The sequence below is a fragment of the Falco rusticolus genome, chromosome 1 (assembly GCF_015220075.1).
Source record: "Falco rusticolus isolate bFalRus1 chromosome 1, bFalRus1.pri, whole genome shotgun sequence".
Lineage (NCBI taxonomy): Eukaryota > Metazoa > Chordata > Aves > Falconiformes > Falconidae > Falco > Falco rusticolus.
In genome coordinates this window covers 26,713,974-26,777,093 of record NC_051187.1, presented here as the reverse complement: position 1 = coordinate 26,777,093, position 63,120 = coordinate 26,713,974, and the positions used below count along the sequence as shown (strand labels likewise).

Here is a 63,120-nt window from a genome sequence, read left to right as displayed (position 1 = left end):
AGATTTAAAACAAACAATCATAAAAAAAAACCAACCAAACAACCCAGCCCTGGTTGCACCAGGCAGGCAGCAGCAGAGTTAGCAGCAGCAGCCAGGCATCCCCCTGCCCAGCTGACACCCTGAGGCACACGGGACCTTCCTGACTGGGGCCACCTGCCTGCAACTGGCAGGGGAGCCGCATGGGGCATGGTGGGGCGCTACCGCCACACCACAGAGACCCTGGGGCAGGAGAGCCACGCAGTGGAGTCCCCAGGCTGGGCTTCACCCCATGCAGACAGCCCCACATGCTGGAAAAGAAGTGAGGCTGCACAGGGCTCTCCAATATGGGAACATATAATGAGTAATATAAGGAAGAAATGAATGAGAAGGGGCGGAGGGCAGGGGAGGTGAGGTGCCAGTGGGAGTGCCATGAGGTCGCAGGCCTGGGGTGGGACAGCCCAGGGAAAGAGGGGAGAGATTTCCTTTCCTGCCTTGAGAAACCCTTATTTCCTTCCCCTGGATTTCCTGCCAAAGGCTCGCAGGGAGCTCTGGCACGGATGGCTGCAGCCAGAGCTGGCACTGGTGAGAAAACTGAAATAGGACATTGGAGAATTTGCATTGGAGTGTTCACTGCACGGAAATATCTCTGCCTTGGGAAGGCTGGGTTTGAGTGGGTTTGAGGTTTGTTTTGATTTTAAAGATGTGATTGACATCACGTGGAAGTGCAACAAAGGGTAGGCACAGGCTGGGACTGTCACTGGAGCTTCAGCACTAGGTTTTGTCCTCTGGGGAGAAAGGGAACCAGGCTAAATCACTAAATCATCCAGTTTGGGGCCAAAAAAGGAGGCTGTGTTGGCTGTTCTGGGAAGGGACATGCAGGCAGGGCCACCATTGTGGGGATCTATCTTGGTGTGCTGGGAGCTGCAAGGTTAGGATGTGGGAGGAGACAGGTTCATACATTCCAGCCTTTGGGGCAAGAGCCGCTTCCACCCAAAGAAACACAAACATTTCCCATTTCCATGTTGCTGTTAAGAGGGTTGATGTTTGTGATGGTGATTTTTGGTCCAGTAAATAGACTGCATTGACATCAGTAGCCACCGGTGTGTTTCAGCATCTATGTAAAATGAGGAAGGGAGCAAGGTGGGACTGAGGCAGCAAGCGTAAAGGAGGGAAGGACCCCAGAGGTCTTGCCCCAGCTCTGACCCAAAGCAAGGGGAGAAGGTATAGCAGGCAGTGGGTGTGGCTGGCAGCTCCCCACAAGGTAACTTCCCTCCATAGTGGAGGTGTTCCAGCCCTTGGACCATTTTGGTTGCTTCCTCTGCACCCATTTTACCAGGGCTGTATGCCTGTCTCGTGCTGGGGACCCCAGAGCTGGATGCAGTATCCCCCCGTCCTTCTCCGCAGGGCTGCTCTCTATCAGTCCACCCACCCACCCCACCCTGTCTGGTGCTGGGGATTGCCCTGACCCAGGTGCATGACCTTGCACTTGGCCTGGTTGAACTTCATGAGGTTCTTATGGACCCACTGTGCCGGCCTGTACAGGTCCCCCTGGATGCTATCCCTTCCCTCCAGCATATCAACAGCATCACTCAGCTTGCTGGAAGACCAAACCTGGTGCGTCTTTGGTGAGGCAGAGACCACAGAAATGCAGAGTCTGGCCTTAGCTCTCTGCCAAGGACCTCTGGGGAACCCCTTGGAAATGCTTTGGCCATGTTAGCAGAGAAAAATAATATAACCATACACTCAACAGACTTTTGCCATCCATGCAGGGGTCAGTGATGGCAATGGCATGGCTCTCACTCGGGAGCTCCCTGGCTCTGACGTGAGTGTCTGTCTGGGAGAAATCCTCATGGGAAGTATTTTGTGCTCTGTGATTTAGGTCATCTAAAGAGCACAAGCAAGGAGAGCAACTGCCAAAACATCCACACTGACCTGAGCAGCTCAATCTTACCTTGGGAAGGAGGCAGCTGGTGCTTGTCCCAGCCTGGCCATGCCACAGGCAACCAAAAGCAGCCAAGGGAGCAGCCAAAAGCAGACCCTCTTTCTGGGCTCCATTCCCTGCGAGACCGTGGGCAAGATCCCATCCACAGGGGACACAGGGCCTGCCCGAGCTCTCACTGCCCTTGCAGGCAGCTCTGTCACACAGGGAGTGGAGGAAGGGGCAGAGAGGTCTGAATGGACCCAGAGGGGCTTGGAGCAGACCAGAGCAGGGGGCACAGAAACCCAGGAAGGGTCTTAGAGGCAGCAAGCAGAGAGGTCTGGAGGGGATGCAGGCATATATGGGGAGGGGGAAGGGGGTTGGAGAGTGTAGGGGTTGTCACACAGGGGTGTGAGTGAGCACAGAAAGGACCAGAGCCAAGCTGAAGGTGCTCGAGCACAGGAAGCAGGATGGGACCAGAGAGGACCCATCCCTGCAGAGGGGATCAGAGCTGATTGGGGTACGGGGGCAAAAAGGAACGGGGTGACATGGGCAGGCCAGGCAGGGATGTGAGGTTGTGGGGCAGGAGTGAGTGCCAGCACAGGGCATCACAGGAACTGATGGTATTTAGCACCAGAGGGACTGGAGGGAGGATGTGCAGGGGAAGAGAGATGGGGAGAGCCTACAGTGCACAGAGAGGGGGCACAGGGCAATGGGAATGCCCTCAGGGTGAGGGGAAGGCTGGTTTTCCAGTCATGTTCCCCTCCCTGCATCCACAGGCTTCCCATGAGGTCAACAGCAGGGATTGCAGGGTGCTTTGCACAGCAAACGAGCTGGGGACTGTGGGTCACCCCAGCACCCACCATCCCAGGGCAGCAAGCAGAGTCATGGTGGTAGCATCAGACCCCACTGCATGTCCAGCATCCATTGGATGGAAGTAAAACACCTGGGGAAGCCAGGAAATGCCATAAGCGAGTGAGGACAGGGCTAAGCCAAGCACATAGGCTGCTGAGCTTAAATAGGGTGTCAAGGGTGTGGGTGGGAGCCAGGTGAGGATGTTCAGGGTGATTAAGGCATCAGGGGCAGGGATGCCCATGGAGGGGTGGGGAGTTTAGGGGTGCCTGGGGATGTGCTTCCCACAGCCCAGCCCTGAAGGGTGCAGGGGGACAGGTACAGCCCTGTGCCATGTGCATGATGGCTGCTGCAGAGTGTCACAGTGTGGGGTGCAGGATCACCCCAACACCCTGCCTTGGGAGGGATAACAGGGTGTAGGTGGATGATGCCCACTGGAAGGCAGATAGAGACATAGCTCATCCATCCTGGGGCCACTCTGCTCACTCCATAAGCTCCTGGTGAAGCCAAGCTGTGGTAACCAGGCATTGGTACTCACAAGAGAGGCCCAGCCATACAAGTGCCCGTGGTGACTCCCAGCTGGAGTCACCCCACTGTGGGGGGCATGAAGATGCCTGGGGGCAGCATATGGAGGGTAATTTCATCCCCTGGAATTTTACCCACAGTTCCCATCATGGCCCCAACACCAGCATCTCCCAGGGCCATGGGACCCCAAGCCAGCAGCAGGCAGGTGGGACCTCATCCCCAGAGCTGGGTCCCATGGGGGTCTCCCACCCCATGCCAAGGTGGGTACCCCTGTGGGTGCAGCATAACCACCCCCCCTGCAAAAGATCCATTTTGAGCCTTTGTCAGCAAAACAGGAGCCAGGAGTAAGAGGCCACAGGGATGGCCACCATCAGCCCTGTCCTTGCTTGCCCAGGGACTTGGGGTGCCCACTGCCTGTGCAGAAGTGACTCAGGGTTGCAGACAAGCCAGGTCAGTGGTATTTATTGAGAACAGTTGTGGAGGGATAAAAATATTTCCACTAGCTTTATAAGAATTTATAAACCTATACTCTGCTTATTCTTTCATAAATGCCTCTATGACCATCATGCAAAGGTAGGTACTTCTGTAAGAAAATAGCAAGATTAAAAAACAGGAAAGCGCTAATACACTCTGCATGGCCTTGCCCGTGGGGTCCCTGCCTGCAGGGGCCAAGGGACCCTCCAGCTGGCACAGGGACACAGGTGGCACATGCCAGATGCTGCCCCAGCACCCCCTCCCAGCCTCAGCTGAACACAGGCCCCATCAGCCAAGCCACCTGGATGCAAACCCCTTGCTCAGGTGTGAACCTACCCGGGGGACCCCAGCTCAGGTAGTCCTGCCAAGGAGGGGATGCATCCCCATGCCAGCAAGCTCCCAGTGATCCCACCTGCTCCCAGTTCTGCCTCCACTGTGCAGCCTCACTGTCCCCTTTTGTCTTTCCCCATAGCCAGGGCAGAGCAGGGAGGTGTGTGGGGGATTGCATCCATCTCCCCTGGAATGCCCTGTGGCTGCTGGCCAGAAGGTGCAGGCCACAGCTTGCCCCAGGGACACGCAGCAGTGCTTTGCTGGGAAGCAAAGAAGATGGGGACATCCTGGGGAGACACAATACAGTGCTCTGCAGGGCAGCAACACAGATAGGGACATCACAGGGGACACAGAGCAGTGTTTTGCCAGGAAGCAACATGAACAGGGACATCCTTGAGGGACACACAGTGATTCTCTGCCAGGAAGCAGCAGGGACAGGGACATCCTGGGGACACAGAGGGATACCACAGACAAGCAAGTGGCACCAGGGGCCAAAATGCCAGCGAGGGATACTCCTGCTGCCATAGGTCAGGAAGCACCACAGGCATGGGATAGTCGTTATTGCTTTACAGGGCCAACATCAAGGGGGTACCGGGCTGGGCACCCAGCCTCTGATGTTCAAGGAACTTTCTCCAGGGACTGTGATTCCCCAGTGGTCTCCCTGCCACAGCCCTCACCACCACCTGGGGACCGAGGGTACTCCCAAGGAGTACCTTGAGGATAGGGTCCCTGCTGAGGACACAGGGCTGGACACAGCCATGCTTCAGTCACTCCTTGCATGGGTGCTGGCACAGAGGTGGCTAAGGGTCTAAGTGCCAGCTGCCACCCGGGCCAGGATGGGCGCTGCCCCTCTGTCCCCTTGGTCCCCAGGGTCTGCTGTCTATCTGTGTCAGCAGAGGCCAGTGGGGAGCAGCCCTGTTCCCCACTGCAGGGCAGCTGCAGTGTTGGGGAGGTTGGGTACCGTTTCCTCTGGTCCCCTTTCCTCTTCCCTTAAGCCAGGGCCAAGCTGAGCATAAAGGCTGTAAGCAGGCAGCCTGAGGTGACATGGGGACAAAGGACACGACGTGGGGAGCAGGCTGGATGGTGGCCCTCCCCAGAGCTGCAAGGGAAACAAGAAAAGCCAAAGCTCAGGGGACAAAGCTGTCCCCAGCCTCGAGGAGAGGGAGAGGGGCAGCAATCTGGCCAGGACAGGTGTTCCCAAGGCTGGATGCCCTGTCCCCTCGCTGTCCCCATGAGATGGGCACTGGTCAGTTGGATAAGGCGATACCGCAGCAGCTTAAGGTGGTGGGTGCAGTGTTGGTATTGAGTCTCGCAGCAGGGCTGGGGCAGGATGGAGCATGATGTAAACATTTCTGATCTGGGGGGGTGAGGAGGAGGAGAAAAAAGGGGCTAGTGCGAGTCCTTCATCTGCTTCTGGATCTTCTGGAGCATCTCCTGCATCCGTCGCAGCTGGAAGGGAGCAGAGTGGGGGATCATAGTGGGGTGCTGACACCCACAGGCACGCCAGCTCCCTTGCAAACATATTCGGATCAAGCATCCCAAGCAGATTGGGATCACCCAGATCTGTGTGCTGTGGGACTTGTGGGGGAAGCCCTCTGATCCCCCTCCAACACCTCCTCACCCTGGCCTGAGGAGCAACAGCTGCTGGGATGCTGCAGGAAGGGTGGTCCCTTGCAGCCGTGCCATCACTGGGGCTGGGGACATGGAGGGGGGGGGGGACTGGGGGGACTCAGCCCTCCCCTGCACTCACCTCCTCATCCTTCTCCCGGATGAGCTTCTCTGTCTCCGCATCAGGTACCGGGGGGATAACAGGGATGGGAAAATCTGTCCCACTTTCCCGTGTCAGCTTGCTGTGGGCAGAGAGAGGAGGTGAGGATGCTGCCACAGCCCTGCTGGCCCCCCATGGGGGACATTCCCCAAGGATGCTGCAGCCCAAAGACCCCAAACCTTGCCGCGTACCCAACACCCACCTGCACAGACCCTAAGCATCCCGGCCAGCATTGCACTGGGCCTTTTTCCAGGGAGGGAGGGTATAAGTGGCAGCTCCTGGCATTCCCCAAAACCTCAGCACCCTTGACCTGCCACACAGCAGTCTGGGGAGATCCAGGGAAGCACCACCACAGTAAGGGGTGCCAGGGACCCTCCCAGGACAGAGAGCCCTACCTGGCTTTCTCCATGCTCTCCCATTTTGGGAAGCATCCCACCAGGTTCTTCAAGCTGGGGTTGGGCTCTCCTTGCCCAGTATTTTCTCTGCTGCTTTAAAACATCTTAAACTTGGCATCTCCCTTCTCTCTCACAGCCACAGACCCACTGCAGAGTGGGCTCCCAGGCACCCCACTTCCCAGCGAGCCCCAGGACGGATGCTCTGCAACCCTTCTCCTGAGCACGAGTTCCCATTCAAGCCCATCCCTGCTGGAGGGAGCAGCAAGTATCCCCCTGGGGCCATCCCACCACACAGTCACGGCCAGCCAAGTCGATGGTTTCTCCCATGGCCAGCAGCAACAGGGAGGGACTAGCTTTCCTGGCCGGGTCCCTGTGGATGCCACGTGCTACCCCAGTGGGTAACGGACATGGCTGGGACACAGCCACAGTGGCTGGCAGGGGTCACGCATGCCACCACGTGCCACCACCATGTGCCACCACCAGTGCACTCCCTCTGCATGCAAAGGGGTGATGGGCACAGCGGATGTTACATGGGCAGGCTGGGCCACCTCTGCCCTGCAGGGTCCTGCTGTGCTGTGGGGCTGTGCCAGTGTGTGGAATAGGTTTTGGCCGCATTTTGAACCGCTTTGGAAGTTGCTGCCTGTTGTCACGGCTCCTCACTGTAGGGGACCTGAGGCTGAGAGGGGACATTGAGCTCCTTCCATCCCTGGCAGCAAGACAAGGCCTGAGCCAGCAAGGCAAGCAGCTAAACCAGCCCAGAGAAGACTGTCTGCCACTGCCTCCTGTACCCCAAAATTGCATCCCCCTGGCAGGGAAGTACAATGGGGGATGCCCACCCTGCAACCCTTCCCTTGGGCAGCCTTTGGCTGGGGAAAGCTAGGTGCCACCAAACAGACCCATCCCCCCAGCCCCTCCTTGCCTGGGTGAGCCAGGGCGACGCCACCGGCACACAGTGTCCTCCCAGCACCACCAGTGGTGCTGGCACCACAAGGGCCATTTGTGCAACAGGTGGACGGCCACAGGGCCAGATCTCCTTGAGAGTGGCTGCCTGGCCCTTGTGTGGGCACAGAACGACCAAGACAGCATTGGGTACCAGCAAGTACTTTATATACGGGCCAGGGGGATGGGCATGGGGTGGAGGGTGGCAGGGGCCCAACGTAGCCCCGGCCAGATCCTGGCTCAGTCAGCGGAGCAGTCGACACAGCACAGCCTCAGCACAGAGGGATGCCGCCTTCTCCGGCAGCGTGTATGGAGAGACCAGCTTAGAGGCACCTACAGTCACCACCACCCCTCCACTGGTGCTGTTGTTTTGGTCCCCCATGACCCGCAGAGCCTCCACAGCCCCCTGGCTAGAGGGTCCCACCAGGGAACCTGCTTTGGGGGGCTCCTCCCAGCAACTTGGATTGGCTAAAGGGGATGTGAGTGCCATGAATCTGGCTGGTACTAGCAGCAGAGCCCCAGCACCAGCTGCTTGCTTGGCACCTGCTCCAGCCCTGGTGACTGCAGGGTACCCCTCGCTGCTGCAGCATCCCCCCGCACACACACACACCCAGAAAACCAGCCCCAGCTCTGAGGGATGCAGAGCACCCCCACCACTTCTGGGGCATCCCCCAACAGCCAGTTCTAGGGGAAAAGAGTCTCTCCTTCACTGCTGGAGTATCCCCTTTAAGACAGACCCAGCCTTGGGGATACACAGGGTCCCCCTCACTACTTCCCCCAGCTAGCCCCAGCCCAATGGCATGGGAAGGGCCCCCCACTTCATTGGGTCTCCCCACCATGCCCCTGAAGCTTCCTTCCCCAGCCCACCATGCTGCCCAGCATGGACCCGCACACAACCCGAAGCCCCCCAAGATCACCACTTGCAATGGGCTGGGGTCACCCCAAAGAGAAAAGAAGCCCCCCCCCCCCCCCCCCCCCCCAGCCTGGCATTCCACTCCCAGCCCCATACTTGCGGTTCCTCTCCTTCACAACCATGCGGGTCATGCTCTGGATGCACTGCGTGCGGTAGTTCTCGTAGTGGGTTTCCCGTGTCACGTCCTTGAGGTCCTGCATGTGGGTCCTCACCAGCATTGTCCGCAGCTTCACAAAGTCACAGTGGGAAGGATTCTCCACTGCAGGGGAGCCCAAGGTCAGGGGGCCACAGCCAGCCCCCTGCATCCCCCTAACCCCACAAAGCCAAGCAGCACAGAGATGGGGTATGTGGTCTCCCTGTCCCCAAAAGGCGAGTGGGATACCAGGGACACAGCCCAGTGTTACCTTCCACAATGCCCCAGGGGTAGAGGCGCCCACGGATGCGCCGGCCTTTGGCCTCCACAACTGTGTTGCTGCCAATGACAGCAAAGGGGATGCTCTCCTGCAAGAAGATAGTGGGAGTCAGCAGGGCTTGGTCCTGTCCGCTGTGGCCCACATCACTCCACATGCATCTCCTCAGCCATGTCCAGCACCCATTTGCCATGATATTCCAGAGCCCCAGCTTCGGAGAGCCCCAGATGGGACAGCAGCAGTCATGGTATGGGTTTCTCCACCCCAGCCCCATCCCACCAAGCTGTAGGTGGCACCCATGGGGTCTTGGTGACGCATCTGGGTAGTGTGATATGTACCAACCCCATCACGCTGGGGCTTCTGGAGAGTTCGTGTGGCCCCAAAGAGTCCTAAGAGTACCCCAGGATGACATGTCTTCCCAGCATGGGGCTCTGCCCCTCCGAGGATGGAGCTGGAGGAGCCAGACCCACCTTCAGTGCCTGGTCCTGCAGCTTGAACTCTTCATCTTCATCTGAGTCACACTCAGGGAACTGGTAGATGCGGATGCCGTAGTGGTCGATCTCCTCCCGAATCTGGAGGCAGACAGACCCACTGAGGGCAGGGCTCTGGCCCTTGGAAAGAAGGTGGGAAGCACCACACAGCATTGGTGTCCCCAAAGGACCCACAAAAGCCTTTTCCTCCCCAGACTAGATGTCATGGACAACACCCCCAGACCCTTCCACCTTCCAGCTGAGCACCAGGGAGACGTGTCCTTGGTGGCCATGTGGGCAACATGGTCTTCTACAGTGCTGCAAGCATAGAGGACGCTCCATGGCAAAGTCCAGGCAGGGAATGAAGAGAGCCCCCAGCCAAGCAGGGACCCCAGCCCCCAGGACACCCCCAGCCCCAGGGACAGTTCCAGGCTGGGCCAACCTCTCCTTACCTTGTTCTTCATACGCTCCACCTCAGTGGGGGTCAGGGTGTCAGCCTTGGCCAGCACAGGCACGATGTTTACCCGCTGGTGCAGGGCTTTCATGAACTCCACATCCAAGGGCCGGAGTCTGTGAGGGGAGCCTGGTGAGCACCACCCCACCAAGCCCTTTCCCCAACCCCCAACATCCCAGCAGCATAGGCAGGGGCTGCCCATACCCGTGGCCAAAGGGTGAGATGAAGTAGATGCAGCAGTGGACACGGTTGTCCTGGATGTTCTTCCGGTTGAGGCCACTTTCATCACGGAAATACTGCTCAAACTGCTGGTCAATGTAGTCAGCCACTGGCTTCCAGCTGCAGGGACAGGAAGGTGACTCTCTCCCCTGTGGGACCCCCAGGCTTTCCCTGAGCCCTCAACTCAACACCTCCCATGGCGCAGCATCACAGCCCAACGAGCCATGGGCATCCCATGCTCAGAGCCACTCACAGTGGTGCTGCCCAGCCCCAGTGAGACCCCCCCACCATGGGACACACCACTCTGTGTTGTTGACAGCATCACCAAAGCCTGGCGTGTCCACAATGGTCAGGCGCAGCTTGACACCCTTCTCCTCGATGTCCACCATGTGCTTGGTGATCTCCACTGTCTGTGTGATGCGCTCTGTGGTGGCAGGAGACATGTTGACAGGGGAGGCACCCCAGATAAGAGATTATGGAGGTGACACAGGGAGATATTACAGCCCCCAGGTATCACACCCCACCCTGGGGGCTGGGGTGGCTTTGTAGGATCAGCCCCGACACATGCCAGGGTCCAGTGCCAAGAGATAATGCTTGATGCCATGGCTCCCTGCATCCACATGGATGCACACCCATCCCTCAGTGGCTGTGCTGCCACCAGCCTCTGACAGCCTTGTTCCAGCAGCACGGGGATCTGCTGGGGCCAGGCATCACTGTGGGAGCATTTTTAGCTCCCCACATGTGACCCCACAGATCCAGGACTGCACATGCCCCTTTACCCTCAGGACCCCCTCATGTCCCTGCATCCCCAAGGACTCCCATTGCATGGGAGGGCATGCGGCCACACACGTTTTAACTTTTGTTTCAAGCAATAGAAAGAAATCAAACAACTGTCTCAAGCCCCTGGGGATTTGGGCAACTTTGGGCGATTTTAATTCAAAAACTGGCTGCAGCTGAAGCGGCACGTGCCCTGGACCCCGACTGTCCCCAGCCTCCCAGATTTGCTGCGGCTCCAGCCAATCCCCAACAAGCTGGGTCTTGTTTTCCCAGCAGGGACAATGGTCCCGCAGGGGTCCCCATGCCGGAAGGGGGTGGGGGGGGGGTGGGGGGGTGGGGGGAGGGAGGGGGGCTGGGGGTGGTGTCTTGCTGCCTTGGGGCAGTCCTCAGTGCCAGCAACATGCCACGTGCAGCTTCAGAGACCCAGAGGAGCCCGATTGGGCAGGGAGAGGGGTTGCAGCCCTCTGGGAGTGTCACAGGGCTCTGCCACCCCCCGGGACACCCCATCTCTGGGACCATTACCCTCACCTTCAGCATTCAGCAGCTTGCGGTCTCTGTACATGTCCGTCAGGAAGAGGCTGTTGACCAGGGTGGACTTGCCTAGCCCAGATTCCCCTGGGACAGGAGGACAAGGGTGAGGGGTGGAAGCTGGTACCACCCCCCCACCACATGGCTTCTGGGATCCAGAGTCGGGTCAGCATCCCCTGTGCCAGGCCTGGCCCCCCTGTACCTGCCACCATGAGGGTGAAGTCAAACCCCTTCTTCACTGACTTCCGATGGACCTGGTTGGGCAGTGTGGCAAAGCCCACATACTCCTTGTCATCCTGTGGGCAAAGGGAACATGGGACAGGGGACACCACCATCCCACCCCCACCCTGACAGGCCACCCCCTTCTCCACCAAGGGGTCCCCCAGGGTTGGAGCACCATGTGATGAGGCCATGCCTGCCCAAACCCTTTGGGTTCAGAGGGTGAGACTGCTGCAGCCCCTCACCCCATGCCCCCCCCTCCCCACAGATACATCCTGCACCTCAGAGGAGTCGTAGGGGTCCAGCTGCCCCCAGGGGCTCCTGGGACGGTTGGGGCTGGGGGGTGGGGGGGCGGCAATGTGCTGGTGAAAATCCAAGGGCCGAGACCGGGAGAAGATCTTGGGGTCCCTCTCGTCAGCAGGTTCATCAGGGGGGACCCTGCCCACACCGCAGAGGGGGTGGCCAGGCTCCCGACGGCTCTCTGTGGGCTCCACCTTCCTGGGGCTGTCAGCCGGTGGGCAATCTCTCAGAAGCTGGGTCAGCTCAGCCTCCTCTGAGTCCTCCTCCAGGAAACGCTTTATCTGTGGATGAAGGGAGGAGGTGACATCGACGGTGGCAGTGCCAGTACAAGGTGACATCACCCAACCCAGCATCGCAAGACCCCAGGCCATAGCAGCCAGATACATGCACTTTAAGGATGGCAGGGATGGGAGGAGAGGGGTGACATGGCCACCCCAGGGGACCAGCCACCAACCTGGGGACAGCCATGGGAACAGCAGTGGAGACAGCCATGGTCCCATGCACCCCGGGTGCTTACAGCTTGCCATGCAGGGACGGCAGCCAGCTCCTGGCACTCCAGGGGACAGGGATGAGGACCTTCCCCCTGGGCACCCTGCTGCTCCTCGGGGTCTTCTGGGGTAGCCAGGAAACCTGCACACCCCATGTCCTGCCAGGAGGACAGGGAGGGGGTGCCAGGAAGGAGAGACACCAAGGAGAGATGAACAGCAGTGGCGGCAGTGCTGGCAGTGGGGCTGGACCCAATGGGGAGGCAGATGGCAGGCAGGGGTCTGCCCACTCGCAGGGTCTCAGCACAGGCAATATCACAAGGGGCTTCCATCCCTGCAGTCCCAGTGGACAGCCAGGACAGAGGACCTGACCCATAGCCATCACCAACCCCATGCGCAATGGGCTCAGGGCAACAAAACCTGTCATGCAAAGGGGTTACAAACCCCACAGCCATGCTCAGGCTGTGTCCTCGCAAGCACCAGGACACCCACACCCCCTTGCCCTGGCTCTGCCTGTCCTGGAGCTGGTGCAGGCAGCAACCCCAGGCAGGGGCCGGGGCGGGGGCCAGTCACAGCAGCCCCCAAGCTGGTGGCCCCGTAGGGTGGCAGGACTGGGATCCTGTTTACAAGCTCTGGTGGGAGGAGGTGCATTCCCAAGGGCATGTCTGACAGTGGCTCCTGCAGGACTGAGCCCTCCTGCCAGCAGGCACCAGGGTCCCCAATGCCCTTCCACAGCAACTGCCAGAAGACCCCAGCCCCACATGCAGTGGGACCCCCAAATGTGGGGCACACAGGGTATGGGGAAGCTCCTGACCCTTCAGGCTCACATCTGGGAGCGAGTGCCCCATCAGTTCAGAGCCTCAAGGCAAGAGCCCTCCACGGGAACATTGTCCCCGCTCCATCGGAGGGACAGGCAGTCACGCCGCCGGCAAGGCGAGATGCACTGAATTAGTGGGCTGGAAACAAGGTCACAGCGCTGCCAGGCTGTGTGCTTGCATGCCTGCTCCCTGGTGGCCCCACGGCCACTGGCATAGGGGGGCCACAGTGCCAGTCTTGGGGGGTTAGCAGGTGCCCCCATGGCAGGAGCTACAGGGCCCCCCCATGCTCCCCTCTCCCCCAGCAGGTTATAGTGCTCAGCAGGTGTGACCACAGCACCCTCTTCCTCACCGACCTTGACCTTGGGGGGCTCAGCAGAATTTCCCACCTCACCACAGCCTGGCCAGGGGCCACACAGGCATGGGAGACAATGCCACCAGCACCCCAGCCCTGCTGCCACTCTATCCCTCATGGCTCCATCCCTTCATGGCTCCCCCTTGCCCCCCACCCCTAGAGAAGCCAAAGCCTCAGCAATGCTGTGGCACAGGCCAGGTCTGCACTGCATCCCTGGGGGTCCTGCAGCAGGTGCATATCCCAGCAAGGCTGTCCTGGGGATGGAGCATTGACTGTGGCACCTTCCCTCAGCACCAGGGTGCTCCAGGTCCCCCATCCCCACCTGCCCCCTCTCTTACCCTGACAGGAAGGATTCTGTCCCCATACCTCTTTCCCAGGCTGCAGCTCAGGGCAGGTGGCCATGGCAGAACCAGCAGCACCCGTGGCCAGGAGAGGATGTCAAATGGCCCCGGCTGTGCTGAGGGATGGGGAGCAGCATTAGCATAACTCCTCCCTGGGCAGGCACGGCAGCCTGGGCGCCCACAGCACCCAGCAGCCAGACTCTGCCCTGAGACTGGAGGGCAGAGGGAGCCCCAGGGCAGTCAAGCCCAGCTCCTGCCCAGTTGTTGAGATGTCAAGGACCAGCAAAGCACCCTTGGCCAAGAAGGTGGTCAACCAGGTCCTGGGGGGCTGCATGGCCACCACTGTCATCACCACTACCACCACCAGCAGCCCCCCTGGGCTGAGCACACAGCTTGGCTACAGTCCAGGATGACATTCAGCTCTTGGAAACACCTCTATCCCAGGACAAAAACCTCTTCCACTCCGGTGCACACCAGGTCCTCTCCTGCTTCCCACCCTGGAGCTCCCTGCAGCTGCCCCAGCAGGGCCCCACAGCCTCTTTGAGGGGAGAAAACCAGTTTTCCATGGAAGACTCTTTGAAAACTCAGCACTTTTGTTCCAGGAAATTAAAGTTTCTCTGCACAGCTCAAAGTTGCTGCTGTAGCTGGGCCTGATGGGTCTGGCTGGGAAGGACTTAACCCTGGGCTGGGAGAAGCAGGGATGATGCCCACCACAGGGATTCCTGGCAGAAGCTCCAGTGGTCCTACTTCCACTTCCCTGGCTCATTCTTGGGGAGGCAAAGAGTTAACAGTGTGCCAGGAGGAGCCCTGGATGGCAGCCAGGGTGCCCGAGCTGTCACTGTCAGGGGTCACCAGGGACAGTGATTCACCTTGATAAGTGTCAAAATGCATCAAAGCAGCTCAGGTGCGGAGCCGGGGTCACTTGGCCACAGAAGGGCTGCGTTCGCCAGGAAAGCACTAAAAAGCCCTGAAGCGTCGGCTGGTGCCGGTATGGGTGCGATGAACCGTGAGCCTGTCAGACACAGAGAGGGGCCTGGATGCTTCTGTGCCAGTCCCCAGCATCCCTGGGTCCCAGCCATACTCCTAACCCCAGCATTGGATCTCCCTGCTGCAGCTTCAAGGCCACCCAGTGCCAGCGGCAGAGACCCTGCCATGCCCACCTGGCTTCAGCCATCCCTGCTTGGCCTGGTCCTAGGGGAGTAATGCCACCATCCCCAGCTGACACCACACCTCTCTAAGGGAGCTCCCTGATGGCTTTGCAGCCCCTTTGCCCCCCGCCCCCCCCTTACAGGCTGCAGCACCCCACCATCATCCCACCAGCCTAGCCAGGCTCTGCACCCCATCAGCAGTGACTCTCGACCCCCAAAATCCACCCTGCCCAGTGTAGCACAGCTCTCCGACAGCACCCATTGCTTTCCAAGTGTCCCACCACACACTCCCAGCAGGAGCAGGGATTTAATGCAGCGAGAGCCTGGGGCTGTGCCGGTGCCCCCATAAGCGGATTACACAGCCGGCTGCGCACAAGCGGGCACTCAGAGGCACGGCTGTCACCAGCCCAGCAGCTCCAGTGAGGTGGCACTCGAGCTGCCTTGTCCCCGCCTGTCACACTGCATCACACCTTCCCCGCGTGGTGACAGCCCTAGGGCTGTGGCAGGGGGGAGGAGGCAGGGGGGAGGGGGGGCACAGAAGCATTCTGAGCCAGGAAAGCCACCAACTGCATATTTCCCCCTGGCACTACATTCCCATGGGATGTGTTTTCCCAGTAGGGAAAGGAAAGGAATACCCCAGCAAGGTGCTGTCCCCGAAGCCAGGCTGGCTGAGGCATCCCCAGCCCACTTAAAGTGACATCCATATGTGCTACCCATGGCACAGTATGTGCCACTCCACTGCAGCACAACAGCTGAGCACCCCAGGAACAAACACCCTGTCCCAAAGGTACAAACCCTACATGGGACAAGGGCATGGTGGCCCCTGCCAAAGCCCAGCTCTGCCAGGACCAGCCTGGGTCCTTCCAGGGGTAGCCAGCACCTGCACTGTGCCTGCTCCAACTGCCTCCAGATGCAGGGGAGGCTCCCGTTGGCATGCTTGCTGCAGTCGGAGCTTCTCACTTCCAGCTCTCCCCTCCCACCACAGCAGCATCCCAGTTGGGAAACAGAGTCTACCAACAGCTTTAACAGGAGCAGGGTGCTGGGCACCCTATGGATGCAGGGGCAGGCAGCAGCATGGGTCCCCAGTCTGGGCAGGGGGTCAGCACTAGGCAGGTGAGCACGTGGACTCAAAGCCTCGCCAACACATCCCTTGGTCCAGCAGTCCCAGCCCCTTTCCTTCAGGGAATCCTCCAGCTTGAAGGACCTACGAGCATCTGAGCAGGGACCCTGGGATGGCACCATGCATGGTGGCTCCCCACAAGCTGGGAAGTGACAGCAGAGCCAGTCTGGGCTGGAAACAAGGCAGCGTCTCAGCACATGGGGACAGGCAAGAAGATCCAGTCCACTAAGAGTAGGGAGCAGCAGCTGAGGAGGACAGCTGCTCATCCCTTCTCTAGGTGAGCTTTGGAGACAGAGGGATGTGGCACTAGTGTCGGGGGGCACCAGGTCCAGCTCTGCAGGTCTTCCTGGATGCACCCACACCCACCTCCAGCCCCAGCTCACCCCATGTGTACAGACAAGGGAGCCCAGCTCCCCTCCAGTACCCTGCTGTGCTGTCGTCCTCCCCCCTAGATGCTTCCAAGCCTGGATCTGGCCAGCCCCAAAGCCGTGGTTTGGAGCCTTTCAGGAAAGTGCTTGAAGGAGCCAGTTGTGACCCTCCACCAGTCACCAGTCACCCTCCTATCTGATTTCACTGTGTCCTGCTCTGGAGGAATGTGCCGGTCCCGTTCCCACGGCGGCTGCTGGGGAAGGACAGCCACAACAGTCCCCACCAAGGGCAGTTGTCCCAGCAGTTGCAACCCCCAGCATCATGCGAGCCACGGCCACAACCCTCCATCTTCACCCTGGGCATGGCAAATGCCTCCAGGTCTCTGCGGGGACGTGGCCCTGATGGTGGCTCCTGGGGACCTACCACCACTGAAAAGGGGTGAGGCAGGACGAGTGGCGCAGGGCAGGCTCCTGCCGAGCCGCGGAGGCCTTTGGCGGCCCCGGACCTTGCCGGTAACCGCGGGAACGTCTCCGAAGCGCAGCCGGGCTGCGGGCATACACGGCCGTCCCCGCGGGAGGGCCCAGCCAGCCTGGCAGCGCCGCCGGGACCGCAGCCCGGGGACCTGCCAAAGGCACGGTTGGGTCACCCACGGGACCGCTCGGGGCCACTCGGGAGCGGCCCCCGCTGCCCACGCAAGGACACGCCGCGGGGACGCGCAGGTGCCGCTTGGAGCCAGCGTCGCCTTTCCGGGAGCCGCCCGCCCCGATGACACGGTGAAGGGCGGCGTGCAGGCAGTCCCGTGGTGTGTCCCCCCTACTCCATCTCCCCATCGCCGGGACCCGGCAGGTGTCGCCTCGCTGCCCATGCCCCCTTCCCCTGCTGCGGCACCAGCGGCCCCGGCCCGCTCCGCCCCCGCCGCACCGTCACCTTCACGGAGGGCACCGGGATGCGGGAGCGGGCCCAGCCCCCGGTGCGGTGCGGTGCGGCGCGGTGTGGTGTGGTGCAGCCCCCCCCCCGCCGCCGGCCTTACCATGGCTGCGGCGCCGGGCGCCGTCCGTGAGCGGGGCTGCCGAGCGGCACGGCCGGGCCCTGCCGCCGGGATTAGCAGAAATAGCAGCCGGCGGGGGCGGGGGACACCCGGGGCGGGGCGGGCGGCGGGCGGGGCGGGGGCGGCCTCTCGGCACCCATGGCACCGGCATCAGCACCCGGCACCAGCATCAGCACCGGGCACCGGCATCGGGCACCGGTATCAGCGCCCGGCACCGGGCACCAGCATCAGCACCGGGCACTGGTACCAGGCACTGCACACCGCACACCGGCATCAGCACCCAGCACTAGCATCAGCACTGGTCACCAACACCTGTCACCAGCACTGAGCACTGCACACTAGGCACCAGCACCGGGGCACTGGGCACTGCACACCAGGCAGCGGTACAAGGCAGCAGCACCAGGCATGGGGCTCCAGCATTGGCACCGGGGCACCAGTGCCAGTGACTTAGTACAGGGCACTGGGTACTGGGAGCCAGACACCTGCACCGGGTACAGCGCACTGGGACTGGGTACCAGGTACTGGGCACTAGCACAGCGCACCATGCACCAGGTCCAGGGTCCCAGCGCAGGGAGCAGGCAGCGGGTACAAGGCCCAAGGCCCCAGCACTGGGTGCTGGTACAGGTGAGAAGGAACAGTCCCAGCACCAGGCAGTGACCTTCTGATGATGGGCACCAGCACCATGCATTGCTCGGCAGGTACCACATATCGGGCAGGAGGCACTGGGCACTAGCTGCTGCACACCAGCCACTGGGTATTGGGGGCAATAGATACCAGTTAGTGGGTATTGGGTACTGGGAGCCACACACCAGGTACTGAGCACCAGACAATTGTGCTGGCACCACACATCATGCACCACATGCCGAGTACCAGGGATTTGGGACTGCAGTGGGCGTGGAGCACTGGATCCCTGTCTTTCCCAAGTGCTCCTTCTGCAAAATCCCAGCCTGCCTCCCCCTCCCTAACGCCTGGTGATGCTGCCTTCCGCCCTGCCTTGGCTCGGCTGTGACTGGCTGGGGGGCTGGAAATCTGGCAAGAGGAACCAGCAACCCTGCAGGCTGTGTCCCTGTCCCCATCCTCATCCAATGCCAGGGGTTGTGGCCCCTTCCCAGGATGCCCCTGGCCTCAGGCCCATGCTCCCAAAGGCAGCGGGTGGGTGCCAGTGGCACGTGGCTGTATCCGCCCCATCCTCGCCGAGGGCAGGGGAGGACACTGGCACAGCCAGCCAGGGCGACATGGGGTGCTTGTGTTCCTGGTCTTTCATAAGGGCTGGGGCAGGCTTGGCTGGTGGCGACCATTCCCTGCAGTGAGCAGCTCCAGAGGCTCAACCATCCCCAAATTTCAGCCTCCCAGTCCAGCTACCCCCCCAAAGCCTGTCCTTGTCCCCCACAAATGCATCCCATGTAAGGGGTGAAGGGGATGGCAAGGCCACATGCTTCCCCAGCACATCCCTCTCATGGGCAGCTTCTCCCTGCCTCAGTTTCCCTACCCACAATAAAAATCCAGTGGTCTCAGCAGGAAAAGCTGGATCCAGCCCTGCACACAGACTCCTGCTGAGGTTGGGTAGCTCCACAGGGACCACCTCAGCTTTGTCCCCAACCTTGTCACTGCCCAGAGCCTTGTTCCCCACCCCACCCCCCCGCCACAGTGTGTTACAGGGCCAGGCTTCGACCAGATGGCTTCGCATTCCCTTTATTCCCATAAATAACCAATGAAGGCTCAACATGGCCTTGGGGAGCCCCAGCGACTGCCTGGAGCCCATCCATCTGGGGCGGCTGGGCAGTGAGCCCGCTCTCCTGGCAGCCCTTCCTCACCCGCGGTCGGCCAGGGGGCTGCAGGCAGCACCACAGGGCAGGGGCAGGTAGGTGAGGGTGGCTGTTTGCATCTCTAATCCCTGAAGCGAGTGCTTTCCTCCGAGATTACTGGGGATTACAGGCTCGAGTGCTCCAGGAGCTCAGTCGCATCTCTCCCTGCCCTTCAAGGAGCAGCGTTGAGCCCTGCAGGGGGTGGAAAGGCTGGCTGAGCACTGCTGTGATGAGCTGGGCATTCTCAGCCATGGCGACTCGCACTGCCTGGGACAGCCGCTGGCTTGCCGTGGCTCGCTCCAGAAGCCTGGTGCTCAGAGAGGCTGGCGAGCTACAGCCCAGGCTTTAACTAGAGCATTAAAAGCTGAAGGGATCAGCTGCAGAGTGGGAAGGGGGGGGGGGGGATATGCAAGGGGTTGCATTTTTCTTGAGGGGGGGGGGGGGGAGGGGGGCGGGTGATGCAAAAGGAGCGATGGTGACGCGGAGGGAGGCTGGCGCAGCTTGAGAGGTCCCTGAGGCGCCCTGGTCTCCCTCTGGCAGAAGCTTTATCAGGTCCCGGCTCGGCAGGGCTGGGAAGCCATCGCGAGCCACTACTAGGGACCAGAGCTCTATAATTACCATGGGAGGCTGCGTTATTTTGGGAAGCGGCTACGCTGCTGCCAAAGCTTTTATTCCTCCAAACCAAAACAAGATGGAAAGAGCCCAGCCCAGGATGCTGCATCCGGCAGGCTTGGGGAGGTTAACCCCTTGCCTCCTCACTGCCTGCACCCACAGGGGCTGCCTGCTCCCCCCAGCCTGCACCCGGCGTTGCCCCAGCATCAAGCCCCCCTGTTTTGACCCTTTGGGGTCATACAGGCCACAGGGTGTCTGCTGGGCACGGGACAGAGCTGGGGGGCTCATCCCTGTCCTCAGCTTCTGGCAGGTTCAGAGGCCACATGTTCGAATGCTTTTCTGCCTCTGCCGTGAGAACTGCTATTTTTAGCTCTTTCTGTTGCAACAGGTCCAGTTCTGGGGCCTTCCCAGCGCAGTGGCTGGGCCAAAGAATGCCAGGCGGAGAGGAGCACCTCACTGCTGCCCCAAATAAAGTGTTCTAGGGGACAAAGCCCCGAAGGGTCCATCCCAAAAGACACCCTGAAAGACCGGCAGAGGCAACAGCTGGGCAGGGAGGCTGTGCTTTGCAGCCTCTGAAGCAGCCAAACAGCCTCCAAGCTGGGGATGAACTCATTTTTTGCAGCATGGAAGAGGATGAACTGCATTGTGCACCCCACAGTGCCCCCCGCCCCAAGACCTCCTCCAGCCATCCCAAGCACAGGGTCGAGGTGGGCTGAGGGTCTGTACTCAGGGTAGACCCCAAAAACCTGGGGTTTGACTCCTGCCTTTTGTCTTCTTTCCCTTGATCTGAGCCTGTAAGGGCTGCCCGTGCCTGGGTCACTCCCCATGCTTGATCCCTGCAGGGCAGCAAATAGCCCCCAAACCCATGTGCTGGGGTTCCCCAAATCCTAAACCCACTCACCAGGGTCTCCCAACCCCCTAAACCGATGCACCAGGGTCTCCCAGGCCCCCAGATCCATGCACCAGAGGCTCTCCACCCTTGCACTGTCTCTGCAGGCAGCGCTGGTCCCCTGTCAGGGTAGGGGGGCTGGGAGGGGGGCCAGGAAGGGGGCCATGCTTCCCTATGTCTGGCTGGTGCCTGCCCCTCAGAGGGCTCAGGTATGGGGTGAGCTCCGTGGGACAGTGGCACAGCAGCAGGGGCAGAAAGTCATAGCCATTCAAAGCCACAAGCCAGGTTGTCCCACCCCAAGCCCCAGCCACACAGGCCTCCTGCCTGTCATCGTCCCCCCCAGCTGAGTCTTCCCACAACTCATCACATGTTACCAGCCCCCACAACCCCCTTTCAAAAGAAATCAGCAACCAGTGCTGCCGATCTCCAGTGCCAGGACTGGGGACATGGTGGCGCTGAGGAATTAGGAGTGCTCCGGTGTCACCCTGAGCTCCCACCCTGCAGCCCCAGCCCACCACTTACCTCCTCCCCTGGAGCCACACCAGGAAGGGGTTTGTACCAGGGCCAGTGGAGAGCAGCAGGATGGAAGAGAAACAAGTTTTCTCATTAGAAGCAGCTGAGGTTTCACAGGGCCCCTTGCTAAGCCCTGGCTGTTCCAATCACCTCCCACCTCCAGGTCCCTCTGTCTCCCACAGAACCACTAGCCAGGTCAGGGATGGAACCCACATGTCCCCAGTCAGCAGAGAGGGGCAGAGACAGGCAGGTGATCAGGGAAAGCAGTGATGCTGCAGGGAAGCGCAAGAGCATCGTATCCCCTATGCTGCATTTTAAAATGCCACGCTTATGTAGACCCTACAAAAACCACCAGCAAGCGAGGTGGCAACACGTGGCCCATGGGATTTTCCTGCCTGGCTGTGCCCAGGGTGAGCCTCATCGTTCAGGGACCGGAAGATGGCATGCCACTCATCAGCCTTGTCTAGGGGGGGGACAGGGAACTGGAGCAACTGGCCCCTTCTTCCCATCCTCACATCCTGCACCCCCAGCCCATGCACCGGCAAGAGGGGAAACTGAGGCAGGCAGGTAGTGAACCAGCATTGGCTTTGGTGCCCCACAGGACTTTCTGGGGTCTGAATTTGCCCCATGGAGTCACCAGGTTCCAGTGACCCAGGTGTTATCTATGACCCAAGGAGGTGCCCCAGCCCAGGCTGCTGCAGGGGACATGGGACTGTGACAGTGACTGTTCTCTGCCCACATCATGGAGGGAGGGCTCAGGCTACTTCTGGACTGTGCAAAGTCCTCAGTCCTGAGTTGGAAGGGTGGATGCTGTGCCCAGGGGACAAAGAGTGGCTCTGTGGGCAGTGCCAACCGTGACCAAGCCCCTGCAGAAACAGGCACCAGGCATAGGATGGTGGATCACAGGAGTGTAGGACAGGACAGAGCTCAGGACACCGCTAGTCCAGCCTCCAGCTCAAAGCAGAAATGGGCAGGTCCACAGAAACACTGGTGGAAAGGGCTCCCGTGGTCCCCACTGCCACCACCTGTTCGCTGCCAGAAAATCCTCCAGTGTGGGTGAGCCTTCCTGCTGTTGAAGATGGGGAACTGTCCCCACATTCCTATGGATCTGTGCACCCTGGCTGGATGCCAATGACCCCTTCAGCTCCCCATGTCTCTATGGAGCTGAGCACCCTGGTGGGGTCCCAGCAGCCCTTCTCCAGCTCTGGACATCCCTGTGGAGCTGGGTGGCCTGATCAGACTCCAGCACCTCTTCTCTTGGCATATCTCCTCAAGCCTCATGAGGACCCTGCTGCCCATCACCCACCACAAACAGCTGCTGTCCCCTGGGGAGGGTCCTCACAGCACTGGTGCCCACCCTGCTGAGATGCTGGGAGAAATCACACTCCTCCTCCCAGCTGGTCCACCAGACTTACCCATAAAGGTGATAAACACCGTGGCCGATAGATCCTCCCCATCACTGGGGCCAGAGACAGAGGTCTCGGTCTGGGCCTCATGCAGGTCAGTGGGGGAGGCTGTACCAAGCAGCACCGACTTGGCCATGTCCTTGCCAGAGCCACCAGAGCTTTTGGCCACCACCTCAGTGACACTCGGCTGCTGACCTGTCAGCAGGGATGTGGGATGTGGGGATGCCCAGCTCCCTGCATGCAGCAAGAGCCACCATCCTGAGCTGTGGTCGAGCTTAGGCACAGCCCTGCTAGGGATTTCCCGGGGGACCACCTTGGGTGGGGACAGAGCAGGACCCTGCAGGGGACAGGGGGCACAGAGGCAGCTCTCGGTGGTCTGCAGCTTGGTCTGGGTGCCCTTGTCCCTCCTGGGAGGTGATGGCTGGGGGGGGAACAGCCAGCTGCGAGGAGCAGAGGGGCTGAGCCCCTCACACCAGCCTCGGGCCAGGTTGGGGGGGGCTGCAGGGGCAAGGAGCCCTGCCAGGCTGCCACCAACTGGGCAGGGGGCTGGGGGGGAACCGGGTGCCGCACACACCGGTGGCTGGATTTGGGCATGGTGTGTGGCACATCTCTGGGGGGTGGCTTTGGGTAGATGACAGCTGTGGCACGGGGCCACCAGGGCTGTGTCAGGGTCATCTCCCTGCCTGCCAAGGGGCAGCTCCTGGCTGGTGACTCAGTCTGGGATGAGTTGCTGGTCATGGGGGCAACCGAGCAGCCACCGCTTTGGCCTTGCCATGACTGGCTGCTGGCTCTCGCTTCACTCTCCCTCTGCCTGGTGCTGAGGATCCTCTGCAGGGTCACCAGCAAGGAGTCCAATGGCACCAACCACACCAGGCACAGCTCACTCTGCAGCTCCATCCAGCTGGGCAAGAGGCTGGGGGTGGCCTGGGGGTCCCATGGGGATGGGGAGCTCTCATTGCAGGGCTGGGGGTCCCCCAGGGTCCTGGTCTCCTGTGGTGGCAGGGAATTGGGGACCATGGTGTCTCCCAGGTGTGACAGCTGCAGTGGGTCCCCCATAGTCCTGATATTCCTGGGGAGCAATGGTGTCCTGCTCCCGGAGCAAAGAAACCGTGCGGCACGATGTCACCAAGGGCACTGTGATGTCACCATGATGCTGGCAGTGCTTGCCCATCCCTTCACCCAAGATAACATGGGACAGGCAGTTAGACAAGGAATCACCCCAGGGGGGACAGAGCCACTGTCACCTCCCCAACACCCCTCCCTGGGCCCTCCCATGTTGAGGCTGAGCATTGCCTGAGCAATAAACCATGAGGTTTTCCTGATGGGAAGGGGGATCCAGCCTGGATCCTGGGACCTTGGGGCTGTGCTGCCGCCTCCCCTCCTTGCCCAGCTGTAGCATCCTTGGGCACATCCCCCAGTCCCTTCCCTGTCACTCCCCCATGAGCTCCTTTGGGTCTCGGTTTTCTCTAGCCAAAGCTCAACCACCCCACCCAAGGATGGAGATCCTCCACCTTGGGGACCTTAATTCTGTTTAGGAAGGTGACAAGGACACAGGGACAGCATGGGATGGCCATGGGCACAGGCTACCTCACTGTCCCTTGGGGCTTGTTTTACATCAAAGGCAAAGCTGCTCCATGGCGCCCACAGTCACACAGCTCCGTAACCTGCCTGTCACCACCATGGGCTCTTGCCATCGCATGGGGTGACAGTGGGCACGTCTGCCTGGGGAGGGGACCCAGGGCTTTGAGGTCCTGGCCAGGTGGCACAGGCAGGAACAGCATCAGCCTCAGGGCCAGGGAGGACACCCATGATGGGTTGGGGGGAACACAAGAGTGCTGCCACCATAGGGTGCCTGGGAGATGCCACCAAGCCCAGTACCACCACACCACCCTGAGCACAGGGACCTCATGCCTCAGTTTCCCCAAGAGCTTCCAGCCCCCCGGGGGAGGCGAGCAATTCCCAAGCAGGCCGGGCAGCGAGCGGGGAAGGATTTATTGACTCACGGCTCAGGGTACATCACAGTTTGAGCTCCCTTCCCGCCTCCAGAGAGGACATCTCCTTGGACTTCCCGGGCAAAAGTGCACGGAGAGGCTTCACAGTTTCATCCCTTCGGGAAAGCAGAACCGAGGCAGTGACAAATGGCAAACGCTACGTTGTATGAAAAAATAATACAAACTCTTCTCTTTAAATATCTTACAGAAAAATGAACCTGAATAAAGAGCATGAAAAGCACCGTGCGGCGCAACCCCCCACAACCACCCCAGGCCAAGGGGACCAAGACGAGCTGCATCCCCGCACCCCTCTGTACCACTTGGTGCTGCTCTCAGGGATGCGTGGTCACGGATTAGCATGGGCAGCAGGGACATGGGGGCAGTGGGGGGGGACCACTACATGCCTGTCCCCACACAAGAGTGTGTGTCCCCACCATGAACCCCTCACTCGGCCAGGGGTGCTGGCAGCCCCCTGAGCCCAGGGTGCCAGTAGAAGTAGCATGAGAGGGTCTGGCCGAGGACGAGGGCATTGCTGTGAGGCTGCCCCATGACCCATGCTCCCTCAAGGGGCCAGGGGCTGTGTACCCCACCCCACCCCCGACCAAAGGAACCGGGCAGTCCCTCCTGTGTCGCAGTGCAAGTTCATGGAAAGCCAAGGCACCGCCGCGAGGCTGCGGCTCTGTACGGGGGAGCCCACAGGCTTTTGCGGGTGCAGTGGCCACACAGCCCCCAGGCGTGCAAAAGCAAAGCAAGCCAGGGGAGGGGACACACACACGGGGAAGGTCCCCACCGTGTGGCCAGCCGGGCTTGTCCTGGGGGCAACCGCTACTCCGTGGGGGGGATGCATAGGGGCCGTGCAGCCCCGGGGAGAGCCAGCTCCCTGGGACGGTGCGGGCAGCAGCATGAGCAGCCCGTGCAGAGGAGACTGAGTGGGGGGCTCATCTGGAGAGCCCCAGGGATCCAGCCCCTGGGGTGGTGGCAGCCGGAGGAGATGCTTGCGGTGGGTGCAGCTCCTTCTCCTGTGGCTTCAGAGGGTGTGCAGGTGTGGGGGCGCAGGCAACCCGCCCTCGCCCTGCCGGTGCATCTCCCTGAAAGCTCGGTCCAGCTGCTCCAGCTGGGAGCTCAGCGGCAGGTGGATCTCCAGGTGCATGCGGAGGGTTTCCAGCCACTGCTCCAGCTTGCTGAAGGATGGCCTGAGCAAGAAGAGGGGGGACACGTGGCAGCTCCACTGCACTGGCCCCGTCCTCCCTGTGCCACCAGCCCCAGTGATCCCCCAGAGTGGGGGGTCCCAACCACTCACCGCTTCTCAGGGTCCAGGTCACAGCAGCAGACAGCGATGGGGAAGAAGCTGGGGGGGCAGGCAGGGGGGCAGTAGCGGTCCAGGAAGCCCCTGACGTTGAGGCCGAAGTCAGTGGTACGGGGCAGGTAGTCGGGGTCAGCACTCACCCGGCCAATGATCTGGAGGAGAGTGGGAGGGAGGAGTGGGCTCAGCCCCCCGGGCAGACCCCAACCTCAGTGAGGACCCCAACCCCACAGGGAGACCCCAATCCCGGTGGTACTTGCCTCGCACAGGACGATACCGAAGGAGAAGATGTCCACCTTCTCATCATAGCTCCTCCCTGCCAGGAGAGATGGGTCAAGCCATGCTGCACAGCCTGTCCCTGCCCCACCAAGCATCCTCTGCCTGGGGACAAAGCCCTAGCTGGCCACATCCCCACTCACAGCATCACGGCCAGGCTCACCATTGATCATCTCAGGGGCCATCCAGTACGGGTTCCCCACCACCGTGTACCGCTTCTTGCGGTCCGGTTTCTTCAGGTTCTTGAGATGTTCAGGCTGGTTCTTCTCATCCACCATCAGCCGTGCCAGCCCAAAATCAGCCACCACCACGCTCTTGTTCTGGGTGGGTAGAGAGGAATGGTGGGCAGAGCCATGTAGGGGGCTGAGACCCCCAGCCGGGCTGGGGGAGGACACCATCAAGGTGAGAGAACTCACCTCCCGCACGAGGCAGTTGTGAGAGTTGAGGTCACGGTGGATGATGTTCATGGAGTGGAGGTAGGCCTGGGGGAAGGATAGGCTGAGAAAAGGGGGGAACCCCTAGCTGGTTGTCCCCAACCCACCAGCACTCATCCTGCCCAGCCAGCCCTGGGTGGCACCCACCATGCCAGCAGCAATGTCCTTGGCAAAGCTGACCCGCTGGCTCCAGGGGTAGTGGCTGTCCTGGGGGCAGGAGGAGGGATTTGTCAGAGCAGAGGAGAGGGGTCCCCCAGCCCCACCAGGCCTGTGGGGTTGGGGGGTCCTGACCTGCCCCCCAGAGCTCACCATGCTCTTGATGAGGCCCCTCAAGGTGCCCCCTTTGATGTACTCCGTGATGAAGTTGAGCCTCTTCTCCTTGTACAGCACCCCGATGAACTTCAGCACATTGGGGTGCTCCAGGCAGCGCATCACCTTCACCTGCAGGACCCCCCCGTGCCTGTGACACCCCCACACACTCAGCACCCACCCGGACGACCCACTGCTCATGTCTTCTCCATTAAACAGGCAGGGGCTGCCTGCATCCTGTGGTGGCTGGCCATCCCCAGTCCAGGTGTCATGCCCAGCATCCCATATCATGGTGGGGGACAGGATCGGACAGCCCCATCCCTCATGTCCCCCTCCAAGCCAGGGGTATTAAAGACAAGGATATTCACCTCTTTGAGGAAGGTCCTCTGTGTCTCCTCATCAAAGCGAATCAGCTCCTTCATGACCATCACCTCACCTGTCTCCCGGTGTGTCACCTGGCAGGGAGGGCAGGGGCTGAATCACCAGCTCCCAGATACCATCCCCACCCTTCGGGACAGCCCAGGAGAGATGATACCCCACCCCTGGGAGTTGAGACCCTCATGCCCGTGACACTTGGTGGTCACCCAGCCCCACCTTGATGGCCTGGCCAAAGCAGCCCTTGCCCAGCACCTCGCCGTGGATGAGGTCAGAAGGGCGAAAGATGCGATGGGCACGGGAGACAATGCGCAACGACTCAGAGCGACCGATGTCCTTGCGCTGGGACGCGGGTGAGCCCACTGAGCCAGAGCCCGGAGACTTGTCCGTGCTGCAGCTCCTCCTGCGGGATTGACGGACAGACAGAGGGTCAACTCCAAGGAGGTATTCCAATGGAAGAGGTGGGCAAGCTGGTGGCCTTACGTGACAGTCCTCTGGCGCATGGCACCAGGCTCCCCACAGGGTGGGGGGGCAGGGGAGCACAGGGGGCTGCACGGGGCAGGCAGGGGGCTGCAGGCAAGCCCTGACTCGCAGGCAAGGGGCTCGTGGGGGTCATGCTCGATGGTCAGCTGGAGCAGGCGGCTGGTCTCCTGGATCAGCAGGTCAATCTGGGGGCAGAAAATGATGGTGGGGATGGTGGATGGTTTAGGGGGCAACTCGGGGAAGGTGTTGGTTTGGGGTGACCTGGGGGAGTATACCTCATCCAGGGGAACATGGCCAATGGGGGTGCCGTTGATCTCCAGGATGCGATCGCCAACGTGGATGGAGTTCTTCATGTCAGGGCTGATGCAGTCTGGATCCACCCTGCAGGGCCAGCAGGCAGCGGGGGTCAGCCCCCCCAGCCACAACACCCTCAGAGGTGGGGATGTGCTGGGACACAGCCCACGCTCCACCCCCAGCCAATGGGGAAAGGCTGTCATGTCCCCTGTGAGTCACCTCTATGAGATGGCAACATGCCGCCACGGTACCCACAGGTCACCCCAGCAAGATGGGGATGTGCAGGCGAGCTGCCCACGGGTCACCCCTACCAGATGGGGACATGGAAACAAGCTGCCCGCAGGTCACCCCTGCTAGTTGGGAACAGGCAGGCAAGCCACCCGTGTTGGCTGGGGACACAGACACTGCCCACAAGCCACCCTTACTTCTTGGGGACATGCTGTCATGGTAACTGTGAGTCACCCCTCCAGGATGGGGACACACAGTCACGGTACCTGCGAATCATCCTTGCTAGTTGGGGACATGCAGGCATGTTGCCCATGGGTCACCCCTAGCAGGTGGGGACACACAAACATGTTTCCCATGAGCTGCTCCTGGATGGGGACATGCTGGCACAGTACCCACAAGCCATCCCAAGCATTTGGGGACATGCCTGCCTGGTTCCCAGAACCCACCCTGGCAGATGAGGCAACGCCAGCCTCACCCCAGGTGAGGCTGTCATCACCCCAAGTGATCACAATGCCAGATGTCACCCTCCAAGCCACCCTGATGGCCAGGGACATGCCAGCACTGGCCATCCCTGGCTGAGTGGGACACATCAGCCTCATCCCTCACCCTCCCACCCCAAAAAGTCTGTGGGGTGCATCCCACCAGCAGAAGGGATGTGGGATGCCCCCAGCCCCGGGGAGGGGACGGTGGCAGAGGGGACACAGACGCACTCTCGGACGCGGACGGTGCGGGAGTGCTCGGTGCCACAGCCCTGGTCAATGGAGACTGAGAAGCCACGTTTGCCATCGGAGCAGGCGGGGATGGAGACGAGCGTGACAGTGTGCGGGATGCGGGAAGCTGGCGAATCCGGCAGGATCTGCTCAATGACCGGTGTCACCACCATCTGGTAATAGCAGTGCCCGCTGCGGGGCCAAGAGGAGGCGGGTGGTTGGGGGGCTGCCAGAGGACGTGTACCCCCCAGCCACTCACCCAGGCTAGGACATACCAGTAGAGCTTGGAGCGCTCCACCAGCGCATAGGTGTCCCCATCCCCGATGAATGTGTGGCAGTTGAGGCAGCTGAAGCACTCGGGGTGGTACTTCTGCTCCCCGGCCACCTGCGGACAGATGCCATCAGCCATGGGAGCCCAGATGGCCAGGGCACTGAGCACAGGTGCCAGGGCTCAGATGGTGTTGTGAGCACCCATGGGTGCACCAAGGCCAAGGGAAGGGCAGGCTGAGCTGTGAAGTGGTAGGGACAGCTGTGCCGCTAGGCTGGGGACAGCTGGAGGGACATCTCCCCACCACCCTGAGCATCCCCAGCCCCGGCATGGGTGCATGCCCCTCCCAGGGTGCCCCTAAAATGCAGAGGACACCCCTGCCACTGCCAGAGCCCAAGCCACGCTGGGGGTCTGCACCCCCTCCCCATCTCACCCACTCTCCAGGGAGTGCAGCCATGGGTCAGGGCTCCATGTCCCGCCCAGGCCCCCCCAGTGCTCACCATGACGAGCCCCTTGGTGATCTGCTCCGAGCAGCCATGGCAGAGCTCCCCAAAGCGCACCCAGTAATCCTTCTTGCAGTACAGGCGCCCATCCTTCTCATAGTACTGGTGGGACAGGGAGGTCCCGCACTCACAGCACCTGTGGCAGAGGATGGGGACTCTCTTGCTACCATGTCCCCATCATCACCCTGTCCCCATTGTCACCCTGGGGGGCAGCCAGTGCCAGTCTGCCCCATGGCGCTCTGGGCAAGCTGCTTCCCCTGTTTCCTACCCTGCTGCAGGGCCACTGCATCTGTGTGTCACTGTCCCCAGGGCGGCAGTGGGTGGCTCCAGGGGTGCCTGTGCAGGCTGGCAGTGTGAGGACATGTGGGGACATGGTGGGGGGAGGGACAGAGACAGGCATGGGGAGGGTGGTGCCCACCCTGCATGGATGTGCCAGCCTGGTCATGGACATAGTGAGGGATGTGCCAGCCTGCTCACAGACAGAGGGACATGCCGGCTGGCTCACAGACAGGCCATCATGGATCACAGACACACAGAGGGCTGTGCCACCCTGGTCACAGATGTGCCAGCCTGGTCATGGACAGAGGGACATGCCAGCCTGGTCATGGACACATGAAGGGACATGTCAGCCTGGTCACGAACACACCACCCTGGCACAGAGGGACATGCCAACTTGGTCACAGATGCAGGGATGGATGTGCCACCCTGGTCACAGACACACAAAGGGACGTGCCACTCTGGCCATGGGCATGCCAGCCTTGGGGATGCAACACCCTGTCTGCTGCAAACAGGGTGCAGGGGGACACGCCTACAGTGCAGGGTTCTGCTCTGGCCCCGGGGAGGAGGGCGCAGGGGATGGGGGTGCAGGGGGGTGCACAGAGTGTACAATAGGAGGGTGCACCCAGGGGCGCAGAGGGTGCTGTGGATTCTGGGGGTGCACAGGCAGGTGCAGGGGTGCTGTGTGATGGGGTGCTGCATCAGATTATGCAGGGGGGTTGCAGGGGGGTGCTACAGGGGATTTCCTGTAGGGGGGTGCAGGGGGATACATATGAAGGGTGCTGCAGGGGTGCAGGGGGGTGCTAGTGGGAAGTTCCCGGGTGGGGGGCTGGGGGGGCTATAAGAAGCTGCACGGGGACTGCCGCAGTCACCGGCGCCTAACGCAAGTGGAATACCAACCAGGCGTGACGTCACGGCGCGGAATTTCCCCACCCCATGACGTCACCGCGCGAGGACTCCACCACCGCCTGCGCAGCCCAAAGCCTACCCAAAGCCTACGCAGGGCTGGGGGGGGGGGGGGGGGGGGGCGGCGGCCAATGGGGGGCGGCTGCGCCGCCCCGCCCCTTAACCCCCTCCCCCCCACGGCGCCCCTACACCCCCCACCCCCCCCACCCCGCGTGCCTGGGCTGAGGCCCGCGCTCCCTTCCACGCGCTCCCTCCCACGGCTGCAAGCTGAGGGGGGGGGGGGGGCGGGAGGAGGCTTCGCAGCGGTTCCGCTGGGGCCGAGGGAGGGGGGAGCCGAGTGGGGCGGAGGGGGAGACACACAGACGGGGCAAGCGGGGGGCTGGGGGGGGGCAGGCGGAGCGCCCCCGGGGTCCGTGGGGGAGCAGAGTCCAGCCCGACCCGCTCCCACTCACTTGGCTCCAGCGCGCAGGACGCAGTTCTTCCTCAGCACAGCTGCCAGCATCCTCCGTGGGACGGGGAGGCCACCCCGGTGCCCTGCCGTGCTCAGCACCCTCCCAGCCCCACAGGGACCCCACCAGGCCCCGGTCACCCCTTGCACCCCTCGACCCAGGACCTTTCTCCTCCTGCTCAGGGCTCCCACCACTCGAACTGCCGGGAGGGTGCAGAGAAAGAGGAAACGGGGCGGGAGGGGGCCAGGTGACATCAGCCTCACACCCTGTCACCCGTTACCCAGCAGGAAGGGACAGCGCAAGGCGGCCGCGGGGTGCTGGCAGCAGAGCCCTCTGTCAGGCTCAGCATCACCTGGTGGGCGCTGCCCACCCCCCGCTGCCCCGGCGAGCATCCAGGTGTGAGTGACAGCCTCACACATGCCCCTGCCATGGCCAGAGCTGGGGGTCCCACTGTCCCCATCCTGTTGTCCCCACGGAGCATCCCGCTGTCCCCAGGCTCCTACCTGAAGCAGTCGGCATGCCAGTTGGCGTTCAGCGCCTGCAGGTACTGCCCGTCGTAGATGCCCTGCCCGCAGCTCGAACACACTGGCAGGTCGGTCCCTGGATAGAGGGGGGGGGAGGGATGGGACACGGACGACGACACACAAAAGGGGGACAGGGCTGTCACTCTGCCAGCTGTCCCCACCCACCTGCAGCAGTACCCAGGCACATGCCCCTGAGTTATGTCCCTCTGTCTGGGGTGAAAAATTCCACCCACAGCCCCCAGCCATCCCATAATGGGGACAAGGTCGTGGCACTGATGTCCCCAGGGCTGGGGACAGGGGCTCAGCGCCAAGCCACCTCCAGAGAGCCCCTGCCCCCAGAGGCACTGCACTGACCCTGGGTGCCCCTGTCACTGGGGGTGCTGGGTGCTCATGGTGGTGGGGGGACACAGGGAGCCTGGGGTGCAGGGGGTAGCGTTGGGGTCCCAGGGGTGTCCCACAGAGGCGCTGGGTTCAGCCAGCACAGGGCACAGGCAGGCCAGGGGGCACAAGGGTGATGGAGGGACGACAACACAGTAAGGTGCTGAGTGCAGAACAGATGTTTGGGGTGCATGGAGGTGTCAGGGATGGAGGGGTGCCCGGTGCTTGAGGCTGGGTGTTCAGGAGCGGCGGAATGGGGGACACAGGCTGAGGTGCAGGATGGGTGTGGGAGTTATAATGAGGTGCAGGATGGGGGCAGGGAGGGATACAGGGCTACAGGATTGGTGCAGGGAGGGTAGGGGGGATGCAAGGGTGCAGGGGGGATGAGGAAGGAGTGAAGGATGGGTGCAGCAAGGGACACAGGGGTGCAGGATGGGTGCAGAGAGTGCAGGTGAGATTAGGGGGTGCAGGGTGGGTGTGGGGGGAGATGGAGGGGACAGGATGGAAGGATTGTAAAGGAGGGATGTAGTGGGACACAAAAGTGCATGGGGGGACCCTGTGGCGTGCAGGATGGGTGCTGGGGGATGCAGAGGGTATAAGAGGGTGCAGCGGTTGCAGGACAGGTGCTGTGGGATGCAGGGGATGTAGGGGAACCCACAGGGGTGCAGGATAGGTGCTGGGGGACGCAGGGGGCATGGCGGGACTCAGAAGGGTGCAGGAGGGGATGCAGAGGTTGTAAGGACACACAGTGGGGTGCAAGATGTGTGCTGGGGGATGCAGGGGTACCCAGAGAGGTGCAGGACAGGTGCTGGAGAATGCAGAGGGCATAGGGGGACACAGAGGGGTGCAGGGGGATGTAGGGGGGACCCAGAGGGGTGCAGGATGGGTTCTGGGGGATACAGGGGGCATGGGGGTACTCAAGAGAGATACAGGATGGGTGGTGGGGGATACAGGGAGCATGGGGGGATACAGAGAGATGCAGGATGGGTGCTGGGGGATGCAGGGGGACCCAGCAGGGTGCAGAGACACAGAAGGTGCTGCAGGATGCAGCATAGATGGGGTACTGAGCAGTGCAAGGATACAGAGAGGTATAGGATGGGTGCTGGATGGGGGGGCTGCAGGATGGGAAGGGGTGCAGGGGCGCGCAGAGGGGGCAGAGGGGGTAAAGGGGTGCAGGGGGGAGGCGAGTGATGTAGAGGGGCTGCAGGTGTGCAAGTTTAGTGGGGGTGCGGGGAGGGATGAGGGGTGCAGAGTGGATGGGAGGCACAGTAGGGATGTGGGGGTGCAGAGAAAGAGGCAGGAGGGACAGGGGGTGCAGGGGGATATCAGGGTGCAGGGAAGGAGGTGTACAGGGTTTGCAGGGTGCAAAGAGGGATGTGTGAGTGCAGGGGAGGATGCAGGGTGTTTGTGGAGTGCATGCAGGGATGCAGGCTAGAAGGGGGTTTGGGGTACAGAGGGGTGGGGATGCAGGCTGGACAGGGGATGCAGCAGATCTAGGGGCGCAGAGAGAGTGCATGCTGGAAGGGGGGTTCAGGGGTGATGTAGGGGTGCAGGAAGGATACAGGCTGGATGGGGGGTGCACAGAGGGATTTGGGGATGCACACGGTAGATGTGGGGGACACAGGATGGAAGTGGGGTGCCGTGGGGGCTGCAGAGGGTGATGTGGGCTGGAAGAGGGGTGCAGGGGGTGGTTTGCGGGTTGCGGGGGGGGTGCTGTTTGGCTGGGGAGCGTGGGGGGGATGTGGCGGGGATGCAAGCTGGATGGGGGGTGCAGAGGAGGCTGCAGGGGTGCGGGAGGAGATATGGGGGTGCGGGAGGGATGCGTGGGGGCTGCAGGCTGGCTGGGGGTGCGGGTGAGCCGGGCGGGGGGTCGCGAGGCCCCAGTGGCGGCGCGGAAGCGCTGAGTCAGGCGGGGGGCCCGGGGGGGGTCACGCACCTTCGTCCTCTCCCATAGGCTCGTCCCTCCAGGTGCAGCACAGCAGCATCAACCTCATGCAGCCGCGCTGCCCGGCCCCGCGCCAGGCCCTGCCCTCGCCACGGCCACGGCCACGGCCACGGCCACGGCCCCGGCCCGGCCCGGCCCCGGCCCTGCCGCTGCGGCTCCGGCGGGCGGGCGGGGACGGCCGGGGGAGAGCACGGCGCCGGCGCGGCCGCCAGGGGGCGGGGCCGCGAGGGACTAGGGGCGGGGCCGGGGAGAGGGCCGGGCCCGGGCCGGAGGGGGCGTGGTCTGTGTGGAGGGGGCAGGGCCAGGGCAACGTGGGGCACGAGGGGCGCCGGGGCTGCCACCGTGGGTAGGGCACTGGTGTCCTCATTCACCCGGGGTGTCACCATGGGTAGGGTCTCCCTGTCCACCCAGGCTGCCCCCGTGGGTAGGGTGTCCCTGTGCACCCGGCTGTCACCATGGGTAGGGCACTTGTGTCCCTGTCCATCTGGGCTGCCACCGTGTGGCACGACATCAGTATCCCTCTTACTTCCTGAGTTGTCACCATGGATCAGGGCACAGCCGTTCCCCTGGGATGACACTGTGGGACAGGGCATGGACATACCCATCATCCTGTGGTCTGTCACCATGGGGAGGGGATAGATGTCCCCCTTATCCCCTGGGTTGTCACCGTGGGACAGTGCATGGATGTATCCCTTGTTCCCTGGGCTGTCAGCAAGGGCAGGGCATGGACAACTCCCTGCACCCCCAGGCTGTCACTGTGGGACAGGACATGGCTGTCCCCCTTACCCCCAGGCCATCACCATGGGACAGGGCACAGACCTTCTCCTGGGTCCCCAAGCTGTCCCCTCGCCCACCCACTGTGTCCCAGGGCTGTGACCATGCAGTGGGCCACACCACATCCCTGGACCAAGGACCCAGGGCATCCCCAGGCTCAGGCAGACCCATGGGCACAGGACATGGGGCAGTGCCACCCACTGGCCTGGGTCACCTGTCACTGCCACCACCACAGAGGGGTCAGGGACACAGAAGAGAGCCAGAGTCCTTTAAAAACTTGTCCTTTATTAGTCTGTTGGAAGCGAGTCCCTCCGTATAGGGCGTCCTACCCAGTTATAGCAAAGTGAGTAACATGACAGGACAGAGCCCCTCCTGCCTGCGCCCCCCCCAGGCCGGGGGGAGTGTGGGGACTGGCTGGGGTGGGGGGAGGCCAGGCCGATGGGGACATCCCTCCCTGCCGCTGGGACCCCCTTCCCTCCCTCCCTCCAATGTGAGGTACGCCTCATCCTGCCCCCTCCCCCTGTGGGGTCAACTCTGGGGCTGGGGGGGGGCGGGGGCTGTGACACCCCACGACCCTCCCAAATCCCGCAGGGAGCGATAGCACCAAGGGGGACAGCTGCTCCCCGCAGTTTATTCCGCACTCCCTGCCGGGACAGAGGGGCTGGCAGGGGGACAGGTGCTGCCAGAGGCACGGGGTCCCTCCTGGGAATGTGGGACCGGGAATGGCCCCGCGATGGGAGCGGGGGTCCAGGGTTTTGGGGAGGGGGGGTGTCTCAGCTTTGCTTGGGATGTACATTCTGGACCATGCAGTAGCACCAAAGTTCATGAGGTCATCAGTGATGGTGAGTGGTTACTTCCGCTTCCTCCCGCAGTACTTCCCTTGTGCGCAGCCCACGCCACCTGGGGGGGATGCACAGGGTGAGCCCCCCCCTGCACCCCCCGAACCTCTCGGTGGGGGGCGGGGTGCAGGAGCCGGCCCCAGCAGGTGGGAGTCACTAGGCGGCAGCACTTACCTCTAAAGCCCAGGGCACCAAGAGCTCCTCCGAAGGGCTTGGGGGGCTTCCCTGTAGGGGGGAGGCAGAGCAGGGTGAGTGGGACCCCCACCCCACTTGGCTGCTGGGTGCTGGGGAGATATGCATCCCCCACCCCAAAAAATGCCCGACTTGGGGGATGGACACTCACCACCGAATCCCAGCTGGCCAGCGACCCCACCTGAAAGGAGAGCAAAGCCCTCAGCACTCAGCCGGGACCCACATTGCTCTGCCCCGCAACCCCCAGCCAAGCACCCCCGGATCAGCTCCCTGGGTCCCCCCCCAGGCCACGGCCATGTCCCCATGTTCCATGGGCTGTGCATGTCTCCGTGAATCAGCCAGGGAGCAAGATGCGCCCCAGGTGTGTGCCAAGGTGCCGAGCTGGGTATGGTACCTGGAAATATCGGTGATACGCCGAAGCCGGGAACTCCAGCTCCTGGGGAAAAAGCAACAGCCAGTGACAGCCTGTGACAGCAGTGCTACCCTAGCCCTGCCTAGCTGGGGACATTCTGGCTGAGGACCCTTCCTCACTGCAGGGACAGCTCCTGCAAAAGCCCCTGTCTGCACCATGGCACCCGTCTGGCTTCAGGGTGCCCTCCCGGACAGTGTCGTGCCCAGCAGGGGACGGCAGCAGAGTGGGGACAGCAAGCGGGGATGAGCACAGCATGGTAAGGGACATGCTTCCACCCCAGCCCCAAACCTGGCTGCAGCCCCCCAGCACCAAAACCTGTGGAATGGGAGAGCCCTGATAAGGACAGGCAGTTTGGGGACAGGGATGGGGGTCACCGCTCCAGATCCCCAGCCAGAACAGCCCCTGCTCCTTACCTGGCTTGGGAGGTTTCCCAACAGCTCCTGGATACAAGATCCCTGTGTCAGAGAGGGGCATCAGTGCAGACCCCATTGGGGCTCGCTGCCCCGTGGGCTGCAGCCAGACTCTGCTATGAGCCCAGAGGGTCCCCAGGCAGGAACCAGCATCTCCACATGTTGGGGACAATGTACAGTACCGTGCCCTGTCCCCATGGCATGGGCAATGCTGGTGCTATGGCCCTCAGTACCTGCTGGGTGATGGCATTCCTTTCTGATCATACCCCGGGAGCAGGGCAGGCAGCGGACACAAGATGGGGCACAGGGCACAGTGACAGTGTGGGGTGGGACTGCGCCGCCACTGGAGCAGACAAAAGCAACCCTGCATCCCCTACATCCTCTCTCCTTTTTGGCACTCTGCTAGCATGCTACTGCCACTCCGCTCCCTGCACCCCAGCCCTTGGAAGTCCTGATGCTAAGGGCCAGCATCACTCACCAGCACCGAGCCCACCGACTCCAAGGCCACCAGCTCCAAGCCCACCGACTCCAAGGCCACCTATGAGGGGGATCCTGGGTGAGCACCAGTGAGGACGGGCAGCATCATCTATAGATCTGTGATCTACTCCTCACCCAGCGCCACATGTGGCTGTCCTTCCTCGGGCAGCCTCACTCCCCCCAGCTTTGGCAGAGCATCCCTCTGCCTGCACATCCCCACTGCCTGGGCTCAGCTCCCACCAGCACCTACCTGGGATGCCGCCGACTCCTGGGACTCCAGCCCCGGGAACACCTGCCAGAGAGAGCCCATTAACCCCCGTCCCCCCGCAGCCTGGCACCAACAGCTTGGGGCACCCTCAGCCAGTTCTCAACCAGCTGGGGTGGCCCTGACACCCATCCTGGGTGTCGCTGGCATCCATCTCACATCACCCAGACCAAGGAGACCCAGAGGGGACTCACCCCCCTGCACGATGCATTGCTGCAGGGAATGCACAGTGGGAGAAAAATGTCCTCAGCAAGTCCACAGGAGGGGGCCCTGGTGGTACTTTGCACCCATGGGTGACAACACGCCACCTCCCACACTTGGCCCACCCTCCACCAGGGCACCAGGGGGCACACAGGGGACATGAAGCAAGGCCAGCACCCCAACAGCCACATGAGGAAGATGGCCAGTGACTACCCACATGGACATGGGGCAGCATGACAGAGCTACGTACCAAATTTGGGAGGTTTAGCACCAGGCTGCACTCCTACTTGGGGGATGCCTGCAAAGCAAATGGGGACACCACGGTTAGGACAGTCACCCCTGCACCCCTTCCATGTGCCACTACCCCCCATCCCACCTGCATCCCTCCACATAGCTTGGTGACTTTTAGCATCCCCAGCGATTGCTGTCCCCAAGCAGGTCCCCGACTAGGGTGTGATGAAGCACCTACCTGCCCCAGGGAGGATGCCAGTGCCGGGTACCCCCACACCCGGCACCAGCCCGGGCACAACACCAACACCAGGCGTCACTCCTGGCACTCCAGCAACACCAGGCACCCCACCTGGCACCCCTCCAACACCAGCACCTGTGGAGAGAGGGTGTGAGGCAGCATGGGGGTGATCCCTGTGTGATGTTCATACTCCTGTGGCATGATCTGTCTGTTGTGGAGTGCCCACCACTGAAGGCCCCCAGCTCCCCCTGGACCAGTCTGTGCCACAGCAGGGCTCACAGGGAGACCCCAGATGCCTACTGGGCAGGTAGAGCTGCCTGCTGTGGGCTGAGCCGTGAGCAACGGGCTTCTCTGGCCAACTCACCAAATTTGGCTGCCTTTGCTGCTGCTTTTGCTGCTGCGGCTGGACCTCCGACCCCTGAACAGACACAGCAAGAGGGGTTCAGTGTTTCTCGGTGGGTCCTCTCCAGCAGCGCTGGACAGACCCCATCCCTCCCACCTTGTCTGCATTCCCCAAGGGATGGCCATGAGTTACTGGAGACCACCAAGATCCTCCTCATGCTTGTCCTGCACCAGATCTGCCCCTGCCCCAGCCAGCCTGCCACCACCACCCACCTTCCTCCTCCTCCTCACCTGGGACACCTCCAACACCAGGTGCCAGGCCACCCACTCCAGGTGCCAGGCCACCTACACCAGGAGCCAGGCCACCCACGCCGGGAGCCAGGCCACCCACGCCGGGAGCCAGGCCACCTGCTCCTGCAAGGAGAGAGGGAAGGATTTGGGCTTCAGCTCAGGAAGAGAGATGGTGGAAGGAGCCTCCTGAAAAGGCATGGCAGGCTGGGGTGGGTGGATGGATAGGATGGGATGGATGGGATGGATGGATGGATAAACAATGAGGTGGATGGATGCTGGGGTGGCTGGCTGGATGTGGAGTGGATAGGTGAGTGGATGGATGGGTGGATGGTGAGATGGATGGATGGATTCAGGTATGGATGGATGGACAGCTGAGTGGACCGATGGATATTGATGTAACCATTTGGCGATGGGATGGGTGGGTCTTCTATGGGAGGGTAGATGGAGTAATGTATGAGAAGTTATATGGAGAGTGAACTTAGGATTCTCCATGCAGACCAGCTCTCTGGAGAGCACCCCCTGACACAGCCAGGGCCTCACTCCACATAGAGCCCTGCGGAGAGCTCACCCCTCGCCCCAGCCCACCGGGATCCCATGCAGTGCCGGGCCTCATCCCTGGCAAGGGGAGCAGCCTGGGGTGAGGAGGCAGTAGGAGGCAGGACATATGGGATAACCCGGAGAGACCCTGGCTTACCGTACTTGGCTGCTTTGGCGGCTGCTTTGGCAGCAGCAGCAGCTGCTGGACCTCCGACACCTGTGGGAGAGGGAGCGCATGAGGGGCAGTGATGGACCATGATGGCCATGTCAGTACCCTTCAATCAGCACATCTGGGGACATCCCAAGCATCCCTTAGACACCATCTCACCTGGTATGCCTCCGACTCCAGGCACCAGACCAGGCACGCCGACACCAGGCACACCAACTCCGGGCACGCCAACTCCAGGCACACCGACACCGGGCACACCGACACCGGGCACACGCCCTGCACCTACAGGGAGGTTCAGGGATGTGGCCAAGCAGGCAGGCTCTGTAGGCAGGGGCCCTGCTGACCACCCCGCCATCCACAGAGCCAGCAGTGCCCCGCACCCTGCAAGCATCCCTCCCTGGGAAAGGATGACAGTGACTCACCGTACGCTGCGGCTTTTGCTGCAGCCTTCGCCGCAGCTGCTTCTGGGCCACCCACTATGGGGACAGAAGGAAGAGAGTCAGGGGAGCGGCGAGGCCACGACCACCCCATCGGCTCATGCCAGCCTATCCACTCACCTCCAACACCAGGCACCACGCCAGGAACCCCAGCCACACCAGGCACACCAGGTACACCAGGCACACCGGGGACACCAGGGATGCCAGGAACACCAGGGACACCACCGATGCCAGGGACACCTACACCAGCTCCTGCAGGCAACAAGAGGGAAGAAGTTAGATCTCGTCACAGCAACAGCTGAAAGGTGAGACCTCATCATAGTCTGCTCTTGTCACCATGGCATGGTGAGAAGAGCACCCCACCACCTCATCACAGGAGAGATGCACAGCGGTGCAAGGGAGGGACTGGTCCCACGTCTCCCAAAAGGCCCCAGCAAGGATGGGAAATCTGCTGTTGTAAGAGAGAGGCTGGGAAGTCACCAGCACAGTGGACCATGATGATCCTCATCATCACAGAGGGCTCCAGATGGTCCTTATCATGGGGACATCAAGCCTTGCAGCCAGACAGGCCATAGAGAAGAAATGGCTGATGGTCTCCAGTAGCTGCCTGGAACAGCTGAGTGCCCTGGGTACTGGCCAGACTGGGAAGCTGCCCAGGAAGTGACAGCCTTGACCTGCTGGCACTTGTTATTGCCACAGGGACAAGCATCAGGTCACTTTTGGAAGGGCTGAGTGCCAGACGCATTGTCCTCATGGCCTCCTGCTCAGCAGGTGCCTGGCACCCCAGCACAGAGCACACACTCATTAACTTGTCACTGCCAAGTTTCTCCCTAAATCCCATCCTTTCCTGGGCACGTAGTGGGGGTTTTTTATACATGATGTATAAGAGAAATAGAAGAAATGGCCGGCAACAGCTTAGCCCCCGAAGGAAAGTAGCCATCAAGCATGGCTGCTCCCAGGGGACTCCCAAGCCTCTGCAGTATTGATGCAATATCATCATACATGCCTGGAACCTGGCATGTAACCTCTGGCACTGCCTTTTGGAGCAGCACATGGATCCTCCAGCCCTGTATGGAGCCTCAGGGCCCTTCCTCCTCTCTGTGCCAGGGCTCCCAGCTTCGTTGCTGCTTGGCCACATCCCTCACTCTGCTGGATACTGGAGCTCCCTTGGGTGTGGTTATGCCTGCTGGGCATCTGGGTCTTGCTAGACCCAAGTCAGATGCACTTCGTGGATCCCACCAGGTTTTTGGAAGGCAGTGACCCTGGGCAGGGGTCCCTCTGCCAGGGATCTCTGCCCACTTGGGCAGCGAGGCTGAGCGTGCAAGTACCAGACCCTGGGTCACGTGTGCTGCCAGGAAAAGGGATTTCATACAAAACCCAAGAATTCAGACAAAGTCCCAAGACACAAGTTTGGTCTCGTCCATTCACCTCCATGAAGCAGCCTGCAAAAACCCCATGGAGGGAGAAGGTACTGCTCTGGGGGTGAAGCCAAGCCTGGGTGCAGCAGCTGGGAGCTGGGCTGGGTGCACCCAGTCCCCAGATACCTCCCCATAATGAGCCATCAGGAGTGATCCCCAGGCGACACCCGCCTGCCTGGGGCACCCTGGGTGCCACGGGTGGAGAGGGTCAGCAAGGGTCCCCGGGGAGCTGTTTGGGAGCTCCCTGAGCACAGCACATACCGTACTTAGCTGCCTTTGCTGCTGCTGCCGCTGCTGCCGGCGTCCCGACTCCTATGGACAAGGGAGAGACAGACCCTCAGCCACCAGTCCCTGTGCCTGTTGCAAAGCCAGGCAGTGGGGACAGGGCTCCTGGGAACAGTTACCTGCCACCCCGGGGACACCTCCAACACCAGGCACCAAGCCGGGGACACCGCCAACGCCGGGTATGAGGCCTGGGACACCGCCAACCCCAGGCACCACCCCTGGTCCTGGAGGGAAGCAGAGCAGTGAGACACACACCCCAGAACACCCCATGCCACTGGTGAGGACATGGTCTCCCCTGGTGTCATGGCAGGCTCCCAGGCATCTGGCTTTGAGGTGGGCTCCCCACACCTCCCAAACCAGCTGTGCAGGGGACCTGGGATGTGCCCAGGATTGGGCTTCTCAGCTCCCTACACCCAACCCAGGGGTCTGGAGCCCACCCAGTCACCCAGGAGCTTGAGGACCCCAAGGTCTCACAAGGCCATGGTTGTAAATCCCAGCTGCTCCTGGGACTGACACATTTCCTTTTGATGCTCCAATGAGTGGTTATTTGCTACTTGTTTTTCTCCTGCAAAACAGCCCATGAGGGGAGCAGCAAATGCAAGGTCTGCATCACCAAGTGCATCCCTCCACTAACAAATGATGGGTCGTCACAGAGGCCATTTCCCTGGACTCCCTGCCAGAGCCCAGCACAGAAAAATCACATCTCTTATGGAGAAACCATGCACGATGGGGATGTACTGCCCCCGTGTCAGGCTGCTGCATTGCAAGGTGGCCCAGCCAGCCCCACAGACATCACTGAAAAAACTGCTTTTTGCAAACCAGGCTTTTGATCTCCCAACAGGCTGCTGGAAGCTGCCCCCAAGGGGTTAAAGCCTCTCTGCAGCCCTGGAGAGGTTTTGCACCTTGCTGCCTTCCAGAAGAGTGGCTTTCCATTGCCCCAGGCTCCAGCAAGTAGCTGATGATGCTGGGGCTGAGGGCTGGGACTGGGACAGCAGCCCAGGAGATGGGGCAGAGGGTGGAGGGGCAGGTGGCGAAGCTGTGCAGCCCCAGCACCAATGTACAGCTCTTCCGTGCCCTGAAAGCAAGCTTGGCCCCTCAGGCAGCTGCAGCATGTATCTGAGACAGCAGGGAACTCACCAAACGCTCCTGCCTTTGCTGCTGCCTTTGCCGCTGCTGCTGCTGCTGCTGGCCCTCCAACTGCCAGGGTAGTGGTAGAGAGTCAGAGGTGTGGGAAGGGGGAGATGACCCTCCCTCATCCCCAGGGTCAAGGGTCAAGCCCTGCTGTCACCTCACCTCCAGCTCCTGGGACCACACCGACACCAGGTACCACTCCACCGACTCCCGGGATGCCAGCCCCAGGTAGGACACCGGCTCCTGCAGCAGTGGAAATCATAACCATCAGTTCGGTGATGCGGGGACACGAGCAGCATCCCCACAGCCTGGGAGGGAGGGAGGGAGCAGATGCCCTTCTGGAGAGATGGGGGATGGGTGTGCCCACGGAGGGTGACTTACCATACTTCGCTGCTGCTTTTGCTGCTGCTGCCTGTGCTCCGACTCCTGGGGAGGGATATGGGCAGCCACTGAGGTCCTGAGACCGTTCCCACCTCAGCTCCCCCATCCCACCGGGACCCTGGGGCCTGGCCCCTCCTGTCAGCATCCACCCCCTTTCCTTTAGGAGGTGATGCCCCCTCCAGGCTGTCCCTGGGGTGACACGGCCACCCTGGGCCACCAGACAGCTGGGCAGTGCCCAACATCCCATCCAAGGACTGGCAAAGTGACCAATGGTGCTCAGTCCCCCCGCCACGCCTGTGCCAGTCTCCACCCTGGGAGCGTACCTGTTCCAGTGGGGTACCCTGCCTTTCCTCCTGCCCCGATGCCAGCTCCTATCCCGCCGGGCCCGAAGCCTGCAATCACAAACAGAAAGGCAAAGACAGGTCAGGCACTGGCCTGAGGCAGGGGGATGAGGCAGATGGAGCCACTCTCAGCCCAAAAGGATCTCCTCTGTCTCTGGCATCAAGAGGTGTGGAGGGGGATGCCAGCTCCCCCCTAGTTGAGATGCCAGTTCAAACATCCCTGCCTGGAGTTGGCCACAGCTCAGGACATGTCCCAGCAGAAAGCCAGCCAGCCAGCCAGCTGCTGCTGGTGCCACAGCATGCCTGCGGGTTAACAGCTCCCAGCCCCCTGGCGCAGGGTGCCAGGAGAGCCGATTGCTCCCAGCCGGGTCCACAGGCATCACAGGCATCCCTGAGGGACCACCTCACCCTAGGAGCGGGATGCCCCTCATACACGGCAGCAGTCAGCAGAGCCATGAGGAGCTACAACCGCGGAGCAAGGGCTACAAGCACTCACCGTAGGGCAGCTTACCAGTGCTGTAGGGCAATCCATAGCCACCTGGAGAGGAGAGAAGGTGGCGGGTTAGCACTTGGCTGCCGGTGGCTGTGCCCCCTCTGCCCTGCGGTGTAGCCCCTCTCTGCCAGCTGTCTGTGCAGCACCAGCCCTCAAGGCTCCTTCCGTTGGGATAGTAAATGCTCCCAGATACAAACCCCCATGATGGAGCCAAGCCAGGGGGTGCTCTTCTCCATCACCTCGGAAGCAGCGTCTCCATAAAGAGCTACACACTCCCAGCCCCGTGCCGAGGGCTGTGGTGCCCAAAGCCAGTTTTGCAGCAGCCTCTCGTGACCCTGCTTCAGCAGGGGGTCCCCTGGGAGCCCTGCGGCAAGAGCTGTACCCAGCTGTCTGCACCATCGCCAGCTCCAAATTAAAGGTTTTAATTGGAATCAGGGCTTGGGAGCCTCTGCTGAAACGTGACCTCATTAGGAGGTCTGCACGAAGGGATGAGGAGGGATTACAAGTGGGAACATCGCAGCCAGGGAAATAAATGTCTCCTTGTGAAAGAGCAGGATCCCACCACTCAGGACAACATGGAGATGCTCGTGACACGGCGGGGACCATGCACTTGGGAGCCAGCAGCATCGAGCTCCCATCACTGCTGGCAGTAGTATGAGGAGGAGTGATGGGCTGCCACATCCCCGATGGGGACAGCTTGAGCAGCACGTAGAGCAAGCCCTCCCACTGGAGGGGGTTGCACGCAGGGCAGGGATGCAACTGCCTGTGGCCAGGACGGGATTGCTCATGGCAAAGCATCTCTTTGGGCACGGGACACTATCCCCACCCACCAGCCAGCACGTGGGGACCAGATTTCCCTTCACCCTGCCGGCCTGACCCACCATGTCCCACGCCAGCGCAGCATTGCTGGAAGATGGGGGCTTTCCAGGCTGCAGTAGCCTTGAACTGTGCTGGGTATCCCCTGCCTTGGGGACCCCCCCTTGTTGCAGCACCTCATCAGCTCCTTGCTCACCCCAAAGCTGCAGAAGAGCTCAGCACTGGGTGACACTGTGGAGGTGACTCCAGGGGTCAAAAGCCAAGCCCTTGGGTCTCCAAGGGTTCTGCCAAGTCCAAGCCCAGCTCCCCAGCAGCTCCAGATGGAGGAGAGAGCAGCCTCCGCCCCAGGGCTGTGCCACCATCCTGCGCTGGCACAGGATGCCACCAGCACTCCTGGAGGGGCTCAGGGCTGATGGGGGCACTGGCTGGCGTGGAAAGGGCTTCACACAGACTGATGCCACCCAGCACAGCCAGGCAGTGGGGAGCAGTCCCCATCCCCATGGCATTGGGTGGGACCCTGATTTCAGCCACAGCTTCAGGCTGTGGCCCCAGGGCCACCTCCTGAGCACAGAGCAGGAGATGGCTGGGGCATTTGGAGCAAATCATCCAAAAAGGAGACTTTCCTGAAAATGTTATTTTCCCTGCTGTCCCCTCGTCCCCTCTCAGCCCAGTCTTACTGTGGCTACAGTGCAGAGGATGCAGGACTGTGTGACAGCCCCTGGGTCCATCCACAGCATCAAAGCCAGCCCAGTATGTCCCCGCACTGCCAGCTCCAAGCCCTCAGAGGTGACAAACTGCCATCTCCCAGCACCCTGGGAAGAACCAGGGTGCCAGGAAGCACCCAGCAGCTGAAACCACAGCTGGAGATACCACTGTCCTGCTGTTCCCCACAAGAGCTGTAACGTACCGATGGTGCTCCCTGGCCAAGGGATTTATTTAACGAAGGTTCCCCATAAAGTGGGTCAGCCAGCAGCAGCGTCCTGTCCGGGCTGCAGGCCACTGGTGGGGCCGCCACGGGATGAAGCCAGGCACAGCCATGCCATGTGCCGGCAGTTTGCTCTCCGCACCAGGCACCCCATGAAAGGCAGTCTGGGGTTGGGCTGCAGCAGGGAGGCCAGACAGTATCCGATGGCAGCAGGGCCGAGTCGCCCTAATGAGTGCAACTCTGCCTCCACGGGAGGAAGCTGATGTGGGCCAAGCATTTCTGCTGTCATTTGTGGCCACGGGCCCCGGCAGGGGGAAGCCAGCAGAGCTGCTGGGGCCAGCGCCCATGACGGCATGGGACCTGCTCCCTGGGGGTGGGCTCCCACTGCCAAGGCTTTTCTGCCTGCAGCAATTTGTTTTGGCAAGTGGGAAAATACTCGTGGATCTAATCACTTCCCAGCACCCCAGGAGTGTGAGATGGAGGCCCCTGCCCAGACCTGGCTGCCCTCCTCTTTGGGAATGCTCTTGGGACCAGCAAGCTGGCAGCATGGCCCTTGGAGGGCACAGCACCCGGTTCTGGCTGCCTGGCACTGTCCATCCTGGCACTGTCCCTGTGTGGGCACGGCTGGCTGGGGAATGGGCAGAGCTGGCATCCAGCACAGGGCTGGGAGATGGATGTCCCTGGAGCAGCCCAGCCTAGGAAAGGGTGCTGAGCACCCCCAGGCTTCCCTGGGCAGGCAGTGGGGAGAGACACCTGTCTGGATCTTCATCCCCACTGCCTGCCTGCTGTTGGTAGCCTTGGCTAGACCTCCCTGAGCCAGGACTTTTGGCCCAGGTGAATGCCCAGCAATGCCTGGCACAACTTCTGGAGCCACAGAAAGCAAACAGTCCCTGCAAGGGCTGTGCCTCATGCCAGGTGGAGCTGGCAGGGACAGCCTGGGGTGGCCTGGCCCAAAGCATGTCCCCAGAACACACTCTTTCCTACCTTACAACAGCTGGAGAGAGGCATAGCATCATCCTCACAGGCTGGGGGCAAGGCCAGCAGCAGCATCCAGGCAGCTGCCCACGGGGCTGCGATAGGCAGGGCTGCTGCTGAACACACCTGCCCAGTGTCCCTTGCCCTGTCCTGTGGTCCCAGGGCAAGCACCGGCACTGCCAGGTCCAGGGGACCCGGGGGCACCACGTCTTAGCCCTGGGGAACAGCAGGTCCATCTCCTGGCATTGCTGGGGGTCCTTCACCCCTAGCCCCGTTGGCTGTGGCAGCTTACCTGGGAGCTTAGGAGCTTTGATGGGATACCCCAGAGGGACACCAGGCTGCTGACCTCCAAAACCTCCCAGTCCTGCAAAGCCAACAGCAGACTCTCACCTGGAGCCCGCACCCAGGCTGCCACCAGTCCTTGCGAGAGGGGAGCGCCCCAGGGCACCCCGGGAGAGGACAGCAGGTGGCTTGGGAAGCCCTGAGGCATCTTCTGGTGTGTGGAGGCCATGGCTGTGATGAACAGGCTTGGAAAGGAAGAGAAGGACGGGCGAGAGAGACAGGACACTCACCAGGGATTCCTGCGAAGGCTCCTGCTCCTAGGCAGAAACACAAAGGCACCCACATGAGCCAAGGCTGGTTTCTGGGGTCCAAACTAATCTGAGTGGGCTGCATGGGCTCAGCTGGAGGTCAGCTTTGCTCACCCATGTGCCCTGTGGGGCTGCAACCCCAAAGGATGGGCTGGGGCCAGCCCCAGCAGGATGGGGATGAGGGCAGAGCTGGAGCCAGTCCTGCATGTGCCCTCCACCCCAGTGTCTCCAGGCGATCGAGGGGACCTACCTGGACCTTTTGGCTTGACTCCAGCACCTGTGGGTACTCCAGGCAGCACCCCTACACCAGGGAAGCGGACACCTGCAGCAGAGACCGGAGAGGCCAGGTGAGCACAGTGGGACGTTGTGGGGTTGCTGGTACCCAAGCCCCCTGCACCCAGCTCCCAAACCCTTGTCACCCATCTCTGGCTCAGCACTAACCCTTGTACCCTGGGACAAGGTACCCTCATCCCCCAGGGGCTTGCTGGGTCCCCCCTATGCCAGCCTCCCCGCACTCCCCGGGCAGAGCTGCTGGAGAAGGGTTTGCTCCTGGGACTGCCTGTGCTTTACAAGGCAGGGGGCAGGCTGCCGACACAGGAGCTCAAGGTGCCTGCAGGGTATATGGCACCCATGAGTGAGTCCCACTCGTGACCACAAAGCACCAGCCCATGCCATGGTATAGCCAAGCCCAGGCATTGCTCTCTGCCCCAGTGATGTGCACTGCTTCGTGCATGCTGGGGCTCTTTGGGGAGTGGGAGGGTCCTGTCCGCTGAGCCCTGACCCTCCAGGGGCAACAGGCAGTGCTTTGGCCTTGCAGTCATTTGGGTTGGGTTTTTGAGTTTGGGGTGGGGTTTTTTTGTTTGGGGTTTTTTTTTTTTTTACTTTTTACAAATGTCTTTCATTATAACTCACATGTTTTCAGACACGGAAAAGACATTCCTGACCAGCAACACACTTCTCCTTCTGACGATGTCGAAACATCTTTTTTTCACAAGTTTTCCTCCCCCAAATTACTTTGCAGTGAGGAATTCCTCTCCCCCCTCTGCCACCTCCTCCCCCTCCTTCCCATGCTGCCTTTGGCTGGGCAAGCCAGCCCCGGTGGTCTGTGCCAGCTCCTCTCCCAGAGCTGATGCCGCCTGCTCCCGTGGAGCTTGGCATAAGGCCCCTAGAGATGCCGGGTCCCCCTGCCTTTGGCATGGTGGAAATGTCACTATGGCCCCAGGGAAAGGGTTTGGAAACTGCAGGGTGCAGCAGTGATGGGGCAGGCAGGGCGTTAGGCAGGCAGGCAGCATGGGGCTGCTTGCAGCCTTCTGCAGGACAGGGTGCTCTGCCTGTGTGGGCAGGGCAGGCAGGAGTGGTGTTATAATGCCCAGGGTGCAGCTGGCCACAAGGCTACCAACTCAAACCGGGGTGCTGGCACCAGTTGAGGACACCCTCAGAGGTCGAGGTGCTGCCAGTGGGGTGGGGACCCCCAGCTCACCTGCACCAGGGAGCACGCCACCTGGGAAAGCTCCAGGAATCCCAGCACCTGCCAGGCAAGAGAAAGACAGGGATGAGCACGCAGCCAGAGCCATTCCCCGCCCTGGCCCCAGCTTTGGGGCCGTGCACCTACCTGGTACTTTGGGGGGTTTCCCTGCTGCACCAACCCCGGGCTGCACCCCGCCCGGTACCACTGCACCTGCAGGCAGCAGAGACCCCTGAGCCCCAGGCACCGGCTCCTGCCCACCCTGGCAGGCATGGGGACAAGTCTGCCCCAGGACTGGCTATGCTGGACAAGGGGTATTTCCTACCTGTGGAGACCCCGAGGCCACCAGGACCACCAACTCCACCCACGCCACCAATGCCAGCACCTGGAGGCATTGGGAAGAGGAGTGCACCAGTGTGAGATGCCACTGCTGGGCTATGGGTGGCCGGAGTGATGCCAAAGGAAGGGACAAGCTCAGGGCAGCTCTTGGGGGCAAAGGGGACACCCTGAGGCAGTACCAGGGATAAGTCCCCCAGACCTGGGCACAGAGACCAGGCAGCTCAGTGCCCTCTGCTCCTGAGGGCTCAGGTTTGGCCAATGTCATTTTCCTGGCACACCAAGATGTGCTAGGGTCCCTCCAAATTGGTGGGGATCCCCACAAAAGCAGACCCTCCCACTTACAGCCCCCCAGTTCCATGGGGAAAGCTCTCCTAAACCAGGCTTCCAGGGAACACCAGGAGTCCCTGGGGGCTGCCCGAGCCCCAGTGTTGCCTGGCCCAGCATTGCATCAGACACCCCCAGCACTCACCAGCTTTTGCAGCAGCCTTGAGCGCAGCAGCAGAGGCAGCGCCTGGGAAGACGCCCCCAGGAAAGGCACCTCCAGGAAAGAGACCCGCAGCACCTGTGGGAAGAATAACCAGCATGAGCATCCCCAAAAAGCAGCTGGCAAGAAGGTAACCTGCCCTCCATGCCGGCCATAGTGGGTGCAGGGAATGGTGAGCCATGGGGGGCTGCACAGCAGTGCCAGGGCTGGCGTTGAGCTGGGCAAGGCAGGGGTTAGCAGGCACTGCCCTGTCCTGCACCAGCTTCTCCCTGCATCCCCTCAAATACCTGCTCTGATCCACATCCTACCCATCACCAGCTGTGCTAGCACCACCCAGGGCACCCTGTGGTGTCATCAGCTGCTGCAGACTCCCAGGTCCCTGCCAACTGGTTCACGTGGCAGGCTGGCCAGCTTGTGCAGGCACTGTCCCTCTGCTTGCAGACCCCGCGGGGACCCCAGGTCCCTCCTTGCCTATTGCTGGTTGGGGTCACCCAGCCACAGTTGATGCCATGATGCTGGGAGACCACAGGGCTTCCTGTTGGCAGCTGCCAGTCCCTCGGGTCTGGGAAGGGTGCCCAGCCCAGATGGGACCCACCAGGCAGGCTACAAAGAGCACCCAATGGAGACAAGCCACATGCTGTCCCCAAGGTATTTCTCTGGGGACATCACCCTGGGGACAGCCCAGAGCATGGGCAGCCAGTGGTCTGTGCTCACCTGGCTGCAGGCCAAGTGGGCCGAGTCCCCCGAGGCCTCCGACCCCTGGAAAGAGAAGTGGGATGAGGTACGGTGGGGGGGACAGCCAGGGCCAGACGAGCAGGAGCATCCTGTTGCACCAGGTCCCCCTGGGACAGGAGCATGCCTCCGGGCTGGGCACCGGGAAGGGTGACAAACATGCCTGCCAGCATCCAGTGCCAGCATCCAGGTCCCCCATCCCATCCCTTTCTGCCTCACCCATCCCCCCACCCTGCCTGGCCACGAGGGGACTAGCCGAAATGTTTATGGCTGAGGAATGAGCCCCTCTGGCTCGGGCCAGCGCTGCCTTCCAACATCTGGGGCTAATCAGTCCTGGCTCCCTCCAGGCGCAAATTCCAGTGCCTTTGGCTCGGGGCACAGACACTGCTCCGGCTGGGGCTTCACAGCCGCGCCGCGGTTGGTTTTAATTATGCCGAAATAAAGGGCCTTGTTTTTCTTTCCACGAGCTGAAATCTGAGTAAACGGAGGTTGCCGGCCCCCGCCTCGGGCTGGCGCTCCCGCCGCGCAGACAAGCCGGCTCGGGGGGCCGGGGGGATGCAGCATGCCCCTACCCTGGGGCGCCGCGGGTACCCCTGGGCTGGGCAGGGAGGGGAGACCCTGGTCTCCACCTAAAAGAGCATCTGTCCCTGGGCCTTGGTAGGCATGAGGCATCTCTGTTGGTATCAGATTTGCCCCCCTGTACATTCAGTCCCTGCTGCCCCAGCACCTCCCCACCATGCCCCAGGCTCAGTGCCCTTGGGCTGTGCATCCTCCTGCTAAGCATCTCGTCTCTCTCCCGGTGACGGCCCCTCTCACCCCCTCATTTCTAGGCCAGACAAACCCCAGCGTCGGCTGCAGGAGCCCCAGCAAAAGCTGCTCAGCCACGAACACAGGCAGGCAGAGGTGCTGCCAGCTTCCCACAGACATGGGCTCCCAGTGGGGCTGAGTGAGTGTTGCCTGGCTTTACATCGTCCTGAGGAGCTTTGGCACAGGTTTGCAGGCAGCAAGCACCCCAAAAGGGAAGTCTGTGGGGGCTGAAGGGGAGAAGGGAGTGCGCCAAAGCAGGGCATGAGGGAGGAAGGCTCCCCTGTGGCTATGGGGGCTTGGCAGGGGTTAGTGTGGCCAGGCAGTGCAGAAAGTGGTGGTGGGGTCCCCTTGGCCGTGTGGGAGAAACATGAGGGCAACAGGGGTCAGGAAATATCCTGTCCACTGGCATGGCCAGAGATGGCAAGAGCACCAAGGAAAGGCTTTTTACCTGGTTTGAGAGGTTTTCCTCCAGCCCCAAGTCCTAAGGGAGAACATGTGGAGAGGGGTCAGAGCCACCCTTCCTCTGAGCATCCCGCAAGATGGGGCCAGCCTCGTGGCAGACCCCCTGCTCACCACAAGGCAGCTCTTCAGGGGGTGCTGCCCCCCTCCCCGTCCTTGCACACCTTGGGCAAAGGGGTATCAGCACTCACCTGCTCCCAAACCTCCAACCCCAGCACCTGCAAGCAACAGCACAGTCTTAGCACCCATCCCCGTGAGCACCCACCACCCATCCACCCACGCCAGGCTCCCAGGGGTCCATGGGGAGGCAGAGAGGGTCACAAGGGGATGGGGCACCTCCCCGCCCCAGGATGCCCCCAAGCTTTTGGCTGAAACATCGGGGACAGGCTGTGACCTCTGAGCACCTCCCATGGCCAGGGCTGGGAAAGGTGTAGGTGCCAGCCCTGGGCTAGTGACACCCAGTGTAAGCCTGGCACTGCCACCAGTTCTGTCCCCATGCCATGAGGCTGGCATTAGTGCAGCCACCCAGGGCTGAGCAGCCAAACAGTGTGTCCCCATGGCCCCTGATCCTGGCTGGCAGGTCCCCAGCCCTCCATGCTGGCTCAGAGGCACCCAGGGACCACCCAGGCATCTGCCCCATCCCCGCAAGCCAGGTGATGTCCCCCCAACACTGCCTGGACCCCTTTACCTGGGAAAAAGCCTGCTCCTGGCACTCCCCCTCCAGGGATAGCACCAGGGACCCCTGCAAGAAGAGACAATAATCATTAAAATCTCCCCAGGGATCCAAGTCTATCCAGCAGGTCAGGGTGGGGGAACGTTCCCTGGGATAGGGAGCTGCTCTCTGCAGGTGGGGGTGGGATGCAGAGCCCTGGGCAGGGCTCAAAGGCAGGTTCCTGCCTTTTCTTGCACACCACAGTTTCCCCAGTATGATAGTGGTGACGGGGCTTAGAGGTGCCCCAACTGGGAGCCGGAGAGGACATCTTGGTGGAGATGTCAGCAGGACTTGGTCCTGCATGGGACAGAGGGACACAGGGGTGGTATGGAGTGAGGCTAGCTGGTGTCCAGCTCTGCTTCCCAAAACCTGTCCTGTACCACCAGTGCCATCTCCATCACCTCCAGCTTCACATGGCTCTGGAGGGACAGGTCCAGGCATGGTCATGCATGACAGGGTGAGGCTGTCCCAGTTCATGCCCACAGCCCTCACTGGTCCCAGTCAATCCTGAGCATGCTTGGCTGTGGCTGCCCCATGCCCACGCTGCCTGCCCTGCCTTGCCTTACCTGCTGAGCTGCCAGCTGGAAGAGCCAGATCAGGCCAGCAGGACTGCTGTTGGACTGGGAGGACAGTGCTGACACCCAACCACCTGCATGCCTCTGCCCATCTCTGCAAAGCTAACTGCCCAGATCCCACCAATTTCCAGGACATCTGGAGCTCATGCTCAGACACCACAGCAATGTTTTTTGGCTCATTTGGACCCTGGCAAAGGTGTGTCTTCTGCAGACCACCAGGCAGCCATCTCCTCGGTGGTCGCCCCTGCTCCATCAGGGCTATGGATGGGGTGGCAGCTTACAGGAGGGTTGGCAGCACAAGGAGGCTGCAAGGCAGAGGGATGCTCCGATTCCCGCTGGAGCATGTTTTTGACACTGGGGGAGTTGCCATGGGGTTTGCAGTGGGATTTGCAGGACAGCTGGCAGTGCTTGCAGTGAGGCTGGCAGGTAGATTTGGGGGTTGCCAGAGGCAAGTGCAGCACTGCCATGGCCAGCAACCCCAAGGCAAGCTGCACCCAGCTCTCCTGCCTGCTCTGGGCAGAGGGGATGGAGTTCAGGGTGGACAGGCACTGGGGACCCTGTGGTGACATGGCTGGGACCTGAGAACCTGCTGCCCTGCTCTGAGGCTTAGCACCTCAGTGAGGGTTGGGGGACCCAGCACACCCCCAAGAGCTGGGTGCGTGCAGTGGCACAGCCCTGGCCACACCGTCACAGCCTGTGTGGTGCCCTGGGACTGAGCAGGGCAGCCAGTGCAGGCAGGTGCCAGACAGGTGGCAGAGCTGGCATGCCAGGGAGGGGGGCACATTGTGCTGCACATCTCCATCTCAGATGTGGTGCAAACTCTGGAGTCCCCTCTTGCTGTGCTCCTTAGCACCCTGCTTCACCCCGACATTTGCCCACTGCAACATGCCAGGGATGAGGCTGTCCCCTCAGCCCTGCTCACCTGTGTCCCCCACCACCCAGGGCACCTGTGACGGACCCCCAGCCCAGCCGCACAGAGACTCAGTGCTAGGATGCACCCACACGTGTGTCAGGACACATACAAGGGGGATGTCTGGCTCTGCGTGCACAGGAGAAGTTGGGACACATGCATTGGCAGGACACACACCCACAAACCCATCGGCAGAGGATCTGTGCCGGGACACATCACACAGCCCCCATATGCCCCAGTGATGCCAAAGAGTGGGGCTCAGCCCTGTGCCCCAAAAAAACACCTCCCAGGGCCTTGTTGGGGCTGGAGGTCGAATCCGTCCCTGGAGCAGCTGATATCCCCTGCAGTGGAGGGGACACGTGCTCGGTCATCGCTCAGGCCAGCCAGCTCACCCCTCTGGCACAGCACAGCCCAGCCCGGCTGCCAGCCAGGGGTTTATGGAGCAGCTCATTTTCCCCACACATTCCCACACCCACCCCACACCCACCCCACCACCCCCAGCTTGGAAACACAAATCCCAACTTCTTGCCTGTTTCCAAACAAACTCTGAGCAAGCGTCCACATATCGCCTGCCCTCCCCAACCCACCCTGCTGGGAGGGGATGCCCCACTGCCGCTGGGAGCGAGAGCCGGCAGGATGGCCAGGATCCGGCTAGGAACCCCATGCCTGGGGCCAGTGACTTTCCCCCACCAAGCAGGAGGGTCCCTGCTGTGCTTAGCCAGGCCAGGTCCCTAGTGCTGGGGTGACACCAGGCAACTGGGGACCCAGGCTGAGGTCCCCTATCCCTCTGTCCTGCTGTGCCAGTGCTGCCTGGCAGAGACCTCTGGGGAAGCTGGGGCAAGGCACAATGGCTTTTAGCCTTCCTGGGCTGTGTGGGGACCCTAGAAAGGTCCAAGTGACACTCCAGGTGACATATGCCTGCAGCCACAGCTGCCCTTCATTGTTGTCACCCTCCTGGACACTGTAGACCCTGGCAGGGGGCTCCCACTGTGGTGCCACTGTTACTTCCCCCTCCCTCGGCATCCCTCAAACACCATCCCAGGGCCAAGGTGCTGTGCTCATCTGCACCTTTTGGAGGATCACAGGGGATGTGCTGGTTCATCAACCATCTCCATGCCCAGATCAGGAGGCAGAGGCGATCAGCAAGTCCTGGCAGGAGCCGGGATGGCTGGGGGCAGCGGGATGGCTGGGCTGCGGATGCCATGCGGCTCTGGGGAGGTGAGGTTTTCTCTCAGGAGCATTGCAGGAGGCTGTTCCCTCCCTTGCCACTCTCCCTGACCAGCTCTGCTGCCAAACATGGCCAGCTCTGGACTTCCCTTGAAGCTCTTTTACAAACTGCTGTGGTGCTGGCAAAGCCGGACTCATCCCAGTGGGGACGGAGTGCCCGTATCTCAGCTTGGGGTCTGCTCCCCGGTGTGGGCACTGCCAGGGGGCACAGGGCTCTCTGACCTGCTCTGCTCTCCAACTGAGGACCAGCAGCCAAATTCACCCCAGCACCACCAGTCCCACCCATCGGCAGCACCACCGCAGCTCAGGTGCTGATAGCAGCCACCACGGCCTCCCTGAGGTCACACTGGGCTGTGGCCATTGCTCTCCAGCCAGTCCCTATCCTTCCTCAGCCTCATCATTCATCACCCAGCCCTCTCCTTCCTTGGGGCCGGAGCCCATAGCCTAGCTCCGCTCTGCTACCCGGTGAGGCATACCCCCTTCAGCCTTTCCATCTCGCATTCCTTTGGCACATCAGGGAAGGGGAAACTGAGCCACGAGCCTCTCAGCACTGAAGGAGCTCTGTGCTGCCTCTGTCCCTGCTCCAAGCCTGCAGGACTCCAGGAAGGGGGGTTTCTCCTGTCTCCCAGCTTTTCTCCTGGGCTGTAAGACTGCAGAGCACAGGGCTGGCCCTCAGCACCCCAGCACTCCCCCTGGGGATGTCTTCTCAAGCCAGAGGCAGGAGAATTTGCAACCCATATGTGGTAGGGTGTGCCAGCTGTGGTAGAGTTTGGCACTTGGAGATACTCAGGTTCTGGTGTGGAATAGGATCCGGTGTTTATAGGAACTAGACTTTTTTTCACATAGCTCTGTACCACAGGTCACTCTGCACTGTTCTGTCTGCACTACCTGTGCTGTTTCAGATTGACCACTGTTTGCATCATCAGCATCATTTCTACCTACACCACTGCTTGCAGCTTCCTTTACAAGCTAGAAATACATGTTTTCTCTATTCGACAGCTTTCAAGACCAAGACCAGGCTGGAGAATCCACTGCAGGACATGAGCTCACACCCTCACCAGGCAGCCAAACCTTGTACCTCACCATCCTCCCTGCACTTTGTGGGCAACCACTCCTGGAGGAGGTTTATTATGTAACCACCACAGATATTTCCCCTCTTCCCTCACACCACTGGTGTTTTTCTTTCTTGGGAGAATCAGTTCTGGAAACAGCAGTCTCCAAGCAACTTTGAAGCTGTGTTGCATCCCAGCCCGAGCTCTCTGGTAGCAGCTCAGGGGGAAGCAGGAGGGGCTGCTGTCGAGAGCCTGGCTCCTCTCCAGCCCCCTCAAGCATTCAGCTTTCATCTCTGAGTGCTGGCGGACAAGCTGCACCCTGCAAGTTGTTTGCAGAGGGAGCAACCCCAGCAGGCCAGTGCCTTGGGGAGGTACTCAGCTGGGAAGGGGAGATGCCATCCCAGCCCCACAACTGGCACTACTGGCCCTGGGGCACACAGGGGACTCTGGGTGTCCTCAGAGGGTCTTCATGGTACCCAGGCTGGGATGCCAGCACACCTGGTGCCAGCCTCTTTGCACCCACTCAAGCTGCCTGCTGTGGTCCCAGAGCCTGCAGGGCTGGGACCTGTGTCCCTCTTGTTCCCCCTGGGAGTGTCGCTCCTGCAGGATTCCCTGTGCTCCAGCACAGGAAGCACTGAGGGATGGATGGAAGCACTGAGGGACAGATGTCCCACTACAAATGCGGGGACATGCTGCACTTAGAAACACACAGCAGCTTTCCCAGGCAGCAGCCTGGATCCAGCCATGCACATCCCCACAGTGCCCAGTACAACTCTGCTGAGCAGCATGGGATGATCCTGACTTGCTGCTGGGAGCTTACCGACTACTGCCAACTGCTGCAAGTCTGGGGCTCAGCCCCTTGACACTGCTCTCAGGGGGACAGTCTGTGTGTGCAGGGGTCCTTTTTCCCCCTCGACCCTGGGATGTCTCAAGGGTCCCCTTCCTGCCAGGCTGGTTTGCAGCTGCACTGGCAGCAGGTGCCGGAGGATGCTGCCCTGAGCCCTCTCCAGGCTGGGTGCACCCCACGGCACCTTGGCATCCCACACACACTGTGCCCCTGGCTGTGCCTCTGTCCCATCTCAGTCCCCGAGGGTTGGCAGGGCAAGGAGCATGGCTCAGCCCACCCAACGCCATGCAGTACATCAGGCTGAAGAGATACTAGTCATTTCTCCATTGGGGAAGCATTTTCTGGTGTCCCCATCAGCACTGGGAGCATTTCCAGGGCCAGGGCCACCTCCTCTGTGAGCTGCTTCCCAAACCAGCAAACACCCCTGGAGACTGAGCCAGGGAATGGAGTGGGGCCGCCAGTCCCAAACTGCTCAAAAACTGCTGCAGGATCTCGCCCAGAGCCCAAAGTCCTCATGAGACTGTCCCAGCTGGCCACTGCTTGAGAGCTGGGGAGCAAAGCCACCGTGGTTCAGGAAGCCAACAGAGAACATCACTGCCTGAGATGGAGAGTGCCCAGGACTAAGATGCATCCCACCAAGCACCTTGACCCTGAGCTGTAGCTACCCAAGATCAGGCACTGAACAGCAGCTTGGCTTTACAGGCAGCTGCCTGGCCTGGCACCACTCTGAGGTCACACTGCCTGCACAGCCAGGGTCAGACCAGCCCATGGTAAGGGTCATTGGAGCCCACCACAGCAGGACAGAGCAGGGAGCCGCAGGGCACTGGCAGATGGAGCTGCTGGCTGCAGAGCCCTAAGGGCTCTGCCCTGGGCAAGGAGTAGCCCAGCCTGAAGCTGCCTGATGCCACACGCAGCCCTGGCACTGCCCTCCCCTGTCCACAGGGTCCTGCCCCCTCCCCTCCTCTGGTCCTTGGTCCTCTCTGGCTGACAAGCCTCACACAACAGCTCTGGCACCAACCCCATCACTGATGGTAGCTCTGCCCATCACACACCCTCCATGGCATGACACAGGGCGAGCACTGCCTGGCTCTCTGGAGGTGGCTGTCCCATCCCTGACCATGCTGTCCCCATCTCGCAGACCCTTGCCCTGTTTGGCCAGTGCAGCAGGCCATAAATCTGTTCTCAGAGCTGCTCTCCCCACCTCTGTGCATGCTCATGTCCTGACCACAAGACGCAAGCCGTCTGGTGGGCAGGCACCTGCTGCGCTGGCGGCTCCAGCTTTGTCACGCGGTGCCGTGGGATGTGCACAACTGTGCTGGCTTTTGCCTCCCCGCCCCAGCAGCGAGTTTGCTGCATGTGCATGTGCTGGGGTGTGACACAGCCCCTGTCACTGCCCGCCAGTGAGCCATGACCTGTGCCATGCACTGGTGGATGGACCTGACAATGGTGACATCAGTGCAGGGAGGATGGTACAGGGGCCACCCCAGGCACCCAGAGCGATTTGGGTGGGTCGAGCTGCTCTGCAGCTGCACCAGCCCAGCAGGCTGTGTCTCGGCCACACACTGCGCAGCAGCTTGCACACATTGACTGCGGGACGCACACCCCCCCCCACTGCCCCTCCAGCTCACACCGCCACCGCAGAGAGGGGGTGACAGGTGTCAGGTCCCCTGGCCCCTCACACTTATGTTCCCCATGGCAGCTTGGCAGCTACCCCCAGCTGCATGTGCTCTGCCTGCATGTCCCCAAGCCCCTTGTGTCCCTGAGCTTCTCATGGCCCTGACCCTCTTGTGTCCTCAAGCTTTGCGTGTCCCTGAGCCTCTCATATCCCCAAGCCCCTAGAGTCCTGCATGTCCCCGAGCCTCTCGCCAGGATGCGGCACCTCATAGCCTCCCCCTGACAAGTGCTTCATGCAAGCGGTGCCAGTCCCGGGCTGCCCGGTGTCACCCTCCTTGGTGACATTCCCCCCCACCCGGGCACGGTACATGCGGCTGGGGGGCAAAGAACCCCCCGGGGTGGTGGCACCCTGGGGACTGCCCTCCCACCCTCGAGGACGTCCCCAAGGCAGGGCAGGGGGGTTGCCTGTCCCTGCTCGGGGACATACAGCCGCGGCAGGCGTGGGGCTGCCCGGGGGGCTGCAAGGGGGGCAGCGGCCGATCCGTGGCCCTCGTGGAGGGTCCCCGCAAGCAGGGGGAAAGCACGGGCCGGGGCTAAGGGGGAAGGAGCCTTTTCTTTCCTTACCTCCTTGCTGAGTAGCCGGGAGGATGGAGAAGAGGAGGAGGACTCCGGGAAGGAGGGGTGCAGCTGCCTGCCTTGCCATCTCTTGAAGCAATGCCCCCGTGCTCCTGCAGGCAGTGTGTTTTATCCCAGAGCTGCTTAATTGTTGCTTCCAAGGATGCGAGGGGAAGGGGGGGGGGGGGGGGCGTTGGAAGGAGGGAGGGGAAAAGAGGAGGGAGAAGCGGGGAGAGAGGCTCAGGACACTACGTCATGAGGAAAGGGCAAGCACACACAAGCCTCTCCAGCCGATTGGGCTGGCTCAGTGGTTATTTTTTTTTTCCCCTTCCCACCCCCAATCCCCCGCTTTTTTTTTTTTTTTTAATTTCTCTCCTTTGCTGCTCTTTCCAATCCGGGCGCGCCCCTGCCAAAGCAGCCGGGAGCAGGGGAGCTGCCAAGGCGGGCTGCGGCGGGTGCAGGGGCGGGCTGCGCCCCCGCCAATGGGCCGCTCCCACCCCCCACCCCCCGCCTGGCAGCGGGGAGGGGGTCGGTGCCCAGGCTGGCACGGGGGGGCTGGCATCCCGGGTGGCACCGGGCAGAGGCGAGAGCCGGCTGGGTGAAGGGATGGAGGGTCCGGGGGGTGTCGTGCGAGGAGCCGCCCCCAGGCGCGGGGTGCGGGGTGGGGGGCCCGGGCCCGGTGCCGGTGCCCAGCTGCGGCGGGGCACCACCGGCGGTGGCCGTTAGGTGGCGGGCGCGGGGTGTCCGGCCGCCGGCAGCAGCGGGAACCGGGGCACCTCGCAGCCCCGGAGCGGTACCCTGGCCCCGGGGTAGCCTGGGGACACGCCGCGCCCAGCCTGGCCGTGGCAAGTGGTGGCCACCGCGTCCCCCCAGCCACCTCCAGATCCCGGTGCCACGGGGCGGCTCTTGCCGCTGAGTTGGGCTGCGCCCCCCTCTCTCCAGCCCCGGTTCATTCGCGGCCACCCGGGCTCCGACCCCCCCACCAGCTCTGAGATGCTCCTGCGAACCTAGGCACTGAGTGTCCGTGCTGGCCACCTCGCCCAGCCTTCTCACGGGGTGTCTCTGGGCAAGTGTCGGGGAGCAGCCGGGGCAGGCAGCGAGTTAAATTTGGAGAAGGGATGAAAAGCAAGGAGCGCAAAATCCCCCTCTCCCTACAGCCTGCAGCACTGGCCACACTCAAGCGTGGGATGCTGTCGCTGCAGGTCCAACACAGGGTCTTCCTCTCTTTGCCAGGTGCTGAGATGCTGCTCATCCCAGTACCTGACCCCCCCGTGAGCCCCAATCCACTTCCCAGGGAGTGAGAGCACGTGCAAGGAAATGCCCTGTCTGCACCCCCTTCCCACGGGGCCCCCGTGAGCAGCCCCCCCCCCCATTCCCCATGCTCCTTCCGTGGCTGTGGAAATTGGCAGCAAATTATCAGCAAATCCACCCAGTTCCTCTCCGCCTGTGAGAGGTACGAAGCCCCAAACCTGGACGCCCACTTAAAGAAGTGTGAGCTAAATCCATGCACTGGACGGCCCCTCTGGAGCCCGGCTGTCTGGCTTATCTCAGTTCCCACTTTATTTTAGAGAAAGAGCTGATGGCTGTGGCTGCAGGAAATCCAGGGGGTGGAAATTACTGAGCATTTTGCCCTCCACACCCAGCATTGGAACACGTCAAGGAGATCTGGGGGAACGGGGGGGGGGGGGGGGGGGGGGGGCGAGGGCGAGGAGGGGGGGGGAGACGGGATGGGACGGGGACACGGGGGGGGGGGGGGGGCGGGCGGCGACCGTGCATGAGTCACTGGCCATTCGGGGGGGTGGGGATGGACGACCGTGCATGAGTCACTGGCCATTCAGGGGGCTTTGCATGGATGATGATTTTCTGTTCATCTGCATCCTTGCGAAAGGTTGAGGGCTGGTGGACACAGAGCACCCCACAACGCGGAGAAGAGGTGAGCACCATCTGCCAAGCTGGCATTGCCGAATGACATAATGGTTGAGCGAAAACACACGCAGTCGTTAAACACTAGCTGTCTACTCCAGAGGAGTGACACAGAAGTGGATGGATGCGGGAATGAGCAGCTTTGCAGTGGTTCCAGTGGCCTCAGGGCTGCAATGTGGCCCATGGGATGCAGATTCCTGGTCAGGGCTGGCCAGGGCTTTGGGCAGCACATTGTCAATGTGTGTGTCTGCAAAACATGCAGAGAGCAGGGCTGGGAAAATGGCCTTGCTAGGAATCATAACTGGGGCAGCTGGCTGTCTCTAGCAGCTTCCATCCCTTGCCAGTGAAACAGCTCTGATTTTTGAAAGCGTGATTTGTACCTAGAAAGAATAGATGTGAGGCAAGATCTCCCCGCCCCTGGCACTCGCACCAGGGAACAGGATCCAAGCCCTTTGTGATTTGGCCAGGGCAGAGCTGAGCGCTTCACAAGCTGCCCACAGGGAATGGTTGGGAGTATTCCCCAAAGTTTTCAAAGTGTCAGGGAAAAGCTGTGTAATTTGGCACACGCCAGGAAGGCATGGATATGGGTATGGTCTGACGAGAAAGGAGGAAGGCAGAAAATGTTTCTTCCGGGGGGGGCCCACATGGAAAAAAGGGGTCTGCTGCGTAGTGCAATATCTGGGTGAGAAAAGCCAATGCAACGACTGGAGCAAGAGTACCTGAGACCACATCCAGGGCCTGCCTGTACCAGCATGGAGGCAGGTGAAGGGCTGGGGGGTTCTGCTGGGAGCTGTGGCAGCCCTGGGGAGGATGCTTGCTGCAGCCGGTCCCTGGTGCAGGTCCCATCGCTGTGAGTGTCAGGTGTACATCACACATGGTTCCCCTAAATGCTGACATGGTTGTTGGGGGAGATGCCAAAGAGCCTTACCCTCCTGTTGCACACACAGAGAGCTGTCCCAGGGGTAACACTGACAGGCAAAACACAGAAGTAAACACCCCTTTGCCATAGCTACAGAGGAGCCCCGCACCTGCCTGCGCTGGGACCCCAATCCTGCTCCACGTGCTGTTGACAGCGTTGTCATAGGAAACAGCACTCACTAACGGGGTGTGACGGGGCTTTATGGTGCCTGTGCGGGAGCCCACGGGATGCGCTCAAAGGAAAGGTATGTGTGAGGGGCAGATCACAGAAACACCAGTGGAAGAGGCCCTCTGAGGTGTCCAGCCCCAGTGCTGGCTCCCAGCAGCAGTCTTCAGTCTCAGCTGCAAATCCTCCAAGGATGGGGATACCCCAGCTCTCCGGGGACCTGTCATGGGCCTGCACCACCCCCTTGGGGAAGAAATTTTCCTGATATAGACACAAGATAGCTGCTGGAGATATCCTGCAATGACCAGGGCAGCACCCATGGGAAGCCCTGCCTTGCATCAGCTCTTGGGGGAAGAGGTGGAAGGGAGACATGGCATGAGAGTGATCATGGAGAAGGGGCCCTGTGCTCTGCATTTGGATGCAGATATCCTGGTGAGCTGGAAAAGAGAGGATTGCTCTCCCCAAAGTGGATGGCTGTGAGCAGGACACATCACACTCTTGTCCAGCAGCTGCATTTCTGCAAGGAAGCAGCCGTGGCAGCTGGTGCTGGGAGAGATGCAGCTGCAGGGGATGAGGGACAGGGAGAGGTTGGGGATGCAGCTGAGCCACTGCAGGTCCTCACTGCTGCTATGCACAGACACTGACACTGATGACCTGACTGGCATCATGTGGGCCAAAATTTTCATTTCACCTGCCCACCCCTCTGCTGAGCAAGTGCCTCCTGTTTGGCCACACTGTGTCTTCAGAAAGGCAGTGAAGTCTTCATCTAAAGCACCAGGGGACAGGGAAGCTGCCTCTTCCCATGGCTGAGCATCCTTATGTTTTCCTGCCTTGGTTCACCAGCTGTTAATTGTTAACTAACAGATTATCACTCCTGTAGATACTGCAGAAAGAAAGCTTCAAACTAAAGAGGCTGCCTTCTGGAGATCTCTGTAAATCTGCCTGCTACAGCATCCCAGAGAAATGCCTCCCAGGGATCAGGGCAGGAGGGGGAGGCAGGTTATGAGGCACAGACAGGGATCTGTAGTACCTGGGAATCAAGACAAGTCTCTGCTCAGTCTTATTTTTGGCAGGCGA

At 61.4% G+C, this 63,120-nt stretch overlaps 3 protein-coding genes across 6 annotated transcripts; all 3 read right to left on the bottom strand.

The window, feature by feature from the left end:
- Nucleotides 1–3,720: 3,720 nt before the first annotated feature.
- Nucleotides 3,721–17,237, bottom strand: LOC119142353 (septin-4-like). Of its 3 annotated transcripts, none has more exons than XM_037375213.1 (12): nucleotides 17,134–17,237; nucleotides 11,452–11,751; nucleotides 11,154–11,247; nucleotides 10,952–11,038; nucleotides 9,947–10,070; nucleotides 9,632–9,766; nucleotides 9,426–9,543; nucleotides 8,974–9,075; nucleotides 8,498–8,594; nucleotides 8,190–8,352; nucleotides 5,829–5,928; nucleotides 3,721–5,527 (listed from the first exon to the last, which is right to left on the bottom strand). In XM_037375213.1, exons 1-12 carry the CDS (start codon nucleotides 17,134–17,136, stop codon nucleotides 5,468–5,470), a joined length of 1,383 nt encoding a protein of 460 aa, XP_037231110.1. In that variant the 5' UTR covers nucleotides 17,137–17,237; the 3' UTR covers nucleotides 3,721–5,467. The 3 variants fall into 3 exon arrangements, with proteins under 3 accessions (XP_037231110.1, XP_037231109.1, XP_037231111.1); XM_037375212.1 differs by lacking the exon at nucleotides 17,134–17,237 and adding an exon at nucleotides 13,492–13,586; XM_037375214.1 differs by lacking the exons at nucleotides 3,721–5,527; nucleotides 5,829–5,928; nucleotides 17,134–17,237 and adding exons at nucleotides 5,943–7,472; nucleotides 13,492–13,586.
- Nucleotides 17,238–24,350: 7,113 nt separating this feature from the next.
- On the bottom strand, nucleotides 24,351–34,077 carry LIMK1 (LIM domain kinase 1). 2 transcript variants are annotated; one of them, XM_037375211.1, is made up of 16 exons: nucleotides 34,020–34,077; nucleotides 31,685–31,781; nucleotides 29,548–29,686; nucleotides 29,055–29,164; nucleotides 28,780–28,971; nucleotides 27,823–27,928; nucleotides 27,548–27,732; nucleotides 27,284–27,467; nucleotides 27,058–27,144; nucleotides 26,690–26,821; nucleotides 26,528–26,587; nucleotides 26,363–26,428; nucleotides 26,110–26,266; nucleotides 25,931–25,986; nucleotides 25,668–25,825; nucleotides 24,351–25,560 (listed from the first exon to the last, which is right to left on the bottom strand). In XM_037375211.1, the coding sequence occupies exons 1-16, from the start codon at nucleotides 34,075–34,077 to the stop codon at nucleotides 25,395–25,397; spliced, it is 1,953 nt and encodes a 650-aa protein (XP_037231108.1). In that variant the 3' UTR covers nucleotides 24,351–25,394. The 2 variants fall into 2 exon arrangements, with proteins under 2 accessions (XP_037231108.1, XP_037231106.1); XM_037375209.1 differs by lacking the exons at nucleotides 31,685–31,781; nucleotides 34,020–34,077 and adding an exon at nucleotides 31,185–31,670.
- A 990-nt stretch (nucleotides 34,078–35,067) lies between these two features.
- Nucleotides 35,068–59,226, bottom strand: ELN (elastin). The gene is made up of 35 exons (XM_037375208.1): nucleotides 59,046–59,226; nucleotides 52,173–52,226; nucleotides 51,676–51,702; nucleotides 51,474–51,506; nucleotides 50,201–50,245; nucleotides 49,472–49,564; nucleotides 48,989–49,048; nucleotides 48,811–48,876; nucleotides 48,679–48,726; nucleotides 47,449–47,520; nucleotides 47,181–47,207; nucleotides 46,901–46,972; nucleotides 43,896–43,937; nucleotides 43,382–43,450; nucleotides 43,059–43,103; nucleotides 42,840–42,920; nucleotides 42,684–42,743; nucleotides 41,666–41,770; nucleotides 41,523–41,573; nucleotides 39,964–40,095; nucleotides 39,829–39,882; nucleotides 39,566–39,688; nucleotides 39,395–39,454; nucleotides 38,701–38,823; nucleotides 38,432–38,485; nucleotides 38,068–38,202; nucleotides 37,849–37,896; nucleotides 37,383–37,424; nucleotides 37,134–37,193; nucleotides 36,659–36,700; nucleotides 36,534–36,560; nucleotides 36,228–36,269; nucleotides 35,985–36,014; nucleotides 35,816–35,866; nucleotides 35,068–35,702 (listed from the first exon to the last, which is right to left on the bottom strand). Exons 1-35 carry the CDS (start codon nucleotides 59,122–59,124, stop codon nucleotides 35,653–35,655), a joined length of 2,202 nt encoding a protein of 733 aa, XP_037231105.1. The 5' UTR covers nucleotides 59,125–59,226; the 3' UTR covers nucleotides 35,068–35,652.
- Between the last annotated feature and the right edge of the window lie 3,894 nt (nucleotides 59,227–63,120).

Excerpts from the sequence above, each read along its gene's own strand:
- LOC119142353 (XM_037375212.1), bottom strand. The coding sequence starts at position 13,527 with ATGGCCACCTGCCCTGAGCTGCAGCCTGGGAAAGAG. Across the intron at positions 9,767-9,946 it reads GCTGTCAACAACACAGAGTG|CTGGAAGCCAGTGGCTGACT; the intron begins GTGTGTCCCATG and ends CTGTCCCTGCAG. Across the intron at positions 8,595-8,973 it reads TGCAGGACCAGGCACTGAAG|GAGAGCATCCCCTTTGCTGT; the intron begins GTGGGTCTGGCT and ends ATCTTCTTGCAG.
- LIMK1 (XM_037375209.1), bottom strand. The coding sequence starts at position 31,435 with ATGTCACCTGGCCCCCTCCCGCCCCGTTTCCTCTTTCTCTGCACCCTC. Across the intron at positions 27,733-27,822 it reads GCCATGTTCCCCTGGATGAG|ATTGACCTGCTGATCCAGGA; the intron begins GTATACTCCCCC and ends TTCTGCCCCCAG. Across the intron at positions 26,588-26,689 it reads GGGGCCTCATCAAGAGCATG|GACAGCCACTACCCCTGGAG; the intron begins GTGAGCTCTGGG and ends TCCTGCCCCCAG.
- ELN (XM_037375208.1), bottom strand. The coding sequence starts at position 59,124 with ATGGCAAGGCAGGCAGCTGCACCCCTCCTTCCCGGAGTCCTCCTCCTC. Across the intron at positions 39,689-39,828 it reads AGCAAAAGCCGCAGCGTACG|GTGCAGGGCGTGTGCCCGGT; the intron begins GTGAGTCACTGT and ends ACCTCCCTGTAG. Across the intron at positions 37,425-37,848 it reads TGCTAAACCTCCCAAATTTG|GTGTTCCCGGGGCTGGAGTC; the intron begins GTACGTAGCTCT and ends TCTCTCTGGCAG.